Source organism: Bos indicus, chromosome 26 (genome assembly GCF_029378745.1).
Source record: "Bos indicus isolate NIAB-ARS_2022 breed Sahiwal x Tharparkar chromosome 26, NIAB-ARS_B.indTharparkar_mat_pri_1.0, whole genome shotgun sequence".
NCBI classification, from domain to species: domain Eukaryota; kingdom Metazoa; phylum Chordata; class Mammalia; order Artiodactyla; family Bovidae; genus Bos; species Bos indicus.
The window spans coordinates 3,217,794-3,289,882 of NC_091785.1; positions in this window are offsets into that span (position 1 = coordinate 3,217,794).

Here is a 72,089-nt window from a genome sequence, read left to right on the forward strand (position 1 = left end):
AGTTAAATAAATTATACAAAATAAATATTGTTGGCTCAACTGTATAAAGTATTTGAACAGGGCTTTAAGGACTTCAGACTTCCTATTGAGTTTGACCAATCAAGACCCTGGCAGAAGATGGGAGATAGGTTGGAGAGTAAAATCTGGATATCTATTTCTGACTTGTGTCTGTAAGAAGGCTGACTGTGTCCTTCATACAAGATTATTATTGACAGAACTCTCTCCTCCCCTCTTTCTCCTGGATTCTAATTACCACTCCTACTTTTGTCCTTGGGGACTGCACGTTATTACTTCACAGCTGCTAGTAACTCCAAGTTCTGCACTTTTTATTGTGGTTCCTCTAACACAATTTCAAAATATCCTTTTATGAATTACATCCTACTCACTTATCATATTAGGGTGATTCTGTTTTCTCTCTGTTTCTTCATAACATTATCAAAATATGAAATTATTCTGTGTGCTGATTTACTTTTTACTATATCTCTGCCCACTAAGGTATAAACTCCATAAGGACAGGGACTTTTTCTCTCTTATGCTTCTGATAGAGTTAAACAGGCAGGGAAGACTATTGCAATAGAGAAAAGAGATTTAGCTCATGTCTTCTGAGACAAAAAGTTAAAAAAACTTTGAAGGAGGGAGAATTTGGACAGATCTGGTGATCTAGTGGAGAAGTGTTGAAGGATAGTAGAGAGGAAATTGGTCAAGGTGGTTAGGCCATCTCTGTTAGTAATCTACATTCTCACAGAAACTGGAAGATAGGGGTGTCATATTTGTTATTGATTACATCTCAAATGTATGACTTCCAAGTCCTGGGGAAAAGTAGTCCTCACATGTAAAAGTGGCAAGAAGCTTTTTAAAAGATAGAATGGAAAAAAAAAAAAAAAAATAGAATGGGAAAGACTAGAGATCTCTTCAGGAAGATTAGAGATATCAAGGGAACATTTCATGCAAAGATGAGCATAATAAATGACAGAAATGGTATGGACCTAACAGAAGCAGAAGGTATTAAGAAGAGGTGGCAAGAATACACAGAAGAACTGTACAAAAATTATTTTCATGACCAAGATAATCACGATGGTGTGTTCACTCACCTAGAGCCAGACATTCTGGAATGTGAAGTCAAGTGGGCCTTAGGAAGCATCACTATGACCAAAGCTAGTGGAGGTGATGGAATTCCAGTTGAGCTCTTTCAAATCCTAAAAGATGATGCTGTGAAAGTGCTGCACTCAATATGCCAGCAAATTTGGAAAACTCAGCAGTGGTCACAGGACTGGAAAAAAAAAATCATTTTTTCATTCTAATCCCAAAGAAAGGCAATGCCAAAGAATGCTCAAACTACTGCCCAATTGCACTCATCTCACATGCTAGTAAAGTAATGCTCAAAATTTTCCAAGCCAGGCTTCAGCAATACATGAACTGTGAACTTCCAGATGTTCAAGCTGGTTTTAGAAAAGACAGAGGAACCAGAGATTGAAGTGACAACATCTGCTGGGTCATCAAAAAAGCAAAAGAGTTCCAGAAAATCATCTATATCTGCTTTATTGACTATGCCAAAGCCTTTGACTGTGTGGATCACAAGAAACTGTGGAAAATTCTGAAAATGATGGGAATATCAGACCACCTGACCTTCCTCTTGAGAAACGTATATGCAGGTCAGGAAGCAACAGTTTAGAACTGGACATGGAACAATATAGACTGATTCTAAATAGGAAAAGGAGTACGTCAAGGCTGTATATAGTCACTCTGCTTATTTAACTTATACGCAGAGTACATCATGGAAAGTGCTGGGCTGGAAGAAGCTCAAGCTGGAATCAAAATATTAATAACCTCAGATAAGCAGATGACACTACGCTTATGGCAGAAAGCAAATAAGAACTAGAGAGCCTCTTGATGAAAGTGAAAGAGGAGAGTGAAAAGGTTGGCTTAAAGCCAAGAGGAGAGGCAAACAGATGGGAAAACAGTGGAAATAAAGTGGCTGACTTTATTTTTTTGAGTTCCAAAATCACTGCAGATGGTGACTGCAGCCATGAAATCAAAAGACACTTCCTCCTTGGAAGGAAAGTTATGACCAACCTGCTGCTAAGTCGCTTCAGTCGTGTCCGACTCTGTGGGACCCCATAGACGGCAGCCCAACAGGCTTCCCCGTCCCTGGGATTCTCCAGGCAAGAACACTGGAGTGAGTTGCCATTTCCTTCTCCAATGCGGGAAAATGAAAAGTGAAAGTGAAGTCGCTCAGTCGTGTCCGACTCTTCGCGACCCCATGGACTGCAGCCTACCAGGCTCCTCCGTCCATGGGGTTTTCCAGGCAAGAGTACTGGAGTGGGGTGCCATCGCCTTCTCTGATGACCAACCTAGACAGCATAAAAAGCAGAGACATTACTTTGTCAACGAAGGTCCCCAAGTCTATGGTTTTTCCAGTGGTCATTTATGGATGTGAGAGTTGGACTAAAAAGAAAGCTGAGCACAGAAGAATTGATGTTTTTGAACTGCGTTGTTGGAGAAGACTCTTGAGAGTCCCTTGGACTGCAAGGAGAGCCAACCAGTCCATCCTAAAGGAGACCAGTTCTTGGTGTTCATTGGAAGGACTGATGTTGAAACTGAGGCTCCAATACTTTGGCCACCTGATGCGAAGAGCTGACTCATTTGAAAAGACCCTGATGCTGGGAAAGACTGAGAGCAGATGGAGAAGGGGATGGCAGAGGATGAGATCGTTGGATGGCATCACCAACTCAGTGGACATGAGTTTGGGTGAACACTGGGAGTTGGTGATGGACAGGGAGGCCTGGTGTGCTGTGGTTCATGGGGTTACAAAGAGTCGGACACAACTGAGTGACTGAACTGAACTTAACTGAAGATCTCAATAGGGCAGGAAAATATTTGTATTTGAAAAATTTAAAGTAAACGTTCTACAAAAAGGGAGTCAGGGGCCTGTACACAAGAAGAAACCTTCCGAAGTTCAGTCAATCTAGGCGGATCATTAAGGTCAAGTTTTCTTGGTCCCTTTTCCACTGCTTTCTTACAAAGAATAGTGAACAGACACTGGCAGTGTAGCAAGAAATGATATATCTGTCCCAGAATCATCCTGTTTTGATGACTATAGCTTTGTAGTATTATCTAATGTTAGGGAGCCTGATTCTTCTAGTTCCATTTTTCTTTCTCAAGATTGCTTTGGCTGTTCAGGATCTTTCATGTTTCCATACAAATTTAAAATATTTTTGTTCTAGTATTATGAAAAATGCCATTGATAATTTAATAAGGATTGTATTGAATCTATAGATTGCCTCTGTTAGTACAGTCATTTTAATAACATTGATTCTTTGAATACATGAACAAACATTTAATATATCTTTCCATCTGTTTGTATAATTTTCAGTTTCTTCCATCAGCATTTTATAGTTTTTGGAGTACAGGTCTTTGCCTCCTTACATAGGTTTACTCCTAGGTATTTTGTTCTTTTCTGATGCAATGGCAAATTGAATTGTTTCTTAAAATTTCTCTTTCTGGTGTTTCATTATTAGTGTATGGAAATGAAACAGATTTCTGTGTATTAATTTTGTATTGTATAATTTAACCAAATTCATTGATGAAATCTAGCAGTTTTCTGGAAGTGTTTTTAGGGTTTTTTTTTTTTTTATGTATAGTATAATGTCATCTATAAATAGTGAAAGTTTTACTATCTAGATTCATTTTATTTACTCTTCTTCTCTGATTGCTGTGGCTAGGATTTTCAAAACTATATTGAATAAGAGGGCATTCTTGTCTCATTCCTGATCTGAGAAGGAATGCACTCAGCTTTTCACCATGAAGTATGATGTTAGCTGTGGTATTGTTGTATATGGCCTTTATTATATTGAGGAAGATTCCCTCTATGCCCACTTTCTGGAGACTGATTATCATAAATCAATAATGAATTTTGTCAAAAGCTTTTTCAGCATTTATTGAGATGATCATATGGGTTTTATTCTTCAGTTTGTCAATGTGGTTTATCATAGTGATTGATTTGTGGATATTTAAAAATCCTTGCATATATGGGATAAATCCTACTTGATCATGGTGTATGGTATTTTGCTGGTATTTTTGTTGAGGATTTTTGTGTCTATGCTCATCAGTGATATTGGTCTGTAATTTTCTTTTTTGTGTTCTATTTGTCTGGTTTTGGTTATCAGGATGATGGTGGCCTCATGGAATTAGTTTGAAAGTGTTCATTTGCAATTTTTGGGAATAGTTTCAAAAGATAGTTGTTCACTCACAAAGCAGACATATAGATCAATGGAGCAAGATAGAAAGCCCAGAAATAAACCCATGAACCTATAGTCACTTAATCTACAATCAATGAGGCAAGAATATATTAAATACAATGGAGAAAAGACAGTCTCTTCAGTAAGTGATGCTGGGAAAACTTAATGGCTACATGTAGAAGAAAAAAATTAGAACACTCTTCAAACCATAAACAAAAATAAACTCAAAATGGGTTAAAAACCTAAATGTGAGACTGGATACTATAAAACTCCTAGAGGGAAAACATACACAGAACACTCTTTAACACAGATCACAGCAATATCTTTTTGGATACATCTCCTAGAGTAATGGAAATAAAAACAAAAATAAACAATTGAGACCTAATTAAACAACAGCTTTTGCATAGCAAAGGAAACCATAGACAAAACGAAGGGTAACCTATAAAGTGGGAGAAATTATTTGCAAACAACGTGACTAATAAGGGATTAATCTCCAAAATATACAAATAGCTCGTACAGCTCAGTATAAAAAAAAAAAAAAGCAAAAAGCTCAATCAAAAACTGGGCATACAATTTAAATAAACAATTCATCATACAAGACAAATATATAGCTAAAAGACATATAAAAAGATGCTCACCATCACTAATTATTCAGTTCAGTTCAGTTCAGTTCAGTCCCTCAGTTGTGTCCAACTCTTTGCGACCCCATGAACCACAGCATGCCAGCGTCCTGGTCCATAAAGAATACCTGGAGTTTGCTCAAACTCATGTCCACCGAGTTGGTGATGCCATCCAACCATCTCATCGTGTCACCCCTTCTCCTCCTGCCTTCAATCTTTCTCAGAATCAGGGTCTTTTCAAATGAGTCAGTTCTTCTCATCAGGTGGCCAAAGTATTAGAGTTTCTGTTCCACATTAGTCCTTCCAATGAATATCCAGGACTGATTTCCTTTGGGATTGACTGGTAGGCTCTCCTTGCCGTCCAAGGGACTCTCAAGAGTCTTCTCCAACACCAGAATTCAAAAGCATCAATTCTTTGGCGCTCAGCTTTCTTCATGACCCAACTCTCACATTCATACATGGCTACCGGACAAACCATAGCTTTGACTAGACCGCCCTTTGTCAGCAAAGTTATGTCTCTGCTTTTTAATATGCTGTCTAGGTTCATCATAGCTTTTCTTCCATGGAGCAAACATCTTTTAATTTCAAGGCTGCAATCACCATCGGCAGTGATTTTGGAGCCCCCCAAAACAAAATCTGTCACTGTTTCCACTTTTTCCCCATATATTTGCCATGAAATAATGGGACCAGATTCCATGATCTTAGTTTTCTGAATGTTGAGTTTTAAGCCAGCTTTTTCTCTCTCCTCTTTCACTTTCACTAAGATGCTCTTCAGTTCCTCTTCACTTTCTACCATAAGGGTGGTGTCATCTGCATATATCTGAGGCTATTGATATTTCTCCCAGCAACCTTGATTCCTTCCGGTGCTTGATCCAGCCCAGCATTTCTCATGATATACTCTGCATATAAGTTAAATAAGTTGGCTGACAACATACAGCCTTGACCTACTCCTTTCCCAATTTGAAACCTATGTTTTTCTATGTCCGGTTCTAACTGTTTCTTCCTGACCTGCATATAGATTTCACAGGAGGTAAGTAAGGTGGTCTGGTATTCCAGTCTCTTTAAGAATTTTCCATAGTTGTTGTGATCAACATGGTCAAAGGCTTTGGCATAGTCAATAAAGCAGAAATAGATGTTTTTCTGTAACTCTTTTGTCTTTTTGATGATCCAACGGATGCTGGCAATTTGATCTCTGGTTTCTCTGCCTTTTCTCAATCCAGCTTGAACGTCTGGATGTTCTCAGTTCATATACTGAAGAAGTCTTTCTTGGAGAATTTTGAGCATTACTTTGCTAGCATATGAGATGAATGCAATTGTGCAGTAGTTTGAGCATTCTTTGGTACTGGCTTTCTTTGGGATTGGAATGAAAACTGACCTTTTCCAGTCCTGTGGCCACTGCTGAGTTTTCCAAATTTGTTGAAATATTGAGTGGAACCCTTTAACAGCATCATCTTTCAGGGCTAGAAATAGCTCAACTGGAATTCCATCACCTCCACTAACTTTGTTCATATTGATACTTTCTAAGGCCCACCTAACTTTGGACTCCAAGATGTCTGGCTCTAGGTGAGTGATCATACCATCGTGGGTATCTGGGTCATTAAGATCTTTTTTGTATGTTTTTTTCTGTGTATTCCTGCCATCTCTTCTTAATATCTTCTGCTTCTGTTAGGTCCATACCATTTCTGTCCTTTATTGTGCCCATCTTTGCATGAAATTTCCCCTTAGTATCTCTAATTTTCTTGAAGGGATCTCTAGTCTTTCCTTTTGTTTTCCTCTATTTCTTTGCATTGATTACTGGGAAGGGCTTTCTTGTCTCTGCTTGCTATTCTTTGGAACTCTGCATTCAGATGAGTACATCTTTCTTTTTCTCCTTTGCCTTTCTCTTCTCTTCTTTTCTCAGCCATTTTTAAGGTCTCCTCAGACAACCATTTTGCCTTTTTGCCTTTCTTTTTCTTGGGATGGTCTTGAGCCCTGCCTCTTGTACAATGTCACAAACCTCTGCCCATAATTCTTCACACACTCTGTCTATCAGATCTAATCCTTTGAATCTGTTTGTAACTTACACTGTATAATTATAAGGGATTTGATTTAGGTCATACCTGAATGGTCTAGTGGTTTTCCCTAGTTCCTTCAATTTAAGTTGGAATTTTGCAATCAGGAGATCATGATCTGAGTCACAGTCAGCTCCTGGTCTAGTTTTTGCTGACTGTATACAGCTTCTCCATCTTTGGCTGCAAAGAATATAATCAATCTGATTTTGGTATTGACCATCTGGTGGTGTCCATGTGTAAAATTGTCTCTTGTGTTGTTGGAAGAGGGTGTTTGCTATGACCAGTGTATTCTCTTGGCAAAGTTCCATTAGCCTTTGCCCTGCTTCATTTTGTACTCCAAGGCCAAACTTATCTGTTTCTCCAGGTATCTCTTAACTTCCTATATTTGCATTCCAACCCCCTGTGATGAAAAGGATGTCCATTTTTCATATTAGTTCTAGAAGGTCTTCGTAGAACCATTCAACTCCAGCTTCTTTGGCACTAGTGGTTGGGGCACAGACTTGAATAACTGTGATACTGAATGGTTTGTCTTGGAAATGAACAGAGATCATTCTGTCATTTTTGACACTGCATCCATGTACTGTATTTCAGACTCTTGTTGACTCTGAGGGCTACTCCATTTCTTCTAAGAGATTCTTGCCAACAGTAGTAGATATAATGGTTATCTGAATTAACTTCACCCATTCCAGTCCATTGGAGAAGGAAATGGCAACCCACTCTAGTACTCTTGCCTGGAATATCCCATGGAGGCTCCAGTCCATGGGGTCGCTAAGAGTTGGACACGACTGAGCGACTTCACTTTCATTTTTCACTTTCGTGCATTGGAGAAGGAAATGGCAACCCACTCCAGTATTCTTGCCTGGAGAATCCCAGGGATGGAGGGGTCTGGTAGGCTGCTGTCTATGTGGTCGCACAGAGTCGGACATGACTGAAGTGACTCAGCTGCAGCAGCAGCCGCATTCCAGTCTATTTTAGCTCATTGATTCCTAAAATGTCAATGTCCACTCTTTCCATCTTCTGTTTGAGCACTTCCAATTTGTCTTGATTCATGGACCCAGCATTCCAGGTTCCTATGGAATATTATTCTTACAGCATCAAACTTTACTTCTGTCACCAGTCACATCCACACCTGGGTGTTGTTTTCACTTTGACTCCATTTCTTCATTCTTTCTGGAGTTATTTCTCCACTTATCTCAGTAGCATACTGGGTACCTACCAACCTGGAGAGTTCATCTTTCAGTGTCCTATCTTTTTGTCTTTTCATAGTGTTCATGATGTTCTCAAAGCAAGAATACTTAAGTGATTTGTGATTCTCTTCTCCAGTGGACCACATTTTGTCAGAACTCTCTACAATGACCGTCCATCTTGGGTGACCCTACACAGTATGGCTCATAGTTTCATTGTGTTAGACAAGGCTGTGTTCCATTGTTCAGTTTGGTTAGTTTTCTTGATTGTGGTTTTCATTCTGTCTACCCTCTGATGAATGTTGACATCACAGATGATACCAATATAGAAATGGAGTTTTGTGCAGAAATAAAATACGTGTATATTAGATAAGTTAAAGCAGGTTTAGAACAGTAGATAGAAGCCTCTGAATCTTTTTGTATACTTTCTTGATTCGCTCTTTAATTTTACCTACAAGTCTCACTAGTCTGAGGCATGGAAGTGTATTTCCAATATCAGTGGTAACACATCTGTATAAGAACTAAAAATTTCAGTCTTCAGAATTATTTCATATGTGATTAATTTTAAGTAATTCAGGAAATACATTGTTTGTGTACATATATAAATTTTCATATGTGATTGGTGTCCTGTGGGTACATTATTCAGTTTCCATATCTACCTTTTAATGCATAAACTAAATTGAATAACACCACATGTCTGCTTCCTTTCCTTAGGGAATGTAAAAATCTTAACTGGTAGCCTAACTTTCTTAGAAATAGACGGTATGCACTATAAGATAGCAGATATAAGCAGAAGTGAGGTTACTAATTATGTGTTGAATTTATGGCAGCTCATTTTCCTGTGAAATAGTGCAATACAATTTCAGCAACAAAAAGTTAAGTTGAATTGTGTTTACTCTGGGTCTATTTACTTCTGCACAACAATTTAAAAAGTGATACCTTTGAGTCTGATATTAGATATATCTCATTTTTTCTTTTGCCTTTAATGTGTCTTTTCTGAAATGGCAAGCATACATCTTCTATTATTTTATTACTGTGTGTTTAAAATAACTTATCAAAATACCTTCTAATAATTTTAGTTATATATTACTTTCCCCCTTTCCTAATTTTCTTTTTGTTTTATATTTCAAAGGCAGCAAGAAAGGTAACATAATCTAAAAGATTAAAATTCAAGTGAAAAATATATTGAAGTTACAGGAGTAAAAAAGTGCCTGAGGAAGTATTCTAAATCTTATGCAAGGGTAGTAGAGAAATACCAACACATGATCCTTTTAAGTTGGTTACATGAGCTCTACTCCTCAAAGAACTAGATTAGATGATGAGACCATAGTATATAAAAAAGTTTTACATGTTTAAAGAAATGGGAGTAGGGCAAAGAGATATAGAACACTGATAAGTTAAGAATTATTTCTAAGGTGATATGAAAAGATGTTAAAGAAGATTACATATTAACAAGATATGAAGAAATATTTCAAAAGAGAATTAGTGTGGCCCAAACTGCATTGTAAATGATGTTAAATCAGTTAAACGTAAATTCTGAAGTGGAAAGTCTTAAGATGATCAAAAAATAAAAAAGTACACCATACAAGGTGAGTATGAATGGTGAGAATAATGTGTTAAACTGCAGGATTCATGAAAAGAGACTGTTTTGCAAGCTTTGAATGCCACACAGATGGAGGGCAAGTGATTCCAAGCGGATATAAGTCACATGAAACCTATTTGGAAGAATAGAAATAGAATCAAGTTTATTTTGAGTAGTAATGATAGTGAATATAAGTTTGAGAGGTATTTCATTTTGAGTAACTCAGCATCTGGGAAGGGTTAGGGTTAGATTTTTAGTTTAACAACAACAACAACAACAAAAAAAAACACAACTGAATCAGAGTTGGAAATAAATATTTAAGAACCATAAGACTGCAGGCAGTGAATATTGTGAATGGGATGCCCCCCTCCCAAAAAAAAAAAAAAAAAGAATATAAAATTATCTTAGAATCAATATTCTATGGCACGTAGAAGGTAACTTGTTAAGAAAATAAGTCATTCAATCAAAATCTTGCAGACTAGCAATTATCTTACCATGGACCTATTTTTTAGACTAGTAGGTTGAAATTCATATTATAATGGATTTGTAAATGAAATATGAAGAGCTAAAGTAAAGAGTGGGTTTTTAGATGGTGCTAGTGCATTGGAGAAGGAAATGGCAACCCACTCCAGTGTTCTTGCCTGGAGAATCCCAGGGATGGGAGCCTGGTGGGCTGCCGTCTATGGGGTCACACAGAGTCCGACACGACTGAAGCGACTTAGCAGCAGCAGCAGCAGTGGTCAAGAACCTGCTTGCCATTCCTGGAGAATTCCATGGACAGAGAAGCCTGTCAGGCTGCTGTTCATAGGGTCACAAAGAGTCAGACACAACTGAGTGACTAACACACAACAACAATAGCAAAATAAAGAGTATGTCCTAGAATTTTGATGTTTAAAAGGAGAAAAAGATCAAGGGAAGCAGGCTAGAAGATAGGGATTTTTAGGATGATGGTAAAACTTGATTTTTTGGTAAAGAATCAATTAATATGTAGAAATTAAAGACATAGATGGTATAATATATATCTGAAGAAACGAGGCATTGAGAACATAAGAAGTTATGTTAGTATCCTTTCCATTGCAAGGTAAGATATTTGAAAATAAGTTCCTGTTGCTAAGTCACTTCAGTCGTGTCCTACTCTGGGTCACCCCATAGATGGCAGCCCACCAGGCTCCCCTGTCCCTGGGATTCTCCAGGCAAGAACACTGGAGTGGGTTGCCATTTCCTTCTCCAATGCAGGAAAGTGAAAAGTGAAAGTGAAGTCGCTCAGTTGTGTCCGACTCTTTGCGACCCCATGGACTGCAGCCTACCAGGCTCCTCTGTCCATGGGATTTTCTAGGCAAGAGTACTGGAGTGGGGTGTCATCACCTTCTCCGGAAAATCCTGAAAGATGATGCTGTGAAAGTGCTGCACTCAATATGCCAGCAAATTTGGAAAACTCAGCAGTGGTCACAGGACTGGAAAAGGTCAGTTTTCATTCCAATCCCAAAGAAAGGCAATGCCAAAGAATGCTCAAACTACCGCACAATTGCACTCATCTCACACGCTAGTAAAGTAATGCTCAAAATTCTCCAAGCCAGGCTTCAGCAATACATGAACCGTGAACTTCCTGATGTTCAAGCTGGTTTTAGAAAAGGCAGAGGAACCAGAGATTAAATTGCCAACATCCACTGGATCATGGAAAAAGCAAGAGAGTTCCAGAAAAACATCTACTTCTGCTTTATTGACTATGCCAAAGTCTTTGACTGTGTGGATCACAATCAACTGTGGAAAATTCTGAAAGAGATGGGAATACCAGACCACCTGATCTGCCTCTTGAGAAATTTGTATGCAGGTCAGGAAGCAACAGTTAGAACTGGACATCGAACAACAGACTGGTTCCAAATAGGAAAAGGAGTTCATCAAGGCTGTATATTGTCACCCTGTTTATTTAACTTATATGCAGAGTACATCATGAGAAATGCTGGGCTGGAAGAAACACAAGCTGGAATCAAGATTGCCGGGAGAAATATCAATAATCTCAGATATGCAGATGACACCACCCTTATGGCAGAAAGTGAAGAGGAACTAAAAAGCCTCTTGATAAAAGTGAAAGAGGAGAGTGAAAAAGTTGGCTTAAAGCTCAACATTCAGAAAACGAAGATCATGGCATCCAGTCCCACCACTTCATGGGAAATAGATGGGGAAACAGTGTCAGATTTTATTTTTGGGGGCTCCAAAATCACTACAGATGGTGACTGCAGCCATGAAATTAAAAGACGCTTACTCCTTGGAAGGAAAGTTATGACCAACCTACATAGCATATTCAAAAGCAGAGACATTACTTTGCCAACAAAGGTCCATCTGGTCAAGGCTATGGTTTTTCCTGTGGTCATGTACGGATGGGAGAGTTGGACTGTGAAGAAGGCTGAGCGCCGAAGAATTGATACTTTTGAACTGTGGTGTTGGAGAAGACTCTTGAGAGTCCCTTGGGCTGCAAAGAGATCCAACAAGTCCATTCTGAAGGAGTTCAGCCCTGGGATTTCTTTGGAAGGAATGATGCTAAAGCTGAAACTCCAGTACTTTGGCCACCTCATGCGAAGAGTTGACTCATTGGAAAAGACTCTGATGTTGGGAGGGATTGGGGGCAGGAGGAGAAGGGGACGACAGGGGATGAGATGGCTGGATGGCATCACTGACTCGATGGACGTGAGTCTCAGTGAACTCTTGAAGTTGGTGATGGACAGGGAGGCCTGGTGTGTTGCGAAGAGGCCTGGTGTGTTGCAACCATGGGGTTGCAAAGAGTCGGACACAACTGAGTGACTGATCTGATCTGATCTGAAGCCAAATAACTGTGATTTGTAAATAATGGAAGTAACAGAGATTTATTCACTTCAGAAGATGCAAGGCTTGATCTGCCTGGGAAGCATATATGGCAGTTAATAGAATGGCAACAACACTTGGTTGTAAATTGCAAATAGGATTTGGGGTAGAAGCACAAGGTCAGTTCTACCCATGATTGATATTCAGTCCATACATACCAAAAAGGCTGTACTACCTGCAAAATTATTTTTAAAATACCCATGTATCCATACTGACTGGTCACATGCATAATCTTCCAGTTGTCCTTTTGCTATCTAAAGCATTCCATTTCCCCTAGGAACTGTAAAATATCTAGCATGCAGATAAAAATACCAATAATTTCTGGCAAAGCTGAGGGACTCTAAGACCTGGCTTCAACTATAAGGTCTGTGTTATTCTGATAGGACATACTCTACCATTCTTGAATATGGTGAATGTTGTCCATGGTTTTATCAGTGTAGGGATTAATAATGCAGGAAAAAACATGGGTCTATGATTTGAGAGCATTAACCAACTCAGCAGGAATTCCATAATTGCACCAAATAAAAGTCAAGTGTTTAATGAAGCTAATGTCAAGAAAATGAGCCAGGGTTTAAGAGTCAGAGATGCAGGGTTTTAGTTTTGTTTTTATTTTATATTGGAGTATAGTTGATTAACAATATTGTGTTTGTTGCAGGTGTACAGCAAAAGTGATTAAATTATTCATGTATCTATTCTTTTTCAAATACTTTTCCCATTTAGGTTATTACAGAATATTGAGCAAAGTTCCCTATACAGTAGGTCCTTGATTGTCTATTTTAAATATAGTAATGTGTACACAAGTTTCTGAAAGAGGTTATGGCCTGTGTCCAACCAGTTCTTTTGCAGTTGGTAAAGGAGTCTGACTTCTGAGGCGTTACTAATTGTAGAGCATCTGGCATCTACACTGGACCTGTTGTGACTTCTGAAATAGATTGAAATTATTTTTACCTATCACATGACTAATATAATAGCATCTGACAATTTACTTCTTTTCCATGTATTCTGGAAGCATACTTTGGCCCTTGTACAAATTATAAAAAGGTGTCCCTATAGATAAACAATTCAAAAAACATCGCTTATTTTGGAGACAGTTAGGAAAGGGTCCTCAATGGTCTGAGTTGATTCCTCCAAATTAGGGCTGCTGACTTTGTGAGCAGGGTATGAAATGGATTTCAAGTTCCGCCTGTATCCCTTTGCCTACTACTTTCAGCAAGGTACAATCTGTACATTTGGACAGAGCAGCCCTATTTTATTTCCCACATGGCTTCCCTCATGGCTCAGAAGGTAGAGAGTCTGCCTGAAATGCAGGAGACCCAAGTTTGATCCCTGGGTAAGAAAGATCCCCTGTAAAGAAGGGAATTGAAACCCACTCCAGTATTCTTGCTTGGGAAATCCTGTGGACAGAGGAACCTGGTGGGCTACAGTCCATAGGATCGCAAAGAGTTGGACACAACTGAGGAACTTACATACATACATATGTACTTACATAGCTTTTAAGACTCTTGGGCTCAGTTGATTAAGTTGGAAGGTTATCTAAGTTTAGCTTAATCTAACTTTTCTGAGAAGTATACATCCAAATAGCTATGGAGTAGCCAGAGTGAATTTTGCAACCTTTGTATTTCATCCTGGTGTTGAACCTGCACAATAACTCCTCATGTCCTCCTCCGTTCTGCTCTGGTCAGAGTCCATTAGATATGTAGGGTTGACAACACAAGCTTTGAACTTTGGGAGAAAGGTTTCAGAAGTTATCTTTAAAAAGTTTTCACTGTATCCCATTTACTACACAGTAGTTCTGAGTTTATTTTTTTTAAACCTCATATAAACTGCTTCTGTACATCCTGAGGTCCATTGTTTATTATGTATATCCTTTACCTTAAGTTTTTTCCCCTAGAAGGTAAGCTAGTTTTTTCACTTGTATACAATACACAAAGACTACATTATTTATGAGTTTGAATTGCATGGGCTCTCAGCTATCATACACATGCATTGCATTTTTTGATATATTAAGATTAAAAAATAAATTAAAAAAACTTGATTTTATTTTTCAAATAGATCTATGAACTGGATTTGGAAATGGATGCTTAAATCTCTAAGACCCTGTGACAGAACAATATTTCACTTGGGGTAAGTCTCTCTGGTGGCGTTCTGTTCCAATGCATCACTAGTACAATGGTGCTTTGAAAATATACTGCCTAGTCTCATCTGTCAGTGGAGCACTGGGGAGAGGACAGAAGTCAGTTCAGTTATTTATTAGTGCAATGTGTCATCACAGTGTCATCAACCGCTGCTCAAGTGTATGACCCCAGATATGAGATTCTGCACTTCTATTTTCATAAATAGAACTCTTGAATCCTGAGTGGAAAAAAAAAAAAAAGACTGATCATTGCAAGACTTGTCAAGGAAAAAGTGTTAAAATTGCAATGTGGATGCAAACTTGGCCAAAAATGTCAGTTATCAAAATGCAGATTGTATTGATAATTTAAATTTCCTTTTATAATGCTGCTACCTAGAAATTTTAATCACAAATTATGATTTGTATAATTTAAAATCAAATTAAAATTTGATTTTAAACCATGATTATTTTAACAAGCATTATTTTGGATCCACAGTTATTTTTGTTAAGGATTGCATTATTTGACTAATGGCTGTATCTCTAAACAAGTCAATGATGATAGGTGAGATGATTATGTAATAAATGGATGAATTTAATAAATGGATGATTTTTCCCTTTAGATATGTATTTTAAAAAACTAGCCACATTTTAAAAATATAAGGTATTAATTTAACAAATATTCATTGTGTCCCTATTGCATGTCTAGTGTAATGGCAAGTTCTTGAGGAATAATAATGAATAATATTTTAATCTAAGAGGTATATAGTATTTTGGTAAGAAAGAGTCATAAACTAATATAAGTTGAGGAAAAGACAAGCAGGTCTTGGTAATACTATGACTGAGACGGATACTTTTTGTCAGGCTCTGGTGTTATTCTGTTGAACATGAATAAGTGCATAGAACATCAGCATGAGACAAAGTTACTCGGATCATGATGGAATCAAGTGAAAACAAGACCACTGTGCAGTCATAGGTGAGCATAGATAAAAACGATCATTATCCAACATATAAAATAACAAACCCCTCATTTTTCTGGCTAAAATAGTGACTGCTGCCTCTTTGCTATTTATAATTTTAGCTTTGCTCTAGACTGCCTTCTATAGATAATATTCATTAAGATACCCCACTCAATTGTTTTGGTATGAATGTTTGTATCCCCTCTCACCTTCAAGTTCATATGTTGAAATCTTAACCTCCACAAGTGATGGTCTTTGAACTGATCAAGTTATGAGGATGGGCCCCTTATGAATGAGATTAGTACTCTTACAAAAGGGGTCCCGCAGAACTCTCTTGTTCCTTTCTGATCTGTCTGATATTAGAAGAAGTCTTTCACCCAGAAGAGGACCTTCACTCAACCATGATGGCTCCCTGGATTTGGACTTCCAGCCTCTAGAACTGTGATCAGTAAATCACTATTTATAAGCCAGTCACTCTATGATATTTTGTTGTAGCAGCCCAAACAGGGTAAGGCATCAATCATAAAAATACTCCACTTTCTGACAACACTCAATACAGAAGAAAGCTTCATTTCCTTAAACATACCCCAAGTTACCTAACAGAGTGGCCCTATGAAAATGTCTTTTTCTAAAACGTTCTTGTTAAGACACTCCATGATGCCCCATGGAATATGTTCTCCATTGCTTACAACAAAACAGGAACCCACCCTGTTCAGTTACAATTGTATTCCTAGTGATCTTTGGCCAGATGGTATTGACAAAGGAAGTATAATCAGGGGTGAAATAGATAACAAATGCTCTGTGAGCACAAAGAAGTTATAAATACACTTTGTAAGATGTGTGTATGAAAGAGATTCTTGGGGGAGAGAGAAAGTAAAGATAAGGGCAACTGAGGCAGTTATTGGGCAAGGAGATGCAAGGACCTAATACTAGAATGATTGGAAAATGGTAGATAGTGGGTATATGAGAATTGAGGTGAACATAGGCAGCAAGAGTAAGAGGTTATTAAGGACAGAAGGAAATGCATAAGAAAATAATAATAATAGTAATAATTATAACTTATTAAGAGTTTTACAAGTGTCAAGGTCTGTCCTACATGCTTTTCATTTATTTAGAAATTTGTCTGGCTATAGCAATGTGGACTGGGCACTATTATTGCTTTTATATTTGATCTGAGAAGTCTCAGGCAGAAAAATGTTGTGAAACTTTTCCAAAGTCACATAGCCAAGTGCCAGGACCTAGACTCACACAACTATGATTTATAATCCATGTACATCAGTTCAGTGTATTTCAGTCACTCAGTTGTGTCTGACTCTTTGTGACCCCGTGGACTGCAGCACGCCGCTTTTCCCTGTCCATCACCAACTCCCAGAGTTTACTCAAACTCATGTCCATCGAGTCAGTAATGCAATCCAACCATCTCATCCTCTGTCGTCGCCTTCTCCTCCTAACTTCAATCTTTCCCAGCATTAGGGTCTTTTCCAATGAGTCAGTTCTTCGCATCAGGTCACCAAAGTATTGGAGTTTCCACTTCAGCATAAATCCTTCCAATGAATATTCAGGAGGGTGATTTCCTTTAGGATGGGCTGATTGGATCTCCTTGCAGTCCAAGGGACTCTCAAGAGTCTTCTCCAACAACACAGTTCAAAAGCATCAATTCTTCGGAGGTCAGCTTTCTTTATAGTCCAACTCTCACATCCATATATGACTACTGGAAAAACCATAGCTTTGACTAGATGGACCTTTGTTGGCAAAGTAATGTCTTACTCTTTAATATACTGTCTAAGTTTGTCATAGCTTTTCTGCTAAGGAGCAAGCACCTTTTAATTTCATGGCTGCAGCCACAATCTGCAGTGATTTTGGAGCCCAAGAAGAGAAAGTTTCTCACTGTTTCCATTATGTGATGCGACCGGATGCCATGATCTTAGTTTTCTGAATGTTTAGTTTTAAGCCAACTGTTTCACTCTTCTCTTTCACTGTCCTAAAGTGGTTCTTTAGTTCTTCTTCACTTTCTGCCATAAGGGTGATATTGTCTGCATATCTGAGGTTATTGATATTTCTCCCAGAAATCTTGATTCCAGCTTGTGCTGGAATCCATGTACATAAATGAAGATTTGTATTACTGACTACAGAATATAAAGCAAAAATATTCAGCATTTCCATATTTTAAATTTCATTTTTTGTTGTCATATTCCAATTACAGTGAAGGAATAGTGCCAAAATGAATATTGGCTATCGTGTGTATGCCATAGTTGAGTTTTTTCCAGGAGCTTGTATCAAAGTAATGAACAATGCAGGGACATTTCCAAAGAATCCACAGTAGCAATCCATGTGAGAGAGATATTAATAGAACACTTTGGCATGAGTCATAAAGAGACCACCATACCAGTTTATACCAGCTCTAATAAACTGAGACTTATTCTAAAATCTTTTCTTCCCATGTCCTCAAACCTGGAAAATTCAGAAATTTCAGAAAGAATAGGGATAAGATGCATGAAGGAGAGCAAAATAAACTAAAACCCTTTTTGCACTTATAATACAGAATTATGGTATGATACATGATATAAGATAAGAAAAGCTCTGGACCAGAGGGGAAATTGAAATTTTGATTAAAATTGGTATTATAGGTAGAATAATAGTCTTCCTAAGTTGTCATTAGTTCATTACTTAGTGTTAGTCACTCAATCGTGTCCTATTCTTTGTGATCTCGTGGACTGTAGCCCACGAGGCTCCTTTTCCATGGAATTCTCCAGGCAAGAATACTGGAGTGGGTCAAGTTGCCATAGTCTAATTCTGAAACTTATGAATATGAGATATTATGTAGATTAAATTAAGAAAATATTTTCCTGGATTACCTGGGAAAGCCCAAAGTAATCAGATACATCTTTAAAAGGAGAAAACTTTCTTTAGCTGATAGCAGGAAACAGATGCGGCAGAAAGAGAATTCATAGAGATTCCAAGAATGAGAAGCATTTTGTATGCTGACTTAGACTCTAAGTTAGGCTTAATATGTAAACATCAAAGCTCTAAGACCTAAGACTGGCCTCAAGCTGCTAATCAGCAAGAAAAAGGCAGCTCAGTCCTGTAATTGCAGGGAATTCAATTCTGTCAACAATGTGAGTAAACTTGGAAGCAGATTGGTTTATCTTTGTGAAATCCAGTGCAGAGAAATCAGCAGAATTAATCTGGAATTCTGACCGAGATAATTGAGATAATAAATTTGTGTTGCTTAAGCTATTATCTTTTTTTTTTTTTTTTTTAAAACACGCATATCATCAGTTTTTGTTTTATTTATTTTTTTAAATTTTATTTTATTTTTAAACTTTACATAATTGTATTAGTTTTGACAAATATCAAAATGAATCCACCACAGGTATACATGTGTTCCCCATCCTGAACCCTCCTCCCTCCTCCCTCCCCATACCATCCCTCTGGGTCGTCCCAGTGCACCAGCCCCAAGCATCCAGTATCGTGGATCGAACCTGGACTGGCAACTCGTTTCTTACATGATATTTTACATGTTACAATGTCATTCTCCCAAATCTTCCCACCCTCTCCCTCTCCCACAGAGTCCATAAGACTGTTCTATACATCAGTGTCTCTTTTGCTGTCTCGTACACAGGGTTATTGTTACCATCTTTCTAAATTCCATATATATGCGTTAGAATACTGTATTTATGTTTTTCTTTCTGGCTTACTTCACTCTGTATAATAGGATCCAGTTTCATCCACCTCATTAGAACTGATTCAAATGTATTCTTTTTAATGGCTGAGTAATACTCCATTGTGTATATGTACCACAGCTTGCTTATCCATTCATCTGCTGATGGACATCTAGGTTGCTTCCATGTCTTGGCTATTATAAACAGTGCTGCGATGAACATTGGGGTACACGTGTCTCTTTCCCTTCTGGTTTCCTCAGTGTGTATGCCCAGCAGTGGGATTGCTGGATCATAAGGCAGTTCTATTTCCAGTTTTTTAAGGAATCTCCACACTGTTCTCCATAGTGGCTGTACTAGTTTGCATTCCCACCAACAGTGTAAGAGGGTTCCCTTTTCTCCACACCCTCTCCAGCATTTATTATTTGTAGACTTTTGGATCGCAGCCATTCTGACTGGTGTGAAATGGTACCTCATAGTGGTTTTGATTTGCATTTCTCTGATAATGAGTGATGTTGAGCATCTTTTCATGTGTTTGTTAGCCATCTGTATGTCTTTTTTGGAGAAATGTCTATTTAGTTCTTTGGCCCATTTTTTGATTGGGTCGTTTATTTTTCTGGAGTTGAGCTGTAGGAGTTGCTTGTATATTTTTGAGATTAGTTGTTTGTCAGTTGCTTCATTTGCTATTATTTTCTCCCATTCTGAAGGCTGTCTTTTCACCTTGCTAATAGTTTCCTTTGATGTGCAGAAGCTTTTAAGGTTAATTAGGTCCCATTTGTTTATTTTTGTTTTTATTTCCAATATTCTGGGAGGTGGGTCATAGAGGATCCTGCTGTGATGTATGTCGGAGAGTGTTTTGCCTATGTTCTCCTCTAGGAGTTTTATAGTTTCTGGTCTTACGTTTAGATCTTTAATCCATTTTGAGTTTATTTTTGTGTATGGTGTTAGAAAGTGGTCCAGTTTCATTCTTTTACAAGTGGTTGACCAGATTTCCCAGCACCACTTGTTAAAGAGATTGTCTTTAATCCATTGTATATTCTTGCCTCCTTTGTCGAAGATAAGGTGTCCATATGTGCGTGGATTTATCTCTGGGCTTTCTATTTTATTCCATTGATCAATATTTCTGTCTTTGTGCCAGTACCATACTGTCTTGATAACTGTGGCTTTGTAGTAGAGCCTGAAGTCAGGTAGGTTGATTCCTCCAGTTCCATTCTTCTTTCTCAAGATCGCTTTGGCTATTCGAGGTTTTTTGTATTTCCATACAAATTGTGAAATTATTTGTTCTAGCTCTGTGAAGAATACTGTTGGTAGCTTGATAGGGATTGCGTTGAATCTATAAATTGCTTTGGGTAGTATACTCATTTTCACTATATTGATTCTTCCAATCCATGAACATGGTATATTTCTCCATCTATTAGTGTCCTCTTTGATTTCTTTCACCAGTGTTTTATAGTTTTCTATATATAGGTCTTTAGTTTCTTTAGGTAGATATATTCCTAAGTATTTTATTCTTTCCGTTGCAATGGTGAATGGAATTGTTTCCTTAATTTCTCTTTCTGTTTTCTCATTATTAGTGTATAGGAATGCAAGGGATTTCTGTGTGTTGATTTTATATCCTGCAACTTTACTGTAGTCATTGATTATTTCTAGTAATTTTCTGGTGGACTCTTTAGGGTTTTCTATGTAGAGGATCATGTCATCTGCAAATAGTGAGAGTTTTACTTCTTCTTTTCCAATTTGGATTCCTTTGATTTCTTTTTCTGCTCTGATTGCTGTGGCCAAAACTTCCAAAACTATGTTGAATAGTAATGGTGAAAGTGGGCACCCTTGTCTTGTTCCTGACTTTAGAGGAAATGCTTTCAATTTTTCACCATTGAGGATAATGTTTGCTGTGGGTTTGTCATATATAGCTTTTATTATGTTGAGGTATGTTCCTTCTATTCCTGCTTTCTGGAGAGTTTTTATCATAAATGGATGTTGAATTTTGTCAAAGGCTTTCTCTGCATCTATTGAGATAATCATATGGTTTTTATTTTTCAATTTGTTAATGTGGTGTATTACATTGACTGATTTGCGGATATTGAAGAATCCTTGCATCCCTGGGATAAAGCCCACTTGATCATGGTGTATGATCTTTTTAATGTGTTGTTGGATTCTGATTGCTAGAATTTTGTTAAGGATTTTTGCATCTATGTTCATCAGTGATATTGGCCTGTAGTTTTCTTTTTTTGTGGGATCTTTGTCAGGTTTAGGTATTAGGGTGATGGTGGCCTCATAGAATGAGTTTGGAAGTTTACCTTCCTCTGCAATTTTCTGGAAGAGTTTGAGCAGGACAGGTGTTAGCTCTTCTCTAAATTTTTGGTAGAATTCAGCTGTGAAGCCGTCTGGACCAGGGCTTTTGTTTGCTGGAAGATTTTTGATTACAGTTTCAATTTCCATGCTTGTGATGGGTCTGTTAAGATTTTCTATTTCTTCCTGGTCCAGTTTTGGAAAGTTGTACTTTTCTAAGAATTTGTCCATTTCTTCCACGTTGTCCATTTTATTGGCATATAATTGTTGATAGTAGTCTCTTATGATCCTTTGTATTTCTGTGTTGTCTGTTGTGATCTCTCCATTTTCGTTTCTAATTTTGTTGATTTGATTTTTCTCCCTTTGTTTCTTGATGAGTCTGGCTAATGGTTTGTCAATTTTATTTATCCTTTCAAAGAACCAGCTTTTGGTTTTGTTGATTTTTGCTATGGTCTCTTTTGTTTCTTTTGCATTTATTTCTGCTCTAATTTTTAAGATTTCTTTCCTTCTACTAACCCTGGGGTTCTTCATTTCTTCCTTTTCTAGTTGCTTTAGGTGTAGAGTTAGGTTATTTATTTGACTTTTTTCTTGTTTCTTGAGGTGTGCCTGTATTGCTATGAACTTTCCCCTTAGGACTGCTTTTACCGTGTCCCACAGGTTTTGGGTTGTTGTGTTTTCATTTTCATTCGTTTCTATGCAAATTTGGATTTCTTTTTTGATTTCTTCTGTGATTTGTTGGTTATTCAGCAGCGTGTTGTTCAGCTTCCATATGTTGGAATTTTTAATAGTTTTTCTCCTGTAATTGAGATCTAATCTTACTGCATTGTGGTCAGAAAAAATGCTTGGAATGATTTCTATCTTTTTGAATTTACCAAGGCTAGCTTTATGGCCCAGGATGTGATCTATCCTGGAGAAGGTTCCATGTGCGCTTGAGAAAAAGGTGAAATTCATTGTTTTGGGATGAAATGACCTATAGATATCAATTAGGTCTAACTGGTCTATTGTATCATTTAAAGTTTGTGTTTCCTTGTTAATTTTCTGTTTAGTTGATCTATCCATAGGTGTAAGTGGGGTATTAAGGTCTCCCACTATTATTGTGTTATTGTTAATTTCTCCTTTCATACTTGTTAGCAGTTGTCTTACGTACTGTGGTGCTCCCGTGTTGGGTGCATATATATTTATAATTGTTATATCTTCTTCTTGGATTGATCCTGTGATCATTATGTAGTGACCTTCTTTGTCTCTTTTCACAGCCTTTGTTTTAAAGTCTATTTTATCTGATATGAGTATTGCTACTCCTGCTTTCTTTTGGTCCCTATTTGCATGGAAAATCTTTTTCCAGCCCTTCACTTTCAGTCTGTATGTGTCCCCTGTTTTGAGGTGGGTCTCTTGTAGACAACATATGTAGGGGTCTTGTTTTTGTATCCATTCAGCCAGTCTTTGTCTTTTGGTTGGGGCATTCAACCCATTTACGTTTAAGGTAATTACTGATAAGTATGTTCCCGTTGCCATTTACTTTATTGTTTTGGGTTCTAGTTTATACACCGTTTTTGTGTTTCCTGTCTAGAGAATATCCTTTAGTATTTGTTGGAGAGCTGGTTTGGTGGTGCAGAATTCTCTCAGCTTTTGCTTGTCTGAAAAGCTTTTGATTTCTCCTTCATACTTGAATGAGATCCTTGCTGGGTACAATAATCTGGGCTGTAGGTTATTTTCTTTCATCATTTTAAGTATGTCTTGCCATTCCCTCCTGGCTTGAAGAGTTTCTATTGAAAGATCAGCTGTTATCCTTATGGGAATTCCCTTGTGTGTTATTTGTTGTTTTTCCCTTGCTGCTTTTAATATTTGTTCTTTGTGTTTGATCTTTGTTAATTTGATTAATATGTGTCTTGGGGTGTTTCGCCTTGGGTTTATCCTGTTTGGTACTCTCTGGGTTTCTTGGACTTGGGTGATTATTTCCTTCCCCATTTTAGGGAAGTTTTCCACTATTATCTCCTCAAGTATTTTCTCATGGTCTTTCTTTTTGTCTTCTTCTTCTGGAACCCCTATGATTCGAATGTTGTAGCGTTTAATATTGTCCTGGAGGTCTCTGAGATTGTCCTCATTTCTTTTAATTCGTTTTTCTTTTATCCTCTCTGATTCATTTATTTCTACCATTCTATCTTCTAATTCACTAATCCTGTCTTCTGCCTCTGTTATTCTACTATTTGTTGCCTCCAGAGTGTTTTTAATTTCACTTATTGCATTATTCATTATATATTGACTCTTTTTTATTTCTTCTAGGTCCTTGTTAAACCTTTCTTGCATCTTCTCAATCCTTGTCTCCAGGCTATTTATCTGTGATTCCATTTTAGTTTCAAGATTTTGGATCAATTTCACTATCATTATTCGGAATTCTTTATCAGGTAGATTCCCTATCTCTTCCTCTTTTGTTTGGTTTGGTGGGCATTTATCCTGTTCCTTTATCTGCTGGGTATTCCTCTGTCTCTTCATCTTGTTTAAATTGCTGAGTTTGGGGTGTCCTTTCTGTATTCTGGCAGTTTGTGGAGTTCTCTTTATTGTGGTGTTTCCTCGCTGTGTGTGGGTTTGTACAGGTGGCTTGTCAAGGTTTCCTGGTTAGGGAAGCTTGTGTCGGTGTTCTGGTGGGTGGAGCTGTATTTCTTCTCTCTGGAGTGCAATGAAATGTCCAGTAATGAGTTATGAGATGTCTATAGTTTTGGGGTGACTTTGGGCAGCCTGTATCTTGAAGCTCAGGGCTGTGTTCCTTTGTTGCTGGAGAATTTGCTTGGTATGTCTTGCCCTGGAACTTATTGGCCCTTGTGTGGTGCTTGGTTTCAGTGCCGGTATGGAGGCATTTGATGAGCTCCTGTGAATGAATGTTCCTTGGAGTCAGGAGTTCCCTGGAGTCAGGGTTTGGACTTAAGTCTCCTGCTTCCGATTATCGGTCTTATTTTTACAGTAGTTTCAAAACTTCTCCTTCTATACAGCACCATTGATAAAACATCTACATTAAAGATGATAAGTTTCTCTACAGTGAGGGTCACTCAGAGAGGTTCACAGGGTTACATGGAGAAGAGAAGAGGGAGGAGGGAGTTAGAGGTGACCCAAATGAGATGAGGTGAATCAATAGTGGAGAGAGTGGGCTAGCCAGTAGTCACTTCCTTATGTGCACTCCACAACTGGACCACTCAGAGATGTTCACGGGGTTATACAGAGAAGAGAAGAAGGAGGAAGGTAACAGAGGTGGCCAGAAGGATAAAAGGGGGGAATGAAAAGGAGGGAGACAGATCCAGCCAGTAATCAGTTCCCTAAGTGTTCTCCACCGTCTGGAACACACAGAAATTCACAGAGTTGGGTAGAGTAGAGAGGGGTTAGGGAGGAGACACAGGCGACCTGGTGGAGAAAAAGGAGGGTCCAAAGGGAGAGAGAGCAGTCAAGCCAGTAATCTCACTCCCTAGTGAAAAATGGGTCCTGAAGATTGGGTCCTTAAAGGTACAAAATTGGTAACAAATACATAAAAGCAAAAATTAAAAATCTAGAGTAGAGTTTGGAATTTCAAAAATACGATGTTAAAGAAAAGAAGAAGGAAAAGAAAGAGAGAAAGAACGAACAAACGAAAACAAACAAGGTCGCGAAAATTATAAAGAAAGTACAGGTACAAAATTGATAACTAATACCAGAAAGCGAAAATTAAAAATCTAGAGTAGAGTTTGGAATTTCAAAAATACGATGTTAAAGAAAAGAAGAAGGAAAAGAAAGAGAGAAAAAACGAACAAACAAAAACAAACAAGGTCGCGAAAATTATAAAGAAAGTACAGGTACAAAATTGATAACTAATACCAGAAAGCAAAAATTAAAAATCTAGAGTAGAGTTTGGAATTTCAAAAATACAATGTTAAAAAAAAAAAAAAAGAAGAAGAAGAAGAAAAATATAGAGAGAAAACAAACAAACAAATACGAACAATGTCACAAAAATTATAAAGAAAATACAGGTACAAAATTGATATCAAATACCAAAAAGCATAAATTAAAAATCTAGAGTAAAGTTTGGAATTTCAGATATACAATGTTATATAAAAGAAGAAGAGAAAGAAACAGAGAAGAAGCAAAAAAAAAAAAAAAAGTCACAGAAATTATATAAAAAAAAACTATAGGTACAAAATTGATAACATATACCAAAAAGCGAAAATTAAAAATCTAGAGTAGAGTTTGGGATTTCAAAAATACAATGTTAAAGAAAAGAAGAAAAAAACAAAAACAAACAAACAAAAAAAACAAGGTCAAAAAATTATAAAATATATATATATGAAGTTTGCTGAAGAAGAAAAAAAATAGGGTCTTTTTTTTTTTTTTTTTTTGCAAAGTAATAGGTTATAAAAGTGAAAATTAAAGGAACAATAGAGGACTTAAATTTTTTTTTTTAATTAAAAAAAAAGAAAGAATGATCGTAAAAATAATAAAAATATATCTAGGACTTTTTTTTTTTTTTTTTTTTTGGGTGTTGTGGGTTCAGTTCATTTTTGGCTAGTTCCTTGGTCAGATTTATATTTCTCAAGATCTATAGGCCCCTTCCTATGTAGTCCGTAGTAACCACAGGGTTTTGATCTATTGCCTGTAGCTTCCAAGGCGTTTCCCTCTGTTATATCTTCTTCTGTTTGCTAGTCTCTTCAGTATCTGGTTTCCGCCCTGACTCAAAAGGCACGGTGGAGGACACTTTTTTTTTTTTTTTTTTTTTAGGCTTACTTGTTCAGTCGCGCTGTGGGGAGGGAGGGAGGGATGCTGCAAACAAATAACACTGGCGTGGGCTCGCAGTGCCTCAGCCACCCTGGGTCTGCCCCTGCTCACGGCGCGTGTAGCCTCCCTGTCCACACTGCTCGGACTCTAGGTTGTTCCGCCGGGAACAATCCGAGGCTGGCCCTGGGCTGCATGCACCTCCCAGGTCCAAGCCGCTCAGGTTCAGGCACTCGGGTAGTCCTCAGAGGCGCAGACTCAGTTGGGTCTGCGTTTTGTGCTCTTCCCAGGTCCGAGCGCCAATTTGCTCTTCCCAGGCGAGCGCCAATGCTGCGACTTATCGCCTCCCCGCCACTCGGTTATCTGGATGTAAAACCGGCGCACCTTCTCAGGCAGATGTTGACCGTCCAGACCCCCAAGAAGTTTTAGTTAGCAAAGAAGCCTGCTTACAATTTTATAGATAATGTCTCTCTGGGGGTGCGATTGCCCCCTTCCGGCTCTGGCTGCCTGTCACCGGAGGGGGAAGGTCTGCAGCCGGCTATCTCTGTTCAGTCCTTTGTTCCGTGCGCGGGCCTGGCGGTCTTAGGTTAGGGCTGGCTTTTCGCGTGGTAGGTATCCCACAGTCTGGTTTGCTAGCCCAAATTATTTCGCTCAGATAGCGCTCAGGGTATTCAGGCCAGATTCTTACTCTCAGCGATGCAGCCCACGCCGCGCCTCCCTGCCCAGCCCCGGTTTGCTAATGGCGGATGCAGGCGTCTGCGCTGCTTCTCTGCTGGGGGAGTTACTGTAGGGCTCGCAATCTGCGAGTTTTAAATTGTTTATTTATTTTTTCTCCCTGTTATGTTGCCCTCTGTGCTTCCAAAGCTCGGCACAGATTCGGCAGTGAGAAGGTTTCCTGATGTTTGGAAACTTCTCTCTTTTTAAGATTCCCTTCCCGGGACGGAACTCCGTCCCTCCCTCTTTTGTCTCTTTTTTTTTGTTTTTAATATTTTCTCCTACCTCCTTTCGAAGAGTTGGGTTGCTTTTCTGGGTGCCTGATGTCCTCTGCCGGCATTCAGAAGTTGTTTTGTGGAATTTACTCGACGTTTAAATGCTCTTTTGATGAATTTGTGGGGGAGAAAGTGTTCTCCCCGTCCTACTCCTCCGCCATCTTGGCTCCTCTTAAGCTATTATCTTTGTGGTGATTTTTTATAACACAGTTATATAAATATAATAATTTATATTATTATAAATAATATAATATTATAGTATAATAACAGTTATATTTGTTATAACTATATACAGTTAATTTGGACTTTTTAATACTTCAAAATAAAACTTTTAATATTTGTAAGTACTAAAAAAAGTTACAGGTTTTTTTTTTTCTAAAGTTATCCATTGGAAAATAGGAGAGAATTTTTTAAAAATATATTTGAACACAGTTATAAGAATAAAAAAGAAGTTTCCTTGCTCATACTCATGTAATTCAGTCTATTCACCAATCTTCACATGAATTTTAGGAGATGACTTAAAAATTAGTCAGAGGTATAGATTCAGGTTACAAATCTCCTGGGTGGTCTCCAAATTTCTAAGAAACACAACCTTGTCAAGAAACAGATCAGGAAGGTATCAAGTGAGAGTTCAAGTCAGGAACTGGGCACCTAGGTTGAGCCCATTGTGGATGGTGTTGTTTAAAAAAAGGTTATCAAGGCCTGAAATTCACCTGCAGTAGACTTGCATTATATAAAAGGCAGCAGAATTCCAGAAAAACATCTGCTTCACTGACTATGCTAAAGCCTTTGACTGCATGGATCACAACAAACTGTGGAAAATTCTGAAAGAGGTAGGAATACCAAACCTCCTTACCTGTCTCCTGAGAAACCTGCATGCAGGTCAAGAAGCAACAGTTAGAATTGGACATGGAACAAATGATTGGTTCCAAATTGAGAAAGGAGTCCTACAAGGCTTGTCACCTTGCTTGTTTCATTTATATGCTGAGTACATCATGCAAAATGCTGGGCTGGATAAATCACAAGCTGGAATCAACATTTCAGGGAAAAATATCGACAACCTTAGATATGCCACTCTAATGGCAGAAAACTAAGAGGAATTAAAGAGCCTCTTGATGAAGGTGAAAGAGGAGAGTGAAAAAGCTGGCTTAAAACTCAGCATTCAAAAAACTAAGATCACAGCATTCGGTCCCATCACTTAAGGGCAAATACATGAGGGAATAGTGGAAACAGTGACAGATTTTATTTCCTTGAGTTCCAAAATCACTGCAGATGGTGACCGCAGCCATGAAATAAATACTTGCTTTCTGGAAGAAAAGCTATGACAAACCTAGACAGTGTATTAAAAAGCAGAAACACCACTTTGCCAACAAAGGTCTATATAGTCAAAATTATGTTTTTGGTTTTTGTTTTTTTTACTGTAGTCATGTATGGATGAGAGAGTTGGACTGTAAAGAAGACTGAGCACTGAAGGACTGACACTTTGAAATGTGGTGCTGGAGAAGTCCCTTGTGAGTCCCTTGGACAGCAAGAGGTTCAAACCAGTCAATCCTCAAGGAAATAAATCCTGAATATTCATCGGGGTAACTGATTCTGAAGCTGAAGCTCCAATACTTTGGCCACCTGATGGAAAGAGCTGACTCATTGCAAAAAAAAAAACAAAAAACCCTGATGCTGGGAAAGATTGACAGCAGGAGGAGAAGGGAATAAGAGAGGATGAGACAGTTAGATTGCATCACTGCCTCAATGCACATGAGTTTGAGCAAACTCTAGGAGACAGTGAAGGATAAGGAAGTCTGGTGTGCTATAGTCCACGGGGTCACAAAGAGTCAGACATGACTTAGCAACTGAGCAACAACAAGACTTTCCCATCTAATTCTGGAAAACATGATGCTCATCTTGGAAAATCATTCATCACAAGGCCAGAGGCCAAACATGCCAGTTCCTTAAGACCTGTGAAAGCCCCAAACCTAAGGCTTTAGAACAAAGACTTCTTAAGTTTAAGGTGAGAAAACACTGCACTGAGCAGGTGTTCTTCATGCTGATCATACTCTTCTCCCATTATCTGTATTTGAATCTATCTTTTTCAATCATTTTTTCCTCTCCTCCTTTTGTTTTCTCCATCACAATCCATCTTCTCATTTCCATTTTACTTGACAAGCACATTTTTTTTTAGGTTAGTTTCTGGTTCCCAAATTATCTGAATGAAACAATCTCTATAGCAGAAATAAAAAAGATCAGGTAAAATATTTGTATAAAGAAATGATACCGTTTTATAAGTCAATTAATATAACAAAGTTGCATATGACTTTCTAAACACATAAATAAAAGCCACATAATCATTGAGCATCAGATTTACTAGTGGGCTTATTCTCTATTGCTATCACTTTTCATATGTTTAAAACTTGAGCCAAGTTCTCAGATAAATATTTTATATATGTTATCTCCTTTAATTTTTACAACACTTGAGATTGATTTGTATTCCCATTTTAAGATTAAGAAATTTAGCAGTAATATATAGTAGGAATATAGTTACAGTCAGACAGCCAAATAACTAATATAGATGAAGTGCTTGAGAAAAAGAAAATAATTAGTTTCTCTAGCTACTGATAGAAAATTTTGTTAGATTGAATTGAAGAAACAACTGTTTAGTTATAGCAAGGTAACTAAAATTTTATCCCTTGTCATCTCTATACCTATGAGGGTTAGATGTGTTTGGCTTATCCATGAAACAAATAAAACTAATCACTAAATTGGTCCCCATTCATGAATATTCATGATGTCACAATGGTTCTAAAAAGCATAAAACCTCAGTTTATTAACACAGGTATTTCTAATTATTTTATTTCTTAATGTTTTTCTGCCTTAGTAATATCTGTGTATCATAATTTTAATTAATATGTTCATTTTATACTAGTTATTTTAGAAGTACAGCATACTTACATGTATTTGATCAATTGTTTGTTCAAAATCAATGTTTTTAAACTTTATAAAAGTTTCCTTAATATGTCTGAATTAACTTCATGTCCATATTCAGTTTGGACCCTCTTACTACCTTCTTTCTCTAAAAAATTAGCAAACAAATCTTCTCTATTAGATACCAAAAATAATGACCAGGCAGTAAAATATTTTTCTAGAAGACTATATTCATCAAACTATGATATTTGTATGACAAGCTTTGTCTATTAATACATATATATGTATTTTAAATCCAAAACTGTATTTCAAATACCAATTCCTTAAATTGTGTAATTCTGTCAGTTTCTATTTTGTGACAGAAAGGAGAAACTACTGCATTTTTATATTACACTCTGAAGATACTTTGTATTATTTGGGTGCCAACTTCACAGATGAGTATAATTATCATAATTATAATAAAACACTTCTGAAGATTGTATACATTCCTAAGTAAATAAAGAATAAATTCATTCATTCAAGCAGGGAAAATCAATTCTCTAAGGAGAAGAAAATTCATTTTTCTGAAACTATACCTCTCATGAAAAATGTGCACACCCAGAAACTAAATTACAGTTGAACTTTAAGCAAGAAAGGGGTTAGGGGTATGACTCTCTCCCTCCCTCCACATCACAGTGAAAAAATTCTGATACTGCTATCTCTGCTTCAGAAACAAAGGAACTGATAAATGACTCACACAGGGGCAGGAAGCTGAAACACTTTGGACAGAACCAGAACTCATAACCTAGTTCTTTTGATTCCACAATTTCTGATCTCCAATTAAACACAAAAATTTCCCCACACTTAGTTAATTGAAAAATCTTTAAAAAGAAAAAATAAGCACTATGTTTATTGGAAAAAAAAAAAAGCCCACATATAAGTGGACCCATGCAGTTCAAACCCATGTTGTTTAAGGGTCAACTGTAAAACCTTTCAAAATTATTTTAGAAATGATATCATAATCATGTTGCTGATAACAGACAAGGAATATTGACCCCACCCATAATTTTATTTATTTTTACTGTAATTTTCTTTAAAAAATAGCAAAAATGTGTTTGACATGTTAACCAATTACAACTGAAGGTTGCTAGGTTCATGCCCAGTATTTCTGCATTTACAGTCATATTGTTGAGAAGTGAAAAGTCTGATGATCTAGTGCTTTTTGGAAGAAAAGTTTTCCAGTAGTATAAATAGAGCAAAGAATCAGCACACTGTGGTGTAGGCAGCAGAATTCAAACTAGAGTTAGCATTATATTCACATTTTGAACAGATACACTCTTGTATTTGAATTACCTATTCAAATATACCAACCTGCAATACTCTCTTATGAAGTAGTAATAAATATGCCAGAAGTATTTTTCTATTCTAACAATGATTGGATTACATGCTCATTCAATTTAGAGTTCATTAAACTGCAGGGTTAATCTTATATTTAAGTTAATGAGGAAGCATTATAGTAATCAAATGACGTATCTTTAAAGTAGCAAATGCTCATTAGTAGAGTGTTGGATAAATATGAAGTCTGATTTTGTATAATAAGGAAATAACACCTTAATACTTTCTATGTATTTTACAACATAGTTTGTAATCAGTGAGTCCTACATTAATATTATTGAACAAGAAGAGAAAAAAACAGATTCTATATAGAACAAGAGCTTGCACATCCTGTTTCTGATTTAAAACAAAATTTGTTTTTAACCCAATATCATCCATCATACTCAATTTTGTTGGCTAATTAGAATTTTTCTAATTTGGTCATTTTGTTTGTGATTAACTTGTAAATTTGTCTCAGATATATAGTCACATAGGCAAAAGGAGTGTAAACATAGTTCTGTATTTGGCCAAATAAAATAACTCAGATGGCTCAGTGATTAAAAAAACAAGTCTGCCAATGTAGGAGACACAGTAGACAGGTTTCATCCCTGGGTCAGGAAGATCCCCTGGAGAAGGAAGTAGCAACCCACTCCTGTATTCTTGCTTGGGAAATCCCTTGGACAGAGAAGCCTGGAGGGCTACGGTCCATGAGGTCCCAAAGAGTCAGACATGACTTAGCAACTAAACAACAACATCTGCACAAATAAAATAACATTAAATTAAAATGGAGATACAGAATTATTTTTATATAAAATAACTCATGTAATCCAAATTTGAAAATATTTTAAGATAAGTACTAAAATAAGAATATTTACTTTTGTAATATCTTACAGTTGAGAAAATACTACCTGTATCATCTTATCAGTCTCTCAGAATCAATTTCTAAGAGATTTTTCCATTTGCTGTGTGTGTTGTCACTAAAATTGTTATGAGTTTAAGCCAGAACAATTCACCCACATTCACTCACTGGTAATATGAAAATAATACCTATTTCCATATATTTGCATGTTTATTTTGCCAGCCAAATTAAAATCACTGCATTCAAAAAGCACACTTCACTCATATATGGGTTCTGCTTACACATACCACAAGTTACTGAATGGAAGACACTGTAAATGAAAAAGAAAAATACAAAAGGAAAAAATAGCCTCTTTTCCTCCATAGACTGGTTATTTTATTTTATATTTGTTCCTGTGCCCTTTTTGATGTAGTACTGATTTTTTCACAAAACTGATAGGATATGTGTAAGAGAGATGTATAATGAAGAGAATCAGTTCAAGGGGATTTACTCAATTTATATATCATTAAACTGATCCTGACCCTTTGGAAAAAAATAAATAAATAAAAAATAAAACAAAAGGCTCAGTTTTTAAAGAAGATAACTCCTCTCTGATTTTTGTTGATGGTAGTGATTTCTCCATCTCTAAAAGGAATTGTATGAAGTTTTGGAATTCTAAATTACAGTATTAACTTTACATAAGAATTGAGTTTTCTGCCTAAGTACATTGAGTATATTTCCAAGAAATCGCTTTTTTTTTAAATTTTGTGATTGAGACTTCAAATATCCCCAAGTGCTTGTTTTTACTACAGTGCATTGTCATTTGTAGATTCATGGGTTAAAAGTCTACTTTTTCCATATTACCAAAATTAGCATTGAGAATTTTTTCTTTTTAGATCAATTTTTCATTTTGAAAAGAGATTCACGTCAATAATTTCTTCATTTTAAATACTGGCATGTCAGGTATAAAAGCAAAAATATGCCATGTATCTGAACAATCAAATGCCATTATACACTTTACTCTTACAAGTTAAAACAATGAAACTATATATATATATAATTTTGTAATTGCTGACCTGAGAATTTGAACATCTTTTACACTTTCTAGTATTGTTTAACAACAAACTGATTCTTTCTCTGAAATACCCCTTTCAAAAGGATTTCTCCTTGAATTTTGTGACCGATTAATGTAAAAAAGGGTGGATTTTTTTAGGTGACAGTGAAGGTAGTTTATGATTACCCTCAAATAAGCATATTTCTTTAGGTTTATTTTGATAAATTGTGGACAGATAATATTGATGCACTGTCTAAGGTAGATATATTGAGAGTTGATTTGTGGATTGGTTTGTTCTAGGTAAACAGAGAAAATATTCAAGAATGCTTCTTGTTTGAAATAGAGATTTCTAAGTCAAACTTCGGAGAAGGCAATGGCACCCCACTCCAGTACTCTTGGAAAATCCCATGGACAGAGGAGCCTGGTGGGCTGCAGTCCATGGAGCTGCTAAGAGTCGGACACGACTGAGCGACTTCACTTTCACTTTTCACTTTCATGCATTGGAGAAGGAAATGGCAACCCACTCCAGTGTTCTTGCCTGGAGAATCCCAGGGACGGGGGAGCCTGGTGGGCTGCCCTCTATGGGGTCGCACAGAGTCGGACACGACTGAATCGACTTAGCAGCAGCAGCAGCAAGTCAAAATTGGAATAAGAAGATGCTAGAAAGCGTAGGAAAAAATGAAATGGTAAGAACAGCATCTGTCTATAAATGACACACTAGAATTTAATAGAGGATACAATGAACAAATATATTCTGGGATTACAGATTATTTTGTATGTATACATATATTATTTGTAGACATACTACTCTGTAGCTTCTCATACAATTAAGAATCATTCCTATATAGTTGAACTCCTTGATCAACACAGGGGTTAAGGGGGCCAGCCATCCATGTAATTGAAAATCCATGTGTAATTTATAGTTGGCCCTCCATATACCGTTTTGCATCTGTGAATTCAACTAACCATGGATTGTGTACTATTATAGCATTTTACTACTGAAAAAAAGTATGTATAAGTGGATCCTTGCAGTTCAAACCCATGTTGTTCCACAGTCAATTCTATTAAAAAAAAAAATCACTTTTTTGATTGTACTTACACAGTGTTATTATAAAGACAATGGGACTAAAAAACAGAATAATATTTGTATTAGCTGCTGAAGACTTTTGAGAAAGACATGCATATAAGGAAGACTGTAGCACTAATATATCAGATATTTCAGAAATGCAAAAAGAATTTAAGAAAACAGTAGAATCTGTGGTGGCAATATTTAAATTAGATTTAAAATCTCTGCAAAAAGATGATTGAATAAAAAGGGATGCATTAAAAAGAGAACTGACAGAATGGAGTGAAAAAAAAGGAAATAAAATAAAAAGTGCCTTTTTAAAGTCAAGACTAAACTGAAAGTAACACAAGAGAAATTAAACACCAAAGATACTAATTTAAGAGCAATATAACATGGGAAGGAAGAAGATAAAATATAAGGAAAACAAAATGAAGAAAGGATGTTTTGAAAATTCAACAAAAAAGATTTTAAATGAAAGACAAAGATATACAGAAAACGGTAAAAAAGAAGAATTTTTTTTTTTAAAGGAAAAAAACAAATATTAAGAACCAGAATTCAAGTAAGCTTCACTGAGGGAAAAGTGGTCTTGAAGCTTATTGAAAGAACACACCACATACTTTGTAGACCATCATTCAAAAAGTTCATTAAGACTATAATGGAGGATAGGAACAGGAAATGACGCTCACCAAAACTTAAATCAATTCAGACCTGAACTGTTTCAGTGTGAACCACAACTTAGTATACTAGAGGATCATAACTAAGCTTTTAGTATTTTTTTAAGACATGAATAATGTAAATAAAATAATTAGCAAATATGCCCTGCCTATCGTGTATAAAGCTATATTCAAATGTTGACAATACACAACAAATATTTGCTTTGTTGTGCTTAACAAATATCTGCTTAGTGTATATGGAATATTTACTAAAGTTGTCCACGTTTTAAAGGTTAACCTCCACAAATCACAAAAGTTTTAAGAAATTTTAAATATATTGCTGACCACAGTAGAATTTAGATAGCAAAAAAAAAAAAAAAAAGACCAAAAACAAACAGAAGGAGTATTTTCAGTATTTGAAAATTAAGCAATACAACTCTAAACAATATATAGATCAATGAAGAAAAGTCTGTGAAAACTAGGAAAAATTTATGAAAACCGAGAAAAGTCTATGAAAGCTAGAAAACAGTCTATTTAATTTTCAATTAAAATAATGAAGATGTGACATACCAAAATATGCAGACTACAGCTAAATCAATATTGTTTTAAAATCATATACTAGAAGCCAAAATGGATGAAAATAAATGTTCCCTTCCTTCATCTCAAGAAGGGAGAAAACCCTACAAATCAAGCTTTTGAAATGAAGGAAATAATTAAGATAGGGAAAGAAAGTAAAAATTTAAATGTAGAATTGAGAAATCAATGAAGTCCAAAGTTGGTTGCTTTAAAAGATTGATAAATGATTAAACTCTGGTATGGTAGACATGATCAAAAAGAGAGACTACATAAAATATAATTCTAAGAGATGGGAAAAGAAACATCACTACACATCCTACAGACGTTAAGAAATAAATATGAGAAGAAATACCATGACCATGTTTATGTCAGTATATTAACTTGACATAAATATCTTAATCTTTCCTGATAAACTCTTCCAACATTTAAATTGAAATAGCACCAATTTTACTCTAAATCTTCTACACTGAAGAAAATATCAAGCACTTCCTAACTAGTTTTGCACTACTGATTTAGCACTTAAAATATTGATTGTAGTTCAATATATCAACATAAAAAGGAAGGGAGACACATGATTTATTTTCTACAAGTGCTGCAAAATACTAGATAACATTGCACATCCTGGGGTATGAGAAGCTGATGGAATTGGTAGTTCATAGCAATGGAAGCTCCTAAAGGGACGATCTTGGATGGATAGTTATTTTTCTTTGTTCCTCTATTTTTAGAGATGAATTTTCCTGCCTTATGTCCACTTCAACTTCATTTTTTTAATGGACTTTATCTTCTCACTGTCACAATAAAGAAATGAGTCTTTTCCCAGAGTCCTCTGTTTTAAAAGTGAAAATGCAGTACCTTGAGATTAAAGAATGTATTACTTTAAATAATAGGAATATAATAATTGGAAATAGTGTGCAAAGTGGTGGATATATATACATCAAAAGAAAAAAAAAGCATACAGATAAGTTAATAGGTAAGAGATGTCTTTAAACAGAAATAACATTTCTGAACCAAGATTCCATTGAAATTTAAATAAATTTTATTAATAAACCCAAACTTTCCTTGGTATGCCATCACAGTATCTAGATTAAAAGTTGTAGTTTAATGAGCAAACTGAAGGCTAAAGTGGTATAAAGAGACTGGGTATGAGGATGTAATCATCAGGCAAATTTTAAGTTAGTAAAGGAATTGTATAAAGGGTGAAAGAAGTAGACCAAGAATGAAATTCATCTATGTTACATTAATATTACCATTCCATCATATTCAGATCAGATCAGATCAGATCAATCGCTCAGTCGTGTCCGACTCTTTGTGACCCCATGAACCGCAGCACGCCAGGCTTCCCTGTCCCTCACCAACTCCCGGACTTCACTCAGACTCATGTCCATCCAGTCAGTGATGCCATCCAGCCATCTCATCCTCTGTTGTCCCCTTCTCCTCCTGCCCCCAATCCCTCCCAGCATCAGAGTCTTTTCCAATGAGTCAACTCTTCCCATGAGGTGGCCAAAGTACTGGAGTTTCAGCTTTAGCATCATTCCTTCCAAAGAAATCCCAGGGCTGATCTCCTTCAGAATGGACTGGTTGGATCTCCTTGCAGTCCAAGGGACTCTCAAGAGTCTTCTCCAACACCACAGTTCAAAAGCATCAATTCTTCGGCACTCAGCCTTCTTCACAGTCCAACTCTCACATCCATACATGACCACAGGAAAAACCATAGCCTTGACTAGACGGACCTTTGTTGGCAAAGTAATGTCTCTGCTTTTGAATATGCTATCTAGGTTGGTCATAACTTTCCTTCCAAGGAGTAAGCGTCTTTTTAATTTCATGGCTGCAGTCACCATCTGTAGTGATTTTGGAGCCCAGAAAAATAAAATCTGACACTGTTTCCACTGTTTCCCCATCTATTTCCCATGAAGTGGTGGGACCGGATGCCATGATCTTCATCATATTAGATGTTATCATCTCAAACAACATTGGAAGCAGGGTAAAAATGGAAGTTGAGAGAACAGTGAGCAAAAGTAATCATTGGAGGGAAAGCCTAGAGGAATATTAGATCTATAGAGTTATATACATATGGATATGGATACAGATGTGTATATTTTTTTGCATGTCTCAGTTTGAAATGAGGACTTAAGTGCAGGTAATTTATTTGGAAGTTGATTCGAAAAAGTAGGAATAAGGAAATAGGAAATGAGACAAAATGAAGAGAAAGCCAATATTTAGGTATTTTACTAAGGGTACTGATTATGAACTCAGCAAAATTATTGGAAGATTTTACAGAACACCCGTTAAAATTATCTGTGGGAAATTTGAGAGATTAAGTATTGAGAACTCCCTTTCCTATTAATTGAGAATTATTCCTAGGGGGTGTTAATTCTTCTTAATGTTCAGGCAGTATTTTTCACATAAACTGATTATTTCCAAGGCTTTAGAGGAAGCTCTGAGTCAAAAGAGTGGAAATACAAAGCTGACATCAGAATAAGGTGAGTTATTGTTGGTAGAAGTAAGAACTGTCTTCTGTCTACCATCCGGACTTCCCTGGTGGCTCAGATGGTAAAAGCATCTGCCTATGGGATGCGGGAAACCTGAGTTCGATCCCTGGGTTGGGAAGATCTGCTGGAGAAGGAAATGGCAACTCACTCCAGTATTCTTGCCTGGAAAATCCCATAGACAGAAGAGCCTGGCAGGCTACAGTCCATGGGCTCACAAAGAGACTACTAACACAACTGAGCAACTTCTCTTCTTCACTTCTGTCTACCATCACTGGCCTGAAATCACAGATGTGAAAGAATGTGATTATAGTCACCATAAGCATCTAACAGATGGAAATTAAATTAAACATTCTATTTATTAGTAGTTTAAATGGCAATGGATGTGGAGGTAGGAGAAATTTAGTCCCAATAATTAGTTCAGGTATTCACTGGATTTTTGGCACTGTTGCTAGGAGCAAGATACAGTGACAAACCAGCTCCTGCCCTCCAAGAGTTCAGAGTCTGAAGGCAAAGAAAGCACAGCCAGCCTGTTGTTAAGATACAGTGTATAAGAGTATATACACTACTTTTGAACTGTGGTGTTGGAGAATACTCTTGAGAGTCCCTTGGTCTACAAGGAGATCCAACCAGTCCATCCTAAAGGGAATCAGACCTGAATATTCATTGGAAGGACTGATGCTGAATCTGAAACTCCAATACTTTGGCCATCCAATGTGAAGAACTGACTCATTGGCAAAAACCCTGATGCTGGGAAAGATTGAACTCAGGAGGAGAAGGGGATGACAGAGGATGAGATGGGCATCACCAACTCAGTGGACAGAAGCTTGAGTAAACTCCAGGTGTTGGTGATGGACAGGGAGGTCTGGCGTGCTGCAATTCATGGGGTTGCAAAGAGTTGGACACTGAGTGACTAAACTGAACTGAACTGATAAGAGTGTATACAGGTGGTGTACACCATAACCTATTGGAAGGCATTGCCCTGAGGGACCGAAAAGTCTACTTGGGGCAGTGACTTACCAGATGAAACCTGAAAAATGAATTGAAATTATAAAGGCAAATTTGGTAAGGGAATATATTCCATGCAGAGAAAAACTTTCATATCCTTACACAACATTTTTCTTCCTGTTTCTGTATTTTTTAACTGTTATGAATGGGATTGGGACCTATAGAGGGCAGACCCTAGCATTCGTTAATTGATCAATAAATGTTAACTTTTACTTTAGTCATCATCAGTATCTTTATCACTAAAATAATGTGCATCTTGACACGGAAGGAATGCTAACATTTCAGAATTCCTTTGACAATAGGATATCACAAATTAAGGTAGAGGTAATATTTAACATAATTTTCACAGAAGATCATATAGTAAGACCAGTGTGAATATTGCAGTGAATAGTATGATGGTGTTTAGGTCTTTGTGTTGAAATAATAAAATATTAGAAAATTTACTATCAAAGAATGCCTATGAGCCTGGAATTCAGCATCAGAAATGTCTGGATTTCTGAGTCACTTTTCTACTTAACCTGCTTTGTGATTTGCAGCAATATTTATGTTTCTGTATATTACAATTTATCTATCTAAAAAATGGATGTAAATAGTTAATAGCTCATTAAATAGTTTTGAGGGTTAAAAAAGATCATTTCTGCAAAGCATTAAATTCACTGCCTAGTGCAAAATTACTTTTAAATTATTTATTATTCTGCCTTTTTTTTTTTTTTTTTGCATTTCTTAAATAAGGAAATCAAACCAGGGCTTCCCTAATAGCTCAGTTGGCAAAGAATTCACCTGCAATGCAGGAGATCCCGGTTCAATTCCTGGGTCAGGAAGATCCGCTGGAGAAGGGATAGGCTACCCACTCCAGTATTCTTAGGCTTCCCTGTGGCTCAGCTGATAAAGAACCCTCCTGCAATGTGGGAGACCTAGGTTTGATCCCTGGGCTGAGAAGATTTTCTGGAGAAGGGAATGGCTAACCACTCTAGTATTCTAGCATGGAGAATTCAGTGGATTGTATAATCCGTGGGATCACAAAACATCACTGAGCGATTTTCATTTTCAATCAAACTACTAAAAAGATTTTTAAAGATAACATTGTTCTCCAGAATTAAACAGTAGTAAAACTTCATTGTAAACAGTAGAATTATTCCTTAAAGTTCTGGAGGTTAGAAGTCCAAGATTAGATTGCAGGCATGGTCAAATAAGCGCCCCCTTCCAGGTGACAAACTTCGTGTATCATCGCGTGGTGGAGAGGATGAGAGAACTCTGTGGGATCTTGTTTATAACAGCAATCTCATTCATGGGGACTCCATCCTTGTGAAAAAACTCCCAAAGATCTTGCCTTCAAATACATTCACCTTTGGGCTTCCCTGGTGGCTCAAATGGTAAAGAGTCTGCGTGCAGTGTGGGAGACCTGGGTTCGATCCCTGGATTGGGAAGATCCCCTGGAGAAGGAAAAGGCAACCCACTCCATTATGCTTGTCTGGAAAATCCCATGGATGAAGGAGCCTGGTCAGCTACAGTCCATGGGGTCACAAAGAGTCGGACGTGACTAAGCGACTTCTCTCTTTTGGAGGTTAGAATTTCAGCATGTGAATTTTGAGGAGACACAAACATTCAGATCATAGCAGCTCTGTGTGTGTTGTGTGTGTGTGTGTGTGTGTGCTTGTGCATGGGCGTGCATGTTCAGGTGTTTTAGTCGCTTGGTAGTGTCCAACTGTTTGACCCCGTGGACTGTAGCCCACCAGGCTCCTCTGTCCATGGGGTTCTCCAGGTAAGAATACTGGAGTGGGTGGCCATGCCCTTCTCTAGGAGATCTTCACTACCCAGGGATCTAATCTGGGTCTCCTGCTTTACAGGCACAATTTTTTTTTTTTAAACATCTGAACCACCAGGGAAGACCAGCAGCTATATATACAGCAATAATCCACATAGTGGTGGGAGATATATAGTTAGCTGGACTTGGTATAGTCAGGTCTCATAGTGCTTATTATTTTGTGACATTCCCAGTGGCCCAGAATTAAGATCAGTTACTCACTTTGAATCACATTGAGAATGACCTTCTCAGGGTAAAAGGTGACACATATTGCCTTCTTCCTTGGTACTGAGAGGCCTGATGGAAATCAGGTTACTGGATCAATGGACAAAAACAAATTATTGTTCTACAGCTATCATTTAGGTCTGATAATGCTTTCAGTATATGTGCTTGAAAAACAAGGGAAAATAATGTATTTTCCATTGACAGAATGAGAGGAGATGGAATTTCTCTTTATTGTAACTCTAATTTATAGGTGGAAAAAAGGGTTTTGTTTTTATTGTGTTGTAGACCACAGATCATTTTGTGATTTCGTTTCTCAAAACAGAAATTCTATTTAGTTCTGTGGCCGCTCTTTTAGTTTGTTTCCTTGACATCTCTTACCTGAACTCAGATTGTCTTCAGGGTCTTACCGTGCTATGAATAATGCATGTAGCCATTATAGTGAGCTTCCTACAATTCAATTAGGATCATGCCATCCTCTTGTTTGAAAACCTTCAAATGCTCCTCAAACAAAATTTGTATCTTTTAGCCTGACATTCACAGTCTTTTTAAATTTTGTTATAGCCACCTGCATTCTTAATATGTTCTTTCTTATCCTACATCCTATGGCACAGCCACATGATTCTGTTTATCTAACAAACTAACCATTTATTTCCTCAACTCCAAGGGCTGTTTTTCTCACCTGAAAACTTGCATTTTATATATCTCTGTGAATAAATACCATCTATCCTTTTAAATCTCAGGTTAAAATCCTATTTGTATAGGTTACCATGACTCTCATAATACAAACATATACTGCTTCTTCAACTAATGTAAGCTTCTAGTATAACACATTGATTTGTGTAACCACACTGATACTTTTTAGTTTTAATTACTCTTGATTGTAAGCTCCTTAGTCAACCAGCTCTGCCCTCTAAAACACGTTTGCACATAGTAGGAACTCAACAAATATGTATTTGCTGAAAAAGATGATCAGATGTAATAAGCTGTGGGTTCATAGTATTCACACTATACTTAGCTAAAATGATTTAAAATATTTCTTTGAGTTCATCTAAAATATAAATGTGCATTGGTAAACCCTACCTAGCTTAAAGAAGTCAACAGATTCTCTCTAGTCTAAGCAAAATACTAATTATGTCCAATAAAATGTTTACTGAGAAGAATTACAGAATCTTTGAGGGATTCAATCTACAAGGACTTCTAATTATCACCACAATAAACACTATAAATTATTATACATTTAAGTTTTAGATAATTATAAATGGATTTTTAAAATGTTTACCAGACAATGGATCTATATGACCTCTTGCTAATTAAGTAGGTTGTAAAAAACACCTTTTATTTCCTTGGTTTGATTGTGCATCTTTCTTATTCACCTTACAGTCAATAGGGGCTTCTGTCATAGAAAAGCTTAGTTAATAAAGTCTCAGTTAAATCAATACAGTAGAGCTTTGAATAAAAATGATATATACTTACATTTCTGAGTGAGAAAAATTATTGAAATATAAACTTCAAATAAAATGAAGAAAGGAAGAGAATTATAATAAGCTGTACTATATGGCTCTGCTGCTGCCGCTGCTAAGTCGCTTCAGTCGTGTCCGACTCTGTGCGACCCCATAGACAGCAGCCCACCAGGCACCTCGGTCCCTGGGATTCTCCAGGCAAGAACACTGTAGTGGGTTGCCATTTCCTTCTCCAATGCATGAAAGTGAAAAGTGAAAGTGAAATCGCTCAGTCGTGCTGGACTCTTAGCGACCCCATGGACTGCAGCCTACAAGGCTCCTCCGTCCATGGGATTCTCCAGGCAAGAGTACTGGAGTGGGGTGCCATTGCCTTCTCCACTATATGGCACAGGGACTCTCAATTTCAATATTTTAAGACATTAAAATGTCCACATTAGTTCTGAAATGTGTTGCAAGAAATTTGTTACACAGAATGATTTATCAAAGTTTACAAATATTTTACCTTTTAATTTATTTACTAAAATATTGATTTTTTTTTCAAAAATTGCTTTATTTTTGACAAAGAAGGCAAATATATAATGGGGCAAAGATAACCTCTTCAGTAAGTGATGCTGAGAAAACTGGACAGCTACATTTAAAAGAATGAAATGAGAACACTTCCTAACATCATATACAAAGATAAACTCAAAATGGGTTAAAGATCTAAGTATAAGACCAGAAATTATAAAACTCTTAGAGGAAAACAGACAGAACACTCGATGACACAAATCAAAACAAGTTCCTATATGAACCACCTCCTAGAGTAATGGAAATAAAAACAGAAATAAACAAGTGGGACCTAATTAAACTTAAAAGCTTTTGCATAGCAAAGGAATCTACAAACAAGGTGAAAAGACAACCTTCAGAATGGGAGAAAATAGAAGCAAAGAAAACAACTGACAGAGAATTGTTTCCACAATATATAAGCAGCTCATACTAGCAGCCAACTAGTCTTTCCCAAACAAGGCAACTGTTTAAATTATAGCCAGTCAAGTAAGTCCCTTGCTTTGCTTCCTCTTCTTCATAAAAGACTTCCCGTCTAGCTCTTGTTGGTGGTGCATTCCTAACCACCTTTGGTTTGTCGCAGGTTGATTCAAATCAGCGTATGCTCAAAAAAATTCTAGAAAATTTTAATGTTGTTCAGTTTAGTTTATAGCAATGTCTTCTCTGAGCATTTCACACTTTGTATGTGAAATGTGAAAATTTCCTTACGTTGTTCTTTTCCTACAATTATTCCAAGACACTGAAGTCATGAGTGAGTCATAAACCAAGAGAATATTAAGGAACAGAGCAGAAAAAATAAGTCAGTAGGCTGATGAGATATATATTATCATCTGTGTCTCCTTCCTGTACATATTCTGATTGGAATTCGTGCAACTTTGGATATTTCAATGGACTTCTGATGTGCTCTTTTAAAAATATGCCATTTTTTATAGTTTGTTTTGTGATAAAACGTTGAGAAACAGGAAGTGCATGCGTGCTAAGTCACTTCAGCTGTGTCTAACTCTGCATCCCCATGGACTGTAGCCCACCTGGCTTCCCTGCCCATGGGATTCTCCAGATAAGAATACTGGAGTGGATTGCCAGGCCCTTCTCCAAGGGATCTTTCCAACTGAGGGATCTAATGCAAGAATCCTGCATCTCCTGCATTGGTAGGTGGATTCTTTGTCACTGAATCACCTCAGAATGCTACCCAAAATAGTGAAAGGTACCTTATAAATAGTGCACATGCATTATGTAATCTAATGTAGAAAGGCACAGTCCCTTTGCAAGGTCCTAGAAATTATACGTCAGAGAAGGCAATGGCACCCCACTCCAGTACTCTTGTCTGGAAAATCCCATGGACGGAGGAGCCTGGAAGGCTGCTGTCCATGGGGTCGCTGAGGGTCAGACACCACTGAGCGAGTTCACTTTCACTTTTCACTTTCACACATCAGAGAAGGAAATGGCAACCCACTCCAGTGTTCTTGCCTGGAGAATCCCAGGGATGGGAGAGCCTAGTGGGCTGCTGACTATGGGGTCACACAGAGTCAGACACGACTGAAGCGACTTAGCAGCAGCAGCAGCAGAAATTATATGTGGTTGTTGTTGCTCAGTTCCCCAGTTGTGTCTGACTCTTTTCAACCCCGTGGACTACAGCACAGCAGGTCTGCTTGTCCCTCACCATCTCCTGGAGTTTGCCCAAATTTATATTCATTGCATCAGTGATGCCATCTAGCCATCTCATCCTTTGATGCTCTCTTCTCCTTCTGTCCTCAAGCTTCCCAGCATCAGGGATTTTTCCAATGAGTTGGCTGTTTGCATCAGGTGACCAAATTGACCAAAATACTGGAGCTTCAGCTTTAGCATCAGCCTTTCCAATGAGTATTCAGGGTTGATTTCCTTTAAGATTGACTGGTTTGATCTCCTAGCTGTCCAAGCAACTCTCAGAAGTCTTCTCCAGCACCACAGTTCAAAGGCATCAATTCTTTGGTGCTCTGCCTTCTTTATAGTCCAGCTCTCACAACTATACATGACCACTTGGAAGACCATAGCCTTGACTACATGGACCCTTGTTGGCAGAGTAATGTCTCTGCTTTTCAACACATTGTCTAGGTTTGCCATAGCTTTCCTGCCAAGAAGCAATCATCTTCTGATTTCACGGCTGCAGTCACCATCTACAGAGATTTTAGAGCCTTAGAAGAAGAAATTTGTCACTGCTTCTACATTTTTCCCTTCTATTTGTTATGAAGTATTTGGGCCAGAAGACATGATCTTAGTTTTTTTTTTTTTAATATTTAGTTTTAAGGCAGCTTTTTCATTCTCCTCTTTCACTCTCATCAAGAGGTTCTTTAGTTCCTCTTCAGTTTCTGCCATTAGAGTGAGGTGTGTCTGGATAGTACCAGTATATTGAGGTATATGAACACACACACACACACACATATTTACTCAAATGTAATGTTGTAACATGTGTTCAAAAGCAAACATTTCAATTTAAATATAAATAAGTTAGAGTCTTATTTCTTATGAAAAATTTCCTTGCCTTTCTGATGTTGTATAAAAAGGATAGTTGTTTGAATTAAGTAAAATAAAATATCATGCAACAATGTTGTTTCTTCCTTCAATATTGGTAGATTAAAACTAAATGTTCTGATGAAAAAAATGAAAAATATTTACACTATTAAACATGCATGTGTCTTAAGTTAGCAACCAAAGAACTGAAGTTATAAAGGTCTGAGATTTTAACATAAGACAGAAATCAGAGGGAAGCTGGATTTTAGAATTGCCTTTTGCCTTAGAGTTTCTGACCATTATAAAAGAGAAAGTTCAGAGACTATTAAGCTGACCAGAAGCTTTCTAAAACTCATAGGCATAGGAGTTTTTGTCATTTCAAGGAAATGAAACCTAGCTATAGTTCACAGGATTTGGGAAGGAACACTGAACATCATATACAATGACTAAACTTGTATTGAAAGTAGTTCAGGCCTCACTACAAGTAAAGCAAACTTTAACGTTGGGATCTCTAACTGGGTGAAGATCACACAGGACTGTGCTTCCCAGGTGGAGCAGTGATAAAGAATCCATCTGAGCATGCAGGACACATGGGTTTGATCCCTGGGTCAGAAAGATTCCCTGGAGTAGAAAATGGTCACCCACTCCAGTATTCTTGCCAGGGAAATCCTATGGACACAGGAACCTGGCAAGCTACAGTCCATGGGTCACAAAGAGTCCGATATCACTGACTGAGCTCACATGCACATAGGACTAATTATGCTCCTTGGAATGTAACAGAAATAAGTAAACATCATATCTTAAGAGGAAAAGCACCAAAAATTATTTCTAAACTTTACATCTATAGTATATAGTGCATAGTATAATGTAGAATCAGCCATTCAATGAAAAAAAAAAAAAAGGTGATAAAAAATCGAGACAAGAGACAGAAAAGGAAAAAGAAACCCAAAGGTAACGGAGATAAAAGACTTTATAGCACACATTCTTGAAGTGGTCCCTTATATACACTTTTATAATAGACATTCCTTGAATAATGGCTGCATTTAGTGCCTTTTTTTTCTATGGAATATATTATGGTAAAGGTGATATGAAATCCCTTCTGAGATCAGGATATTGAAAGAGTATGGCTTTTGTCTTGACTGTTCTCTCTTACTCTCTGGCATGCTCATTCTGAGCAGTTCACTGCCAACTTTTGACCTGCTTTCTAGAGAGTTCCATGTCACAAAGAACTAATGTCTTCACTCAGAAATGTTTAACCAGTTTCTACCACTGGCCCCTTAAGGGGGTTTTTAGTTAAGAACACAGGTTTGAAAGCATTTTTACTTGTGTGCTAAGTCACTTCAGTTGTGTCCAACTCTTTGCAACCCCATGGGCTGTAGCTTGCCAGGCTTCTCTGTCCATGGAATTTTTATGACAAGAACACTGGAGTGGGTTGTCATTCCTTTCTCCAGGGGATCTTCCTGACCCAGGGACCAAACCTATGTCTCTTATGTCTCCTACATTGGCAGACAGGTTCTTTATCACTAGCACCACTTGGGAAGTCCATTTTTAGTGCTTTTCTTATAGAGCCCTACAATATGGCTGGTAGACTGCAGTCATTCAATAGATATTTTTCAAGTGAATATATGAATGTTTAATGTGAGCAAAATTATGAAGATTAAAAGAAAATATGTAGTACATAGGTACTTTGTTTAACAATAATATTAATAGAGCATAACCTCAGATATGCAGATGACACCACCCTTGTGGCAGAAAGTGAAGAGGAACTAAAAAGCCTCTTGATGAAAATGAAAGTGGAGAGTGAAAAAGTTGGCTTAAAGCTCAACATTCAGAAAAAGAAGATCATGGCATCTGCTCCCATCACTTCATGGGAAATAGATGGGGAAACAGTGGAAACAGTGTCAGACTTTATTTTTCTGGGCTCCAAAATTACTGAGGATGGTGATTGCAGCCATGAAACTAAAATGCTCTTACTCCTTGGAAGGAAAGTTATGACCAACATAGATAGCATATTCAAAAGCAGAGACATTACTTTGCCAACAAAGGTCCATCTAGTCAAGGCTATGGTTTTTCCTGTGGTCATGTATGGATGTGAGAGTTGGACTGTGAAGAAGGCTGAGCGCCGAAGAATTGATGCTTTTGAACTGTGGTGTTGGAGAAGACTCTTGAGAGTCCCTTGGACTGCAAGGAGATCCAACCAGTCCATTCTGAAAGAGATCAGCCCTGGGATTTCTTTGGAAGGAATGATGCTAAAGCTGAAACTCCAGTACTTTGGCCACCTCATGTGAAGAGTTGACTCACTGGAAAAGACTCTAATGCTGGGAGGGATTGGGGGCAGGAGGAGAAGGGGATGACAGAGGATGAGATGGCTGGATGGCATCACTGACTCGATGGACGTGAGTCTGGGTGAACTCCGGGAGTTGGTGATGGACAGGGAGGCCTGGCGTGCTGCGATTTATGGGGTCACAAAGAGTCGGACACGACTGAGCGACTGATCTGATCTGATCTGAACCATAAACTTTAGTTATGTGTAATATCACATGATATGTTATTTTAGAACTTAAGGAGAGGGTGTAGAACAAATTGTATCATGACATTATTTCTCAAAGTGCCAATTTCAATCCATATTCTTGAATTGTATAGAGCCTGAGGCCATTATCTTCATGCAACCCCCAAACCATATTGTAGAACAACTAGGCTGATCATTTCAGCTCTCTTAGTGATTAATTATAGCTAAGGGAAAATCAATTGTACAACAATTTATATCAATTATTCAGAGCGGTGGGATGGCTAGGATATTGGTCATCACAAAGTACGATGAATAGCCAGAACCCACAGAGCAAGACTTCTTGATCCTCTGAGAAGTATAATTAACAACCTTCAAAATCTTAAGCATATGGTATGTGAGGATACACTTGAATTATAGAAAGTATGATTATTAATTGAGGTTGAGAAGTTATTAGTAATACTAATCCACAACATCAGTATTCTTCCATTGTATTACAGAGTCTACTAGAATTTTTATCTTGGACTTATAGCTTTCAGAACTGTGAGAAATTATGTCAGTAAGCCATCCAGCCCATGATATTTTTTTGTGTTAGTCAAATTGATGAGTACACACACACACACACACACACACACACACACACACACACACACATCCGTTAATGCATCTAGCTCAGAGTGTAAGAGCTCTTGGTCCAGATATGACTACCCAAATTTGTGCATACTTTTTATCTCATCACTCCCATCAACCTACCTTGAATTTTTGCTAATGCTATAGCAGTTTTATCCAATGTGGTTTTGCATCATCATTGTAAATGTCAACAGAGTAAAAAGGAGACAAATATCTTCCCATTTTTATATTGAATAAAAATAATTTTTATCTTTAGGATACCATGAGAATCAGAGTTCTGATCCTCTGGAACTCTGATCCTCAGAGTTCCAGAACCCTCTTGGAAAACTGCTGCATAGAGAAGTGAAGAGATAATATTTTTATCAAATGAGAACTTCTGCTGTTTTTCTAGTGTTAAAAAACTGTGTGCTGTTCTCTGCTTATGGAGACAGAGAAAAAAGCATTGGCCAAAACTATAACTGCAAAGTGTTGATTAGGTCCCATAAGTGAAAATCGTCTGCTCTGTGTCACAACTACAGTCATTCTCCGAATCTCATCCAACTTCTACCTAGATCAAACAAGTTAAAATGGAATATATTAACACTCTAATTTACATTTTACAAGTCTTTGAAAGTAGAAGCAATGTTGAGGATCTCCACAGAGATGTGGTATGTATTTTGGGCTTCAGTTTTAATGCTTAGAGAAAGTTCTAGGCACTCACTTTGGCTCTTCTTTCAATTTCAGTCCTCAATGCACAGATTCTATTACCAATGGAGCAGTTACATTTGAAATATGCATTAAATAATGGGATAAATAATTTCAGATTAAGAGCACTTTCCTGTTAATTATATTAAACAAGGCATTAAGATGTTTTTCCACCTACTTCAGTCCTAGTGGTTGGTTAATTAGATATCCCTAAAGATGCTTGTAAGCATTATCAGAAGTTTACCTCTAATACTGTTACCTCCTATGATGACTGTTATCACCTTGTCTCTTTTGGCTAAATGTCACTGCCACTCCAGAGTCTAATTATTTCCATTGAACTGAGAGGCCTGTTTCAGAGCAGCATTGTCTGTCTTTGTCCCTAGTGACAATGAATGTCCTAGACATAGGCAGTCATTATCACACTTCTCCAGAATGTCTGCATTCTCTTCATCACTGTCTTCCCCAGTACCTCAGTGAAAGAAATACAATTTCCAAAGTCCAGATAGGGTATCCAAGGAATGTATTTCATGGCAAGGGCAGAGAGTGTTCATAATTCCTGCTCAGGTGCATTTTATAACTTTGGGGGTTTACTGCTGTGTTTTCCATTATTTCTTCTTCAATAACAGCTGTATATGTGCATATGCTTAGCTGAAGTTAATTTACATGTATTCCACCCTTGTAGGTTGTTAATTATACTTCTCAGAGGATCAAGAAGTCTTGCTCTGTGGGTTCTGGCTATTCATCGTACTTTGTGATGACCAATATCCTAGCCATCCCACCGCTCTGAATAATTGATATAAAGGTAGTAACAGCAAACTGTGTTGTAGGCATTGTTCACTGAATGTACTTGTAGGAAAGAAATCCAGGTTGTTAGAGTAGCCTGAGCAAAAGGAATGCATTTCACAATTTTGTTATTATTTGTATTTTTAATTACTTTTATTAATTAATGAACATTAATGTATCTGTACAAGAGGGTAGGTTTAACTGAAAAATATATTTAAATGTTTTAGATTTCTTTTAAACATATATTTAAAGGTTTTGTGATGATACAGTTCAGTTCAGTCCCTCATTCGTGTCTGACTCTTTGTGACCCCATGAATCGCAGCACGCCAGGCCTCCCTGTCCATCACCAACTCCCAGAGTTCACTCAGACTCATGTTCATCAAGTCAGTGATGCCACCCAGCCATCTCATCCTCTGTCATCCCCTTCTCCTCCTGCCCCAATCCCTCCCATCATCAGAGTCTTTTCCAGTGAGTCAACTCTTCACATGAGGTGGCCAAAGTACTGGAGTTTCAGCTTTAGCATCATTCCTTCCAAAGAAATCCCAGGGCTGATCTCCTTCAGAATGGACTGGTTGGATCTCATTGCAGTCCAAGGGGCTCTCAAGAGTCTTCTCCAACACCACAGTTCAAAAGCATCACTTCTTCAGCACTCAGCCTTCTTCACAGTCCAACTCTCACATCCATACATGACCACAGGAAAAACCATAGCCTTGACTAGACGAACCTTTGTTGGCAAAGTAATGTCTCTGCTTTTGAATATGGTATCTAGGTTGATCATAACTTTCCTTCCAAGGAGTAAGCGTCTTTTAATTTCATGGCTGCAGTCACCATCCGCAGTGATTTTGGAGTCCCAAAAATAAAGTCTGACACTGTTTCCACTGTTTCCCCATCTATTTCCAATGAAGTGATGGGACCAGATGCAATGATCTTCATTTTCTGAATGTTGAGCTTTAAGCCAACTTTTTCACTCTCCACTTTCACTGTCATCAAGAGGCTTTTGAGTTCCTCTTCACTTTCTGCTATAAGGGTGGTGTCATCTGCATATCTGAGGTTATTGATATTTCTCCCCGCAATCTTGATTCCAGCTTGTGTTTCTTCCAGTCCAGCATTTCTCATGATGTACTCTGAATATAAGTTAAATAAACAGGGTGACAATATACAGCCTTGACGTACTCCTTTTCCTATTTGGAACCAGTCTGTTGTTCCATGTCCAGTTCTAACTGCTGCTTCCTGACCTGCATACAGGTTTCTCAAGAGCCAGGTCAGGTGGTCTGGTATTCCCATCTCTTTCAGAATTTTCCACAGTTTATTGTGATCCACACAGTCAAAGGCTTTGGCATAGTCGATAAAGCAGAAATAGATGTTTTTCTGGAACTCTCTTGCTTTTTCCATGATCCAGAGGATGTTGGTAATTTGATCTCTGGTTCCTCTGCCTTTTCTAAAACCAGCTTGAACATCTGAAAGTTGACAGTTCATGTATTGCTGAAGCCTGACTTGGAGAATTTTGAGCATTACTTTACTAGCATGTGAGATGAGTACAATTGTGCGGTAGTTTGAGCATTCTTTGACATTGACTTTCTTTGGGATTGGAATGAAAACTGACCTTTTTCAGTCCTGTGGCCACTGCTGAGTTTTCCAAATTTGCTGGCTTATTGAGTGCAGCACTCACAGCATCATGTTTCAGGATTTGAAATAGCTCAACTGGAATTCCATCACCTCCACTAGCTTTGTTCATAGTGATGCTTTCTAAGGCCCACTTGACTTCACATTCCAGGATGTCTAGCTCTAGGTCAGTGATCACACCATAGTGATTATCTTGTTCGTGAAGATCTTTTTTTGTACAGTTCTTCTGTGTATTCCTGCCACCTCTTCTTAATATCTTCTGTTTCTGTTAGGTCCATACCATTTCTGTCCTTTATCGAGCCCATCTTTGCATGAAATATTCCCTTGGTATCTCTAATTTTCTTGAGGAGATCTCTAGTCTTTCCCATTCTGTTGTTTTCCTATATTTCTTTGCACTGATCGCTGAAGAAGGCTTTCTTATCCCTTCTTGCTATTCTTTGGAACTCTGCATTCAGATGCTTATATCTTTCCTTTTCTCCTTTGCTTTTGGCTTCTCTTCTTTTCACAGCTATTTGTAAGGCCTCCCCAGACAGCCATTTTGCTTTTTAGCTTTTCTTTTCCATGGGAATGGTCTTGATCCCTGTCTCCTGTACAATGTCATGAACCTCATTCCATAGTTCATCAGGCACTCTATCTATCAGATCTAGGCCCTTAAATCTATTTCTCACTTCCACTGTATAATGATAAGGGATTTGATTTAGGTCATACCTGAATGGTCTAGTGGTTTTCCCTACTTTCTTCAATTTAAGTCTGAATTTGGTAATAAGGAGTTCATGATCTGACCCACAGTCAGCTCCTGGTCTTGTTTTTTGTTGACTGTATAGAGCTTCTTCATCTTTGGCTGCAAAGAATACAATCAATTTGATTTCAGTGTTGCCCATCTGGTGATGTCCATGTGCAGCATCTTCTATTGTGTTGTTGGAAGAGGGTATTTGCTATGACCAGTGCATTTTCTTGGCAAAACTCTATTAGTCTTCACCCTACTTCATTCTGTATTCCAAGGCCAAATTTGTCAGTTAGTCCAGTTGTTTCTTGAACTCCTACTTTTGCATTCCAGTCCCCTATAATGAAAAGGACATCGTTTTGGGGTGTTAGTTCTAAAAGGCCTTGTAGGTCTTCATAGAACCGTTCAACTTCAGCTTCTTCAGCATTACTGGTTAGGGCAAAGACTTGGCTTACTGTATATTGAATGGTTTGCCGTGGAAATGAACAGAGATCATTCCGTTGTTTTTGAGATCGCATCCAAGTACTGCATTTTGGACTCTTTTGTTGACCATGGTGGCTACTCATTTCTTCTGCGGGATTCCTGCCCGTAGTAGTAGATACAATGGTCATCTGAATTAAATTCACCCATTCCAGTCCATTTTAGTTCGCTGATTCCTAGAATATCGACATTCACTCTTGCCATCTCTTGTTTGACCACTTCCAATTTGCCTTGATTCATGGACCTGACATTCCAGGTTCCTGTGCAATATTGCTCTTTACAGCATCAGACCTTGCTTCTATCACTAGTCACATCCACAGCTGGGTATTGTGTTTGCTTTGGCTCCATCCCTTCATTCTTTCTGGAGTTATTTCTCCATGGATCTCCAGTAGCATATTGGGTACCTAATGACCTGGGGAGTTCCTCTTTCAGTATCCTATCATTTTGCCTTTTCATACTGTTCATGGTGTTCTCAAGGCAAGAATACTGAAGTGGTTTGCCATTCCCTTCTCCAGTGGTCCACATTCTGTCAGATCTGTCCACCATGACTCGCTCGTCTTGGGTTGCCCCATGGGCATGGCTTAGTGTCACTGAGTTAAACAAGGCTGTGGTCCTAGTGTGATTAGATTGACTAGTTTTCTGTGAGTATGGTTTCAGTGTGTCTGCCCTCTGATGCCCTCTTGTAACACCTAATGTTTTACCTTGGGCGTTGGATATCTCTTCACAGCTGCTCTAGCAAAGCGCAGTTGCTGCTCCTTACCTTGGAGGAGGGGTATCTCCTCACCGCTGCCCTTCCTGACCTTCAACGTGGGATAGCTCCTCTAGGCCCTCCTGCGCCCGTGTAGCCAACGCTCCTTGGATGTGGGGTAGCTCCTCTTGGCTGCCGCCCCTGACCTCGGACTTGGGTAGCTCTTCTCGGCCGTTCCTGCACCGTTGCAGCCTGGCACTCTGGGCTGCTGCCCCTGACCTCAGACGTGGGGCAGCTCCTCTCAGCCGCACTTAGTGCGCCAGTCGCAGCCGCCCGTGCTTAGTGCAATGATACAGTAGGGGTAGGAAAATAACCAAGAATGAAAAAGCTAATTTATGAGAGTAATCTTAATATAAAATAAATTTGTAATAAGAAACGTTTTTTCTCTGAGTAACTCAGAGAAAAGTACCTTTGATTTTATTTCTGGCTTCCACTATGGCTCAGTGCATAAAGAATCCTCCTGTAATGCAGGAGTCACAGAAGATGCTGGTTCAGTCTCTGTGTTGAGAAAATCCCTTGGAGAAAGGAATGGCTACCCACTCCAGTATTCTTGCTGGAGAATTCCATGGACATAGGAGTATGACAGGCTACAGTCCATGGGGTCACAAAGAGTCAGACATGACTGAGTGACTAACACTTTCAATTTTCATTATAATGTTAGCAAATTCAATTTCTATGTAAATGTTTTCATTACCCATAACCCATCAAATTAATTTCAGAATACACATAATTACCACTTGCTCACATAAATACAAGCTGATCCCTTCTGAGCCAATGAAAATGGTTCAAGACATAATCATGCCTATAATGTAGCTAATGACCATTCAGCTATTGTTGTTGTTGAATCACTAGGTTGTGTCTGACTCTTTGCAACCCCATGGATTGCAGCAACCCAGGCTTCCTTGTCCTTCAGTATCTCCCAGAGTTTGTGCAAACTCATGTCCATTGAATTGATGATGCCAAGTAACAATCTTATCCTCTGTTGCCCTCTCTCCCTCCTTCCCTTAGTCTTTCCCAGAATCAGGGTCATTTCCAATGAGTTAGCTCTTCACATCAGGTGACCAAAGTATTGGAGCTTCAGCTTCAGCATCAGTCCTTCCAATGAATATTCAGGGTTGATTTCTTTAGGATTGACTGGTTTGATCTCACTGCTGTCCATGGATTTATCAAAGGGCATTTTCCAGCACCACAATTTGAAAGTACCAATTCTTCCATCCGCAACCATTTTATGGTCCAATTCTTACATCTGTACATGACTACTGGAAAAACCATAGGTTTGACTCGACAGACCTCTGTTAGCAAAGCGACATCTCTGGTTGTAGGTTTGTCAGTGCTTTACTTCCAAGGAGCAAGCGTCTTTTAATTTCATGATGGCAGTCACTGTCCTCAGTGATTTTGAGCCCAAGGGAACACACACACACAAAAAATTCTGTCACTGTTTCCATTGTTTCCCCATAAATTTGCCATGAAGTGATGGGACTGGATACCACAATCTTTGTTTTTTGAATGTTGACCTTTAAGCCAACTTTTAAAATCTCCTCTTTCACTTTCACCAAGAGGTTCTTTAGTGACTCTTCACTTTCTGCCATTTATATCACTTGCATATATGAGGTTATTGATATTTCTCCTGGCAATCTTGATTCCACCTTGTGATTCATCCAGTCAAGCATTTCACATAATGTACTTTGCATATAAATCAGATTGATTACATTCTTCACAGCCAAAGATGAAGAAGTTCTATACAGTCAGCAAAAGCAAGACTGGGAGCTGACTGTGGCTCAGATCATGAATTCCTTATTGCCAAATTCAGACTTAAATTAAATAAAATGGGGAACACCACTAGACTATTCAGCTATGACCTAAAATCAAATCCCTTATGATTATACAGTGGAAGTGAGAAAGAGATTTAAGGGACTAGATCTGATAGACAGACTACCTGATGAACTATGGACAGAGGTTCATGACATTGTACAGGAGACAAGAATCAAGACCATCCTCAAGAAAAAGATATGCAAAAAGGCAAAATGGCTATCTGAGGAGGCCTTACAAATAACTGTGAAAAGAAGAGAAGCGAAAAGGAAAGATATAAGCATCTGAATGCAGAGTTCCAAAGAATAGCAAGGAGAGATAAGAAAGCCTTGCTCAGGGATCAGTGCAAATAAATATAGGAAAACATTAGAATGGGAAAGACTAGAGATCTATTCAAGAAAATTAGAGATACCAAAGGAATATTTCATGCAAAGATCGGCTCAATAAAGGACAGAAATAGTCCTTTATTAGACCTAATAGAAGCAGAATATATTAAGAACAGGTGGCAAGAATACACAGAGGGACTGTAAAAAAAAAATCTTCATGACCCAGATAATCACCATGGTGTGATCACTCACCTAGAGCCAGATATCCTGGAACGTGAAGTCAAGTGGGCCTTAGAAACATCACTATGAACAAAGCAAAATTCCAGTTGAGCTATTTCAAATCCTAAAAGGTGATGTTGTGAAAGTGCTGCACTCAATATGTCAGCAAATTTGGAAAATTCAGCAGTGGCCACAAGACTGGAAAAGGTCTGTTTTCATTCCAATCCCAAAGAAAGGCAATGCCAAAGAATGCTCAAACTACTGCACAATTGCACTCATCTCACACGCTAATAAAGTAATGCTCAAAATTCTCTAAGCCAGGCTTCAGCAACACGTGAACTGTGAAATTTCAGATGTTCAAGCTGGATTTAGAAAAGGCAGAGGAACCAGAGATCTAATTGCCAACATCCACTGGATCATCAAAAAAGCAAGAGAGTTCCAGAGAAACACCTATTTCTGCTTTATTGACTATGCCAAAGCCTTTGACTGTGTGGATCACAATAAACTGGGGAATATTCTGAAAGAGATGGCAATACCAGACCACCTGAGCTGCCTCTTGAGAAACCTGTATGCAGGCCAGGAAGCAGCAGTTAGAACTGGACATGGAACAATAGACTGGTTCCAAATAGGAAAAGGAGTATGTCAAGGCTGTATATTGTCACCCTACTTATTTAACTTTTATGCAGAGTACATCATGAGAAACCCTGGGCTGGAAGAAGCACAAGCTGGAATCAAGATTGCAGGGAGAAATATCAATAACCTCAGATATGCAGATGACACCACCCTTATGGCAGAAAGTGAAGAAGAACTACTTTAGTAGTTTAGCCTCTTGGTTAAAGTGAAAGAGGAGGGTGAAAACTTTGACTTAAAAGTCAACAATCATAAAACTAAGATCATGGCATCCAGTCCCATCACTTCATCGAAAATAAATGGGGAAGCAGTGGAAACTGGCTGGCTTTATTTTTGGGGGCTCCAAAATCACTGCAGATGGTGATTGCAGCCATGAAATAAAAAAATGCTTACTCCTTTGAAGGAAAATTATGACCAACCTAGACAGCATATTAAAAAGCAGAGACATTACTTTATCAACAAAGGCCCCCCTAGTCAAAGGTTATGTTTTTTCCAATAGTCATATATGGATGTGAGAGTTGGTTTATAAAGAAAGCTGAGCATTGAAGAATTGATGCTTTTGAACTGTGGTGTTGGAAAGGACTCTTGAGAGTCCCTTGGACTGCAAGGAGATCCAACCAGTCCATCCTAAAAGAGATCAGTCTTAGGTGTTCATTGGAAGGACTGATATTGAAGCTGAGGCTCCAACACTTTGGCCACCTGATGCAAAGTGCTGACTCACTTGAAAAGACTCTGATGCTGGGGAAGATTGAGGGCAGGAGGAGAAGGGGATGACATAGGATGAGATGACTGAATGGCATCACCCACTCAATGGACATGAGTTTGGCTGAACTCTGGCAGTTAGTGATGGACAGGGATGCCTGGCATTCTGTGGTTCATTGGGTCACAAAGAGTCGGACATGACTGAGGACTGAACTGAACTGAACTGAACTCAACTCAACTCTGCATATTAGTTAAACAAGCAGAATGACGATGTGCGTCTGTGTACTCCTTTCCCAATTTTGAACCAGTTTATTCTTCCATGTCTGATTCTATCTGTTGCATCTTGCCTTTCATACATGTTTCTCAGGAGACAGGTAAGGTGGTCTGGTATTCCAATCTCTTTAAGAATTTACCAAAATTTGTTGTAATCCACACAGTTAAAGGCTTTAGCATGGTCAATGAAGCAGACAAAACCTTGTGTGCAACAGGGTCCAGGGTAAAGGGGCAATGACTCCACAAAAATCTGAGCCAGACTTGCCTGTGAGTGTTTGGGAGTCTGCTGCAGGGTCAGGGGCACTGGCAGCAGCAGTCCTGAGAGGCGCAGTATATGGGCATAAGTCCACTTGAAGAACATCACTATTAGCACTACCATAGGGACTGAAGACTCAGGACCGGGCTACCTCATGCCAAACTACAGATGGGGAGAACAGCCCCACCCATTATCAGAAACTTGGATTATACATTTACTGAGCACGACCCTGTTCATCAGAGCAAAACCCAGTTTCCCCCTCCACCAGTCCCTCTGAGTAGAAAGTTTGCACAAGCCTCTTAGCCTCATCCATCAGAGCACAGATAGAATGAAAATCACAATCACAGAAAAATAACCAAAACTGATCATATAGATCACAGCCTTGTGTAACTTAGTGAAACTATGAACCATGCCATGCAGGGCCACCTAAGACAAATAGGCCATGGTGGAGAGTTTTTTTCATGGACAAAACAATGGTCCATTGAAGAAGGGAATGGCAAACTGACTCAGCATTCTTGCCTCGAGAACCCCATTGCCAGTATTCTGCTATTGGCAGAATTCAAAATCTGTGATATTATCTTGAGAATATTCAGCAAAAAATACTAGCAAAATACAAACTGCTAACCTACGTTTTAAGTTTAACAACCTGGCTGTGTAAAGATTCTTAAATATGGTTTATCTGGTTAATTTTATGATTAATTTGGTAGATGACACTTCTGAAATAAAATGACCTGAACACTTTGGCTAGAAACTCAATTTAAAGTGATTATTCCTGTACCTGCTTGCTCAGTATATACTTAAAGAAGTCACTACTCCTAACGTTTGCCATTATCATCCCACTTTATTACATAATGTGTAGATAGTATTTAAAATTTCACAATATGCCTTTATCTTAATTAATGTAAATAGCTAAATGACAAGGATATCAAGGCAGAAACTACATCCTCTATGTTTCCATATGAAAGAATTGTTACTCACAAAATTTGATTGTCCAGCATCCAAGAACTGATCAATGGTAATGTTACAAGATAAACCCAAACTTTCCAAAATGTATGTATTAATTTCTATAAATCTCTCAATGGTCAGAAGATGAACACTTCATAAATTCAAAGAGATGGCATAAACAATAAAAAAATATATATATTTTTTGTAATCCAAAAAGGGATTTTGAAAATAAGGAAAGCTGGATGTTAAACCAATCAGCTCAAGAAGGCAAAAACATAAATGTATTTCTTATGTTGTTTTATATTTTAAAACATGGATCATTTCCCCTCCAATAAAAATAACCACTGTTTTTGGTTAAAAAGAGAAAATGAAGACAATTCGACAATGATTACTACTAGAGAAGATTAACTTTGAGTTTCTGTCCAAAATGCAATCTATTGACTTGTGATTGTACAGTTTAGAGAGAAATTGGGAAATCAGATTTTTTTTTTCTTTTCAAAGCAGGATGCCTGAAGTAGAAAGTACTAATTCATTTCAGTTCAGTTCAGTCGTTCTGTAGTGTCCGACTCTTTGCAACCCCAGGATTGCAGCACACCAGGCCTCCCTGTTCATCACCAACTCCCAGAGTTCACTCAGACTCACGTCCGTCCAGTCAGTGATGCCATCCAGCCATCTTATCCTCTGTCATCCCCTTCTCCTCCTGCCCCCAATCCCTCCCAGCATCAGAGTCTTTTCCAATGAGTCAACTCTTCACATGAGGTGGCCAAAGTACTGGAGTTTCAGCTTTAGCATCGTTTCTTCCAAAGAAATCCCAGGGCTGAACTCCTTCAGAATGGACTGGTTGGATCTCCTTGCAGTCCAAGGAACTCTCAAGAGTCTCTTCCAACACCACAGTTCAAAAGTACCAATTCTTCAGCACTCAGCCTTCTTCACAGTTCAACTCTCACATCCATACATGAACACAGGAAAAACCATAGCCTTGACTATACGAACCTTTGTTGGAAAAGTAATGTCTCTGCTTTTGAATATGCTATCTAGGTTGGTCATAACTTTTCTTCCAAGGAGTAAGCGCCTTTTAATTTCATGGCTGCAGTCACCATCTGCAGTGATTTTAGAGCCCCCCAAAATAAAGTCTGACACTGTTTCCATTGTTTCCTCATCTATTTTGCATGAAGTGATGGGACCAGATGCCATGATCTTCATTTTCTGAATGTTGAGTTTTAAGCCAACGTTTCCACTCTCCTCTTTCACCTTCATCAAGAGGCTTTTTAGTTCCTCTTCACTTTCTGCCATAAGGGTGGTGTCATCTGCATATCTGAGGTTATTGATATTTCTCCCGGCAATCTTGATTCCAGCTTGTGCTTCTTCCAGCCCAGCGTTTCTCATGTTGTACTCTGCATATAAGTTAAATAAACAGGGTGACAGTATACAACCTTGACGTACTCCTTTTCCTATTTGGAACCAGTTTGTTGTTCCATGTCCAGTTCTAACTGTTGCTTCCTGACCTGCATACACATTTCTCAAGAGATAGGTCAGGTGTTCTGGTATTCCAATATCTTTTAGAATTTTCCACAGTTTATTGTGATCCACACAGTCAAAGGCTTTGGTATAGTCAATAAAGCAGAAATAGATGTTTTTCTGGAACTCTCTTGCTTTTTTGATGATTCAGTGGATGTTGGCAATTTGATTTCTGGTTCCTCTGCCTTTTCTAAAACCAGCTTGAACATCTGGAAGTTCATGGTTCATGTATTGCTGAAGCCTGGCCTGGAGAATTTTGAGCATTACTTTACTAGAGTGTGAGATGAATGCAATTGTGCAGTAGTTTGAGCATTTTTTGGCATTTCCTTTCTTTGGGATTGGAATGAAAACTGACTTTTTCAGTCCTGTGGCCACTGCTGAGTCTTCCAAATGTGTTGACATATTGAGTGCAGCACTTTCACAGCATCATGTTTCAGGATTTGAAATAGCTCAACTGGAATTCCATCACCTCCACTAGCTTTGTTCATAGTGATGCTTTCTAAGGCCCACTTGACTTCACATTCCAGGGTATCTGGCTCTAGGTGCGTGATCACAACATCGTGATTATCTGGGTTGTGAAGATCTTTTTTGTACAGTTCTTGTGTGTATTCTTGCCACCTCTTCTTAATATCTTCTGCTTCTGTTAGGTCCATACCATTTCTGTCCTTTATCAAGCACATGGATGCAATCTCAAAAACAACACAATGATCTCTGTTTGTTCCCAAGGCAACCATTCAATATCACAGTAATCCAAGTCTATTACCCAACCAGTAACGCTTAAGAAGCTGAAGTTGAACAGTTCTATGAAGACCTACAAGACCTTTTAGAACTAACATTCAAAAAAGTTGTCCTTTTCATTATAGGGGACTGGAATGCAAAAGTAGGAAGTCAAGAAACACCTGAAATAACAGGCAAATTTGGCCTTGGAATATGGAATGAAGCAGGGCAAATACTAATAGAATTTTGCCAAGAAAATGCACTGGTCATAGAAAACACCCTCTTGCAACAACACAAGAGAAAACTGTACACATGGACATCACCAGATGGTCAACACCAAAATCAGATTGATTATATTCTTTGCAGCCAAAGATGAAGAAGCTCTATACAGTCAACAAAAACAAGACCAGGAGCTGACTGTGGCTCAGATCATGAGCTCCTTATTGCCAAATTCAGACTTAAATTGAAGAAAGTAGGGAAAACCACTAGACCATTCAGGTATGACCTAAATCAAATCCCTTATGATTATACAGTGGAAGTGAGAAATAGATTTAACGGCCTAGATCTGATAGATAGAGTGCCTGATGAACTATGGAATGAGGTTCATGACATTGTACAGGAGACAGGGATCAAGACCATCCCCATGGAAAAGAAATGCAAAAAAGCAAAATGGCTGTCTGGGGAGGCCTTACAAATAGCTGTGAAAAGAAGAGAAGCCAAAAGCAAAGGAGAAAAGGAAAGATAGAAGCATCTGAATGCAGAGTTCCAAAGAATAGCAAGAAGAGATAAGAAAGCCTCCTTCAGTGATCAATGCAAAGAAATAGAGGAAAACAACAGAAAGTATTAATAAGCATCCAAATCTAATTCTAAAATCTCCTCTCTGTCTGGAAGAGTAAAATGTCTACCTCTCTTACCAATCTTCAAGAGTGTCTTCAACAATATCCCTTCTATGCTTAATCTCTCTGAGCTCTTTTCAGTGTAGTCCTTTGAAGCTTTCTGGGAGTCTTCCAGAGAGTGATGTAGGTACATGAAACTTACAGGTCACATTTCCTACATCATTAGGGATGCTTGCTTAAAAGTCAAGAGTCGATACTCCCAAAATAATACTTGTGGATTTAGAGACTAATGATCTTATTTCAAGCAAAAATTTTGAGCATTTACAAACAGAAATGGAAAGGAAAGGAGGAAGGAAGGAGGGATAAAAGCAAGGAAAATAAAAATAAACTGCATCTTAGATTATATATAAAGTATATAGAAAAATAAAGGGCATTTTTGCTAAAGAGTTTCTATACTATATTGTGGGCACAAATAACTCTAATCATCAAAGGTATACAGTTCTGTTTTTCTGCTCAGTTTTATAAAGTGTCTATAATTTATTTTAAAAAGAAATCAGAGTACATACCTATTAGAATGGCAAAAATCCAAAACAATGCTAATACCAAATACTGATGAAGATGTGAAGCAAAATGAACTCTCATTCTTTGCCAGTGGGAGTACAAAATGGCACAGCCACTTTGAAAGATGATTTGAAAGTTTCTTACAAGAGTAAACATTCTCTTACTATACACTCTAGCAACTGTGCTATTTGGTATTTTCCCCCAAAAGCTGAAAACTTATATCCATACAAAAATTTTGTACATGTATTATTATATAACTCTCAGAGCCTACTCAAACTCATGTCCATCTTGTTGGTGATGCCATCCAACCATCTCATACTGTCGTCTCCTTCTCCTCCTACCTTCAGTCTTTCCCAGTATCAGGGTCTTTTACAATGAGTCAGTTGTTTGCATCAGGTGGCCAGAATACTGGAGTTTCAGCTTCAGCATCAGTCCTTCCAATGAATGTTCAGGACTGATTTCCTTTACGATGGACTGGTTGGACCTCCTTGAAGTCCAAGGGACTCTCAAGAGTCTTCTCCAACACCACAGTTCAAAAGCATCAATTCTTCAGTGCTCAGCTTTCTTTATAGTCCAACTCTCACATCCATATACGACTGCTGGAAAAACCATAGCCTTGACTAGACAGACCTTTGTTGGAAAAGTAATGTCTCTGCTTTTTAATGAGCCCTCTAGGTTGGTCATAGTTTTTCTTGCAAGGAGAAAACATCTTTTAATTTCATGGCTGCAGTCACCATCTGCAGTGATTTTGGAGCCCCCAAATATAAAGTCTGACACTGTTTCCACTGTTTCCCCATCTATTTGGCATGAAGTGATGGAACTGGATACCATGATCTTTTCTGAGTGTTGAGTTTTAAGCCAACTTTTTCACTCTCCTCTTTCAATTTCATCGAAAAGCTCTTTAGTTCTTCTTCACTTTCTGCCATAAGGGACATTTTTGTCTAATCCAAGGTCAGAATATTTCTACTCCATTATGTAAAGCTTTTAATAAGTCTTATAGGACTACTTTTGTGATCTTAATTATATCATTGTACAAAAAGTTTTTCAGAAACACATTCAAGTAACATTCTATAAATTTGTTTATTCTGTAAACTGATATATTGCTGAAAATCCTAACTGCCAATTTATTCTATTCTTCTTGCATTTAATCATTAGAAGTTAAAATGTATTCTGTAAAGTATAAGAATGTCTAGACTTGTCTAGACTCTTAAAGACATCAGTATAAAGTGTTTACCAGCTATAATTACCGTGACTGTACTTACCATTTTAGTTACAATTTCTTTTTCTTTCCTTTCTTAAATAGACTATAATTATTCTTGTCAAGTCTGTGTGATTATATTCTTGAAAGTGTTAGTTTGCCACTGGACCAAGCTATATTTTTAATGTTCATTTGAAATACAGATATAGAACATTGACTACATAAAAACAATATCCTCTAAATTGTTCTCCTTATTTAGTTCTTTAATAATTTCATTTTGTTTTTTTTTTTTATATTATGCTTAAGCAGAATAACCATTTATTGTTTGCTCATCACTACCATGCTATTAAGCTAACAAAAGAGGTTAAGTTGGCCAAGAAATTGTATAAAAATTCAACAGGATATGTCAATGAATATTTGAATATTTCTCTATCTAATCTAGTGTTTAGCTATGGATTTTCAGATTATTGGATAAAGCCTAATCAATAATTTTGATAATGTAAAAATAAATCAACTTACTATTTCTATTTAATATCTTCTTGATATTTTTCTTTGCAAACATTAATTTTAGAAATCACCTAAAGCTTCCTGTTTATCTTTAGCACATAGTTTTAACAATTTGAAAAAAATTATATTTTTGATAAATTTGGTAGAAAGATTTATATACATGTGTACTAGATATATATTTCATCTATATTTATATATATATGTGTGTAATAGATATATATTTACATATAAGTGTACTAGAAATATTTTTCTCTAATACAACAAGAAAAGGATGATTATTATTCATTCTCAAATTATAATAGCAACATGCAATATGGATGTCACTGTTATATAGACAGAAAGACTTGGGATCAAAAATAAAAATAAAATTTGTTCTTTGTATTCATGGGTATTTCAAATTTAAAGGTCATTAGAATTCATGTCATTACTTAAACTCTTTAAAAATCTATAGTGTACTAGAAAATAATTTATTTTTAGCTTTGGTATGAGCTATAACTTTGTTGTAAGAAAAGAAAATCCATATATCTTTGTGAAATTATCTATAGAGTGACCTTTGTGTTCTTTGAATGTGTTTAATATTTATAGCAGTAACCTATTTACAATATTGATACACTTTTTAACAAAAATAGAATGTAGATTTAATGTATCTTGTACAAATGCATATATTGAAAAAAATTTTATATTACTTTTCTTGTTAAAAACAATGACACACAATAAATTGTCCTTGTTTATTAGGAAAAAAACATTCTTAATATATCATTTAAAAGTTCAATGTGTTAACACTAAAGTCTATGTAAATAATAGTTATGACATGAAACTTGTATATATTTAGTCAACAATGGTAAATAGTTATTTGAATATATGGTCAATATATATATTTTTTTAAAGTATCCTCTTCCCATGCTATTTCCAAATATTAAAAAATTATATAATGGTTTATAAAACATTTAAGTATAGCTTATCAAATTTGGTTTCATTCTTTCTTTTTATAAATTGTGAGCCACAATATCACATTACTTTAAATTTTTGATTTTGGTTTTCTTTTTTTTTTTTCCAACTTTTTATTATGACAAATGTTGACTATATGAAAAAGTATCAGAATCACACAATAAGCATCTAGATCTTTCACTCAGAGTAACCAGTTGTTAACCATGTTCCACATTTACTATCTTTTTTGAAATCCATCTACTTACCTACCTGCCTATCTATCTACACTGTTTAAAAGTAAATTTCATTTCTAGTATAGTGGCATTTGGCAGACACAATGAACTTTCATCAGGGTATGCTTAATAAGATATTTCTTAAGATCTTGTATATCTGGTCAGCTGATTTTTTTTACAGACATGAAAAACACATGGAAAAATTATAACCTTTTCAACAAACCATTGCATATCCATATTGAAAAAATAAAAGCATAAAATTTGATCCAATCACACACTTATGAAAATTAATGAAGTATAAACTTGATAAATGTTTGTGGGCCCAAATATAAAATCTAGAACTATAAAACTTCTAGAATATATCAGAACAATATCTGCTTGTCTATAGGGCAGGTAAATTTTGCTTAAATAGAAAACCAAAGCCATGACCAATAGTAGGACAAATTTACACATTGGATTTCATTGAAATTTAAAACTTCTGATCTTCAAAAACTCTTAAGTAAATCAAAACATAAGCCATAGATTGGAATAAGACATTTGCAAATTTTATTTCTGATAAAGTATTTTTGTCCTGATAATACAAAGAACTTTGTAAACTCAGCAAGAAGAAAACAAACCATTGGATAAATAATAGATATTAGAAACAATACTTAATTGAAGAAGATATATGGGTGGAAATAAATATCCTCAGCATCCTTATTTATTTAGAAAGAGCAAATTAAGTCCACTGGAATGGGTTGCCATTCCCTTCTCCAGGGATTGAACCCCGTTCTCCCATATTGTTGCTAAATCACTTCAGTCTGTCTGACTCTGTGCGACCCCATAGATGCAGCCCACCAGGCTCCCCCGTCCCTGGGATTCGCCAGGCAAGAACACTGGAGTGGGTTGCCCTTTCCTTCTCCATCCCATATTGTAGGCAGATGCTTTACCGTCTGAGCCACCAGGGAAGTCCCCAAATGGGATAGTACCACAAAAATATAGGAATGACCAAAATTAAAAAGACTGACCATATCAAGTGTTAACTAAAATACAGAGGCCTGTAAAGTTTACAGTCACTGAGATTGTAATATGGTTCAGTTATAACAGTTCATCAAATAAATAAACATACCTACATACTTATTGCCAAAGTCAGACTTAAATTGAAGAAAGTAGGGAAAACCACTAGACCATTCAGGTATGACCTAAATCAAATCCCTTATCATTATACACTGGAAGTGAGAAATAGATTTAAGGGCCTAGATCTGATAGATAGAGTGCCTGATGAACTATGGGCTGAGGTTCGTGACACTGTACAGGAGACAGGGATCAAGACCATCCCCATGGAAAAGAAATGCAAAAAAGCAAAATGGCTGTCTGGGGAGGCCTTACGAATAGCTGTGAAAAGAAGAGAAGCAAAAAGCAAAGGAGAAAAGGAAAGATAGAAGCATCTGAATGCAGAGTTCCAAAGAATAGCAAGAAGAGATAAGAAAGCCTTCCTCAGCGATCAATGCAAAGAAATAGAGGAAAACAACAGAATGGGAAAGACTATAGATCTCTTCAAGAAAATTGGAGATACCAAGGAAACATTTCATGCAAAGATGGCCTCAATAAAGGACAGAAATGGTATGGACCTAACAGAAGCAGAAGATATTAAGAAGAGGTGGCAAGAATACACAGAAGAACTGTACAAAAAAAGATCTTCAAGACCCAGATAATCATGATGCTATGATCACACATCAAGAGCTAGACATCCTGGAATGTGAAGTCACGTGGGCCTTAGAAAGCATCACTATGAACAAAGCTAGTGGAGGTGATGGAATTCCAGTTGAGCTATTTCAAATCCTGAAACATGATGCTGTGAAAGTGCTGCACTCAATATGCCAGCACATTTGGAAAACTCAGCAGTGGCCACAGGACTGGAAAAGGTCAGTTTTCATTCCAATCCCAAAGAAAAGCAATGCCAAAGAATGCTCAAACTACTGCACAATTGCACTCATCTCACATGCTAGTAAAGTAATGCTCAAAGTTCTCCAAGCCAGGCTTCAGCAATACGTGAACCGTGAACTTCCATATGTTCAAGCTGGTTTTAGAAAAGGCAGAGGAATCGGAGATAAATTCCCAACATCCATTGGATCATGGAAAAAGCAAGAGAGTTCCAGAAAAACATCTATTTCTGCTTTATTGACTATGCCAAAGCCTTTGACTGTGTGGATCACAATAAACTGTGGAAAATTCTGAAAGAGATAGGAATACCAGCCCACCTGATCTGCCTCTTGAGAAATTTGTATGTAGGTCTGGAAGCAACAGTTAGAACTGGACATGGAACAACAGACTGGTTCCAAATAGGAAAAGGAGTACGTCAAGGCTGTATATTGTCACCCTGCTTATTTAACTTATATGCAGAGTATATCATGAGAAACGCTGGACTGGAAGAAACACAAGCTAGAGTCAAGATTGCTGGGAGAAATATCAATAACCTCAGATATGCAGATGACACCACGCTTATGGCAGAAAATGAAGAGGAACTTAAAAAAGCCTCTTGTTGAAAATGAAAGTGGAAATTGAAAAAGTTGGCTTAAAGTTTAACATTCAGAAACAAAGATCATGGCATTTGGTCCCATCACTTCATGGGAAATAGATGGAGAAACAGTGGAAACAATGTCAGATTTTATTTTTTGGGGCTCCAAAATCACTGCAGATGGTGACTGCAGCCATGAAATTAAAAGACGCTTACTCCTTGGAAGCAAAGTTATGACCAACCTAGATAGCGTATTCAAAAGCAGAGACATTTCCAACCAAGGTCCGTCCAGTCAAGGCTATGGTTTTTCCTGTGATTATGTATGGATGGACTGAGCACCAAAGAACTGATGCTTTTGAACAGTGGTGTTGGAGAAGACTCGTGAGAGTCCCTTGGACTGCAAGGAGATCCAACCAGTCCATTCTGAAGGGGTTCAGCCCTGGGATTTCTTTGGAAGGAATGATGCTAAAGCTGAAACTCCAGTACCTTGGCCACCTGATGCCAAGAGTTGACTCATTGGAAAAGACTCCGATGCTGGGAGGGATTGAGGGCAGGAGAAGAAGGGGACGACAGAGGATGAGATGGCTGGATGGCATCACTGACTGGATGGACGTGAGTCTGAGTGAACTCCGGGAGTTGGTGATGGACAGGGAAGCCTGGCGTGCTGCAATTCATGGGGTCGCAAAGAGTCAGACACGATTGAGAGACTGAACTGAACTGAACAAATGACCCCGATATTTCATTCCAAAGAATTTAACCTAGAGAATAACCACCGGTGGCAGTATGAATCAATTAAACTGTAAAATGGTGCAAATGCTGTGGAAAACAACAGGGAGGTTTCTCAAAACATAAAACTAGAACTGCCATATAATCCATTATTTTGGGTCTATATCCAAAAGTGTAGAAGTTTTGATCTCTACGAGCTTTTTGCACATCCGTATTTATTGTGGCACTATTCACAGCAGCCAAGAGGTAGAAACAACCGAAATGTCCATCTAGGGATGACTGTAAAGCAAAGATTGTATATAAATCCAATGGAGTGTTATTTAACCTTATAAAAGGAAATTTTTGTCTCAGGTACAACCTGGATGAACCTTGAAGAAATTACATCAAATGAAATAAACCAGGCACTAAAGACAAATACAAGTCTGCCTAAATGAAGCATCTGAAGTAGATTCAAATAAATAGACAGTAGAATGGTGATTCCAGGGGATGTGGGGGAAGGAGAAAAGCAGAGTTTTTGTTTAATGGGTATAGAGTAGCACTACCGAATGATACAAAATGATTAAGGTGGTAAGCTGTATATTATGATTTTACCACAAGTTTTACAAATGCAGAGCACTACCAGCACTCCAGTAGCTTTCTTATACCCATCCTGGTCAACATCTCACCTCTAAGATGAATATATTTTTATCTTATTTCTTGCACTGTGATTTATGAAGTTAATTTTTTCCTTTTTATAATGGGACTGTACATGATGTACTTGGAGTACAAATATAATCATACAGTATTTTTTAACATAAACAGTTTAGGTCATCATTTTGTGAGCTGTTCTTGAAAGTACATGATAGTGCTTTCATTTTCTTTCACATATAGCAACACTATTCAATAGGATTTTTTCCATTAATGAACATTTTCTGTGTGAGCACTGTCCAGTGTGGTAGCTCCTAGCTGCCTGTGGCTGTTGAATGCTTGATGTGTAGCTACTATACAGGATAACTTAGGTTTTGATTTTATTTAATTTTAATTACTTTAAATTTAAGTAGCCCCATATGATTAATGATTACTGTATTTGACAGTATATTTGTCAAATTCCACTTTAATGAATATGCCAAAATATTTAACTATTTTTGTAGATATGCTTTTAAAAATTTTATTGGGGTGTAGTTGACTTACAATGTTATGTTAGCTTCCGATGTATAACACAGTGAATCAGTTATATATATATATATATTATATATATATATATATGCACACACACACACACATATATCCAGTCCTTTTTAGATTTTTTTCCCGAACAGGCCATTACAGAGTACTGAGATATACCGTAGGTCCTTATTATTACCTGTTTTATACGCAGTAGTGTAGTGCGTGTATGTCAGTCCCAGTGTTTTAGATTGCTTCTGCTTTTAGCCGATATGAATAATGTAAATATGAATGTCAGTGTACATGTTTTACATGAACGTGTACCTTTGTTTCTGTTACATGTTTTGAAATACATTTTTTGCAGCTTCATGAGATTATGCTAGTTTCCAAAATGTTTTTAAAATTCACACAGCCACCAGCAGCGTCTATGCCCCAGTTGCTCCACGTCATTGTCAAAGTTTGTCTTTGACAAACATTGCTTATTTGTTTAATTTTAGTCATTCTTCTAGGTAATGCATATCATATTGTGTAGTTAAAATGTTTTCTGTGTGGCACTTGGTTATACTGATAATGAAGTTATTGAGTTTCTCAAGTGTGAATGTTATACCATTTGAGCTTTAAATTGACAATTACTGATTTTTCATTTCTTTTTAGTAGTTCTTTTAGTAGTTCTGTGTATTGTATGATTACCTAAATTCTCTTTCTCAGGAATATTTTAAAGTTCATATTCTCATTATATTTTTATTATTAACTGAATCATGTGTCATTTTCATTTAATTCTTTCTGAGGTCTTAACACCTTACTGTCATATTTGAAAATGAAATAATTACAAAGGTCCTTTAAATAATTTGTACATTCTTCTCTGCTTTGACTGAGGTCCTGGTTCTCTCTGTTATTATAAATGGCAAGAAAATGTAAATAATTGGGAACACAGCATGTATAATTTGTCAACCTTTTCAAGATCAAGAACACAGCCCAGATGACCAATTTCTTTTTATCACTCTGTATTCCCATTGGTGTCAATTCTTCAATTGTTTTCATCACAAGTGTATCTGAGTCATCGCAAGACATTTTGATTTGAATATTTTTTCATCTTGTATTTATTGGCAACTATTGAAAATAATTCAAAATAGGTCATAATTGGAAACCAGCTTCTAGTAACTTTATGTCTGATTTGGTAGCAAATAAATGTCCACAGCAATAATAACATAAGAAAATCAGCAGCAGTACATGTGATTGAGGATCAAAGGAAAGAGAATTTTCTGTTTAGTATATTAACCATTTTATAACTCTGTACATTTGCAAATTAGGGATAATAAAGGCACTCATCATACAATTGTATTGTGAGGATTAAATGCATAATAAGTGCTTAAAACTGTGCGTGGTACACAGTAAAAAAAAAAAAAAAAAAATATATATATATATATATAGTAATCTTTACCCCCCCCCCTTTTTTTTTTTTTTGCTATATGGCATGTGGGATTTTAATTCCTGATCAGGGATTGAATCCATGCCCCCTGCAGTGAAAGTGCAAAGTCTTAGCCACTGGGTCACCAGGGAATTCCATTTACCATAATTTGAAAAAAAAATTACTAATCTTTATAACATTAGTACCGTGATGTTTATATTTGAAATTTTTTGTGGGATTTGTTAGTTGTATTAGTCTGTTTGGGCGGCAGTAACAAAATACCATAGACTAGGTAGCTTAAACAATAGACATTTCTCACAGTTCTGAAGGCTGAAAATCTGAGATCAGGGTGCCAACAGCTCTCTTCCTACTTTACCAATGACCGTCCTTGGCCCTCCCTCACATGGCAGAGGAAAGCAGAGAGTGACCAAACTCTCAGGTCGCTCTTCTGATAAAGGGCACTAATCCCAGCATGAAAGCTCCACTCTCATGACCTCATTTAACCTACTTACCTCCCAAAGGCCCCGTTTTCAAATATCATTATACTGGGGGTTTAGAACTTTAATATGAATTTGGAGGTGAGGCACATATTTCAGTCCATAGCAGTAGTTGATAAAATTTAGAATTTGACTGATGGAATGTGGGAATGAAAGAAACCTTCTAGTAAAAGAATGAAGTATGAAGACAGAAACAAAGTAGTTTTTGTCCCAGAAAATGCTGCACAATGGTCTGATTCCCTTACA